At 45.2% G+C, this 70,739-nt stretch overlaps 5 protein-coding genes across 10 annotated transcripts; 1 reads left to right on the top strand and 4 right to left on the bottom strand.

Moving 5' to 3' along the window:
* Positions 1-21,946: 21,946 nt before the first annotated feature.
* On the bottom strand, positions 21,947-26,682 carry LOC125514819 (transcription factor TFIIIB component B''-like). 6 transcript variants are annotated; one of them, XM_048680181.1, is made up of 11 exons: positions 26,372-26,682; positions 25,142-25,293; positions 24,940-25,046; positions 24,812-24,852; positions 24,287-24,470; positions 23,865-24,009; positions 23,659-23,774; positions 23,488-23,568; positions 22,544-22,688; positions 22,340-22,455; positions 21,947-22,252 (listed from the first exon to the last, which is right to left on the bottom strand). In XM_048680181.1, the coding sequence occupies exons 2-11, from the start codon at positions 25,209-25,211 to the stop codon at positions 22,100-22,102; spliced, it is 1,158 nt and encodes a 385-aa protein (XP_048536138.1). In that variant the 5' UTR covers positions 25,212-25,293; positions 26,372-26,682; the 3' UTR covers positions 21,947-22,099. The 6 variants fall into 6 exon arrangements, with proteins under 6 accessions (XP_048536138.1, XP_048536140.1, XP_048536142.1 ...); XM_048680183.1 differs by having other exon boundaries at positions 21,947-22,240; XM_048680185.1 differs by having other exon boundaries at positions 22,373-22,455.
* A 107-nt stretch (positions 26,683-26,789) lies between these two features.
* Positions 26,790-28,136, top strand: LOC125514821. Its single transcript, XM_048680188.1, has 3 exons — positions 26,790-27,182; positions 27,272-27,361; positions 27,900-28,136. The coding sequence occupies exons 1-3, from the start codon at positions 26,919-26,921 to the stop codon at positions 27,975-27,977; spliced, it is 432 nt and encodes a 143-aa protein (XP_048536145.1). The 5' UTR covers positions 26,790-26,918; the 3' UTR covers positions 27,978-28,136.
* A 221-nt stretch (positions 28,137-28,357) lies between these two features.
* LOC125514818 lies at positions 28,358-31,995 on the bottom strand. Its single transcript, XM_048680180.1, has 5 exons — positions 30,600-31,995; positions 30,274-30,383; positions 29,839-30,198; positions 29,178-29,724; positions 28,358-28,845 (listed from the first exon to the last, which is right to left on the bottom strand). Exons 1-4 carry the CDS (start codon positions 30,826-30,828, stop codon positions 29,182-29,184), a joined length of 1,242 nt encoding a protein of 413 aa, XP_048536137.1. The 5' UTR covers positions 30,829-31,995; the 3' UTR covers positions 28,358-28,845; positions 29,178-29,181.
* Positions 31,996-32,136: 141 nt separating this feature from the next.
* Positions 32,137-34,503, bottom strand: LOC125514820 (transmembrane emp24 domain-containing protein p24delta3-like). Its single transcript, XM_048680187.1, has 4 exons — positions 34,189-34,503; positions 32,881-33,090; positions 32,699-32,775; positions 32,137-32,482 (listed from the first exon to the last, which is right to left on the bottom strand). Exons 1-4 carry the CDS (start codon positions 34,390-34,392, stop codon positions 32,338-32,340), a joined length of 636 nt encoding a protein of 211 aa, XP_048536144.1. The 5' UTR covers positions 34,393-34,503; the 3' UTR covers positions 32,137-32,337.
* An 8,088-nt stretch (positions 34,504-42,591) lies between these two features.
* Positions 42,592-45,489, bottom strand: LOC125514817 (WAT1-related protein At1g44800-like). Its single transcript, XM_048680179.1, has 4 exons — positions 45,160-45,489; positions 43,977-44,045; positions 43,195-43,878; positions 42,592-43,097 (listed from the first exon to the last, which is right to left on the bottom strand). The coding sequence occupies exons 1-4, from the start codon at positions 45,351-45,353 to the stop codon at positions 42,878-42,880; spliced, it is 1,167 nt and encodes a 388-aa protein (XP_048536136.1). The 5' UTR covers positions 45,354-45,489; the 3' UTR covers positions 42,592-42,877.
* Between the last annotated feature and the right edge of the window lie 25,250 nt (positions 45,490-70,739).

Here is a 70,739-nt window from a genome sequence, read left to right as displayed (position 1 = left end):
GATGATCAAACCCTCATAAACGATACTAGGGGCTTCCCGCGTGTAATCAGGGCCAGCCCGGCTCAACTTGGCTTCTCTTGAATTTTGATAGTTCATTGAAAATAACCAATTCTTCTTTTTGGCACGGCAACTTTCACTTAAGTTCTTTCCTTTTGCAGATGACAATCGTGCTACACCCGTCCAGAACACGGCACAACAGAGACACAGGCGCGGACGTGCAGCAGGGACCCGCCCAAAGGTTTCTTTTTAGATTAAGACCCTGCGTAAACCTTTTTTACTGTCTCTTGTTGCTCACATCCTCCGGATACTCCACACAACCGAGAAGGATGCTGGCGTTATTGGCATGTGGCCACGTCAGGATTTTGCACGTACCTGGACACATGGGGTTTCTTATTAAGGGCATTGTTTAGCCCGGTATATGTTATAAAGACCGAACACCTTAGGGAGTGTTCAGCGTCACGAGTTTGGCCCTATATGCATCAGCTCCGAATCATGTCTTTGGTCACATGTTGGGTTTCCCCGGCTCCCACGTTTTGGTACCTTACGTTCCATTATATCGGCTAAGGTAGCACTGGGAGAACTACTGCGATTGTGCACTGGTTCATCCGGATGAGCACCTCAGTAGAGAAAGCCGAAAACTGACTGTCATGATATAGCGAGAGACTGGTCAACCACTCGATGACTCATCGAAATCTTCGGGATTCCTCCGCATTAACGAAGGGCCGTTTCCCGGTCATGTACGTACGCGCCCCGTATTCGGACGAGCGTAGAAGTACCAGGGGCTATATAGTAGCCCCACCGTCAAACTCCTATGGCTAAGTGAAAGTGTTAAAGCAATATAGTCCGATTGCCTCGTTCGCTGTGCTATCACCTCCTTAACGGACCAAGACGTTGGATCAAGTGTTGATATGCATTTTCTACGAACACCCCCGCATTATATGCGTGGGGGCGGAAGCCGACGACTGCAAACTTTCAGGTTATATACATATATACATAAACGGCCGCCCAGGAGGCATCATAGTACTTTCGGGCAAAAGTATAAATACAGCCTTGATAATTCTGTAAAACATTGTTTTTACAATGGGAATACATGTCACTAGAACATAATATTCTTCGAGCACTGAGCCTCTATCAAGAACCTCTTCAAAGTAGTGCTCGGCAGCCACTCGGCCCACGGTCGAACCCTATGTCGCAACAGTGGTGGCCTCCATCTCCGCCCAGTATGTCTTGACACGGGCAAGGGCCATCCGCGCACCATCTATGCACAACGATCTCTTTACAGCATCGATGTGTGGCACAGCACCAAGCAACTATTGCACTAAGCTAAAGTAGTTATTCGGCCTTGGCCCTCCCGGCCACAGGTGATCCACAACGGACCTCATGGCAAGTCTGGACAACCTATGGAGCTCGGCCCACTCGGCCAATCACTCATTCAATAGTAGCGGACGGACTGGAGCGTGAAACTGTGACCAGAACAGCTTTTCCACTTCGGGACCTTTCTGATCCTTGAAGTACTCGGCCGCATCAGCAGCACTTGCAGCCAAATCCATGTAGGCGTCTGCAGAACTCCATAGCCAGTCCAGAGGAGCATACTTCGGATCTCCGAACTTAGTCCGCAACAAGAAGGGCTTCCCAGACATGATATCTGCAGCTTGATTTAGCTCCTCCTTCGTCGCTCTAATTTTGGAGCGGGCTTCCTTGGCAGCCACCAGGACCTTCTCTAGGTCTGTCGCCTTCGCCCGGTTTTCTTCTTCAAGAAGCTAGTAACGGTCAGCGGCATCTTTTAACTCTGCAGCCATCTTGGCTATTTTTTCCTTGCTCTCGCAATGTGCGGCCTGTTCGGCCCTTAACTCCTCGGCCGCCTTTAGAGCGGCCGCATTGCTACTCTTTGCTTGCTCCTTGGCTCGGGCAAGCTCTGCCCGAAGGATCTCCACGGTGGCAGCTCCATCTGCAGTCACAACATATTAAAGATACTGGCATCATGCTACTCTTATTATGTGACGATCACCAGAGAAATCACTCACCCTGTGCCTCGTCAAGCCGCTTGTTGACAAGCACGATGTCGGCATCTGCCGCATCAAGTTGCCGCTTTAGCTCGGCAAACCCATCAGTCCGGCTAGCCACCGGAGCTTTAGCCACCTGCACATAAAGGCGGTCTGGTTGTTACCTGGGACTATGATCCTCTGTTTGCCGCCGTTTTCGACGACAACCAGAGTCTCAGGGGCTACTATCTGCATAGGGCATACCTAATGTATGCGATACTGTTAAAAACATACATTATTTCACGTACCTCGAAGCCTTTGAACAGACTCATAAAGGCTTCATGCAAACCGCTTTCAGCGGATTAAATCCTTTCAATTACCGTACCCATTAGTGTATGATGCGCTTCCGAGATGGCCGCTTGCCCCAGAAGATCCTTCAGCGCGTTCGACCGCACGCTGTACGGACCCTTGCTGTCGCTCTCCTTAGGAGCCGGATACTGGGGATTCCGGGTAGCCAAAGGGTTATCCTCTGGCCTTAGTGGATACGGAGATACCCTTCGCTAAGACACTTCAAGGTCGCCCGCTTCTTGAGGCGGGGTGTCCGGGGGAGGCATTTCGCTCTCCATCATCTCCGGAAGAAGATCCCTTGAAGATGAACTCTGTCGAGAAGGGCTACAATCCAGACTACAATTTATGAGCATCGATTATTGTCTTCGGAAGTAAGGTAGGATGTTTTCACTATTAAGTACTTTTTGATTACTTACAGCTCGGTAGAGGACTGATCCCCACGCGGACATTGTGCGGCAAGAATACCCTCCGAGGAAGGACCCTCTGATGAAGATTTCTTCTCCCGTTTGGAAACCTTAATTTCCGGATCTTCAGAGGTAGTCCTCTTCCTTCCCCGGGGAGAGAGAATGTCAGATTCTTCCCTTTGATTGTCCTCCCTCGCGGAGGTGCTCATTCCCCGGGCTGGAATAAGTAGCGAGTGAGGCCCGCTTTCACCCTCTTTATTCCCCTCATCATCTTCCTTTGAGGACACTGGATAAGGCGCCAGCTCGAGCATCTTGTCCAGTACCGGATTGTCCAAGCCCTCAGGAAGGGGGGTCGAACACCTGATCATCATCGCCTTTGTTATCCAGTCCTGGTCAAAAGGCGGCTCTTTAGAATGATGCCATGATAAATAAAAGGATAGTAGGTTCGACATGGGATTACTTACTTGGGCAGCGGGGCGGTTGCAGCTCAGACCCACGTCCTCGGTGGTGTCCAGACACTCTATTTGGGGTCCGAAGAATGATTTGTCCATCTCTTCGAGCGTTATGCCGAGGAAACGTTGAATAGCTCATGGTCCTTCTGGGTTGAATTCCCACATGCAGAGGGGCCGGCGTTTGCAAGGCTGGATTCGACGAACTAGCATAACTTGCATTACCATAACCAGACTGAAATCTCTCTCAAAGAGATCTCGGATACGGCTCTGCAGTATTGGCACGTCCTTTGCTGGACCCCAGCTCAACCCCTGTTGATCCATGAAACCAGTTGCGGTGGGGGCCCGAGTGAAAGGTGGGGGCAGCTACCCACTTGGCACTACGGGGAGCTGTGACGTAAAACCACTCCCGCTGCCACAATCCGGACACCTCTGGGAAGGAACCCTCTGGCCATGGGGCGTCAGTGATTTTGCTTATTAAAGCACCTCCGCACGCTGTGTGCTGCCCCTCGATCATCTTCGGCTTCACATCGAAGGTCTTGAGCCACAGGCCGAAGTGAGGGGTAATGCGGAGGAAGGCCTCACATACGACAATAAATGATGAGATGTGAAGAAGGGAATCCGGGGCCAGATCGTGAAAAATCCAGCCCGTAATAGAACATAAGACCCCTAACAAAGGGATCCAGAGCGAGGCCTAGTCCTCGGAGGAAGTGGGAGATGAACACAACGCTCTCATTGGGTTCGGGAGTAGGGACGACCTGCCCTCGGGCGGGCAGCCTATGCGAAATTTCGGTGGTCAGATATCTGGCCTCTCTCAACTTCTTGCTCCTCTGTGATGGAGGAAGGCATCCACCGACCTTGAACGTTGGATCCGGACATGGTTGAAGGTCTGAAGCACCTGACCTGAGCTTTGGGTGTTAGAACTCGAGGCGGGGGAAGGATTCGATTGAGCGCGGGGAAAAAAGAAAAAGCCTTGTCCCCTTTATAAAGAGGGTGAATATCAGGCGTCCTCCTCGTGGCCGTTTGGGACTTGCCTAAGAACTAGGAGTCATACCAACATGCATGGTTGGGTTACCCACGTTTGTATTGATGGGAATACCGTGATAAAGGGGACACAATCTCTGCTTTGACAAGACGTGTCAAGAAAACCGCCTCGCGTTATGTGCAGAGCTGGTTGAGAAAAACGGTTCGAATAAATACCGGGCCATGGCATGATGTCATGCTGTCAAAACGTGTCAGCAGATTAGATTTGTGGAAATATTATTCTCTCTACGGTGGTATGTGGAACTTATTTTGCAGGGTCGGACATTGTCCTTGTATTCAAACTCTTCAATGGTGTATTCGGAGGAGGAACCCGCCTTGCAATGCCGAAGACAATACTGCGTGTCGGACTCATCGTCATTGAAGCCTGGTTCAGGGGCTACTGAGGGAGTCCTGGATTAGGGGGTCTCCGGACAGCCGGACTATATCCTTTGGCCAGACTGTTGGATTATGAAGATACGAGATTAAAGACTTCGTCCCGTGTCCGGATGGGACTCTACTTGGCGTGGAAGGCAAGCTAGGCAATACGGATATGTATATCTCCTCCTTTGTAACCGACCTTGTGTAACCCTAGCCCCCTCCGGTGTCTATATAAACTGGAGGGTTTTAGTCCATAGGACGACAAACAATCATACCATAGGCTAGCTTCTCGGGTTTAGCCTCTTTGATCTCGTGGTAGATCAACTCTTGTAATACTCATATCATCAAGAACAATCAAGCAGGACATAGGGTATTACCTCCATCAAGAGGGCCCGAACCTGGGTAAACATCGTGTCCCCTACCTCCTGTTACCATCCACCTTAGACGCATAGTTCGGGACCCCCTACCCGAGATCCGCCAGTTTTGACACCGACAACCACCGTGCTCTAAAAATATACAAGTGAAGCACTAGAGCAAAATTATCTAGCTCAAAAGATATAAGTGAAGCACATAGAGTATTCTAATAAATTTCGATTCATGTGTGTCTCTCCAAAAAGGTGTGTACAGCAAGGATGATTGTGGTAAACTAAAAATTAAAGACTCAAATCATACAATACGCTCCAAGCAAAACACATATCATGTGGTGAATAAAAATATAGCCTCAAGTAAAGTTACCAATAGACGAAGACGAAAGAGGGGATGCCTTCCGGGGCATCCCCAAGCTTAGGCTTTTGGTTGTCTTTGAATTTTACCCTGGGGTGCCTTGGGCATCCCCAAGCTTAGGCTCTTGCCACTCCTTGTTCCAAAATCCATCAAATCTTTACCCAAAAACTTGAAAACTTCACAACACAAAACTCAACAGAAAATCTCATGAGCTCCGTTAGTATAAGAAAACAAACGAGCACTTTAAGGTACTATAATGAACTCATTCTTTATTTATATTGGTGTTAAACCTACTGTATTCCAACTTCTCTATGGTTCATACCCCCCGATACTAGCCATAGATTCATCAAAATAAGCAAACAACACACACAAAACAGAATCTGTCAAAAAACAGAACAGTCTGTAGCAATCTAGATAGTTCGAATACTTCGGTTACTCCAAAAATTCTGAAAAATTAGGACAACCAGGACAATTTGTATAATGATCTACTTAAGTTTGAATCAGTATTTTATTGCTCTCTGGTAAAAGATGAGAATTATTTTCGTGAGTGCATACTTTCTGTTTTTATCAGCAAGATCAAACAACAATCACTCAAGAAGATCCTAAAGGCTTTACTTGGCACAAACACTAATTAAAACATAAAAAACACGATCATAACAGAGGCTAGATGATTTATTTTATTACTAAATAGGAACAAAAAGGAAGGAACGAAAATAAAATTGGGTTGCCTGCCAACAAGCGCTATCGTTTAACGCCCCTAGCTAGGCATAAACGCAAGAATAGATCTAGGTATTGTCATCTTTGGTATGCAATCCATAAGTGGCTCTCATAATAGATTCATAAGGTAATTTAATTTTCTTCCTAGGAAAGTGTTCCATGCCTTTGCTTAATGGAAACTGCAATCTAATATTTCCTTTTTTCATGTCAATAATTGCACCAATCGTTCTAAGGAAAGGTCTACCAAGAATAATAGGACAAGTAGGATTGCAATCTATATCAAGAACAATGAAATCTACGGGCACATAATTCCTATTTGCAATAATAAGAACATCATTAATCCTTCCCATAGGTTTCTTAATGGTGAAATCGGCAAGATGCAAATTTAAAGAACAATCATCAAATTCACGGAAACCTAGCACATCACATAATGTTTTTGGAATCGTGGAAACACTAGCACCCAAATCACATAAGGCATAGCATTCATGATCTTTAATCTTAATTTTAATAGTAGGTTCCCACTCATCATAAAGTTTTCTAGGGATAGAAACTTCTAGATTAAGCTTTTCTCCATAAGATTGCATTAAGGCATCAACAATATGTTTAGTAAAAGCTTTATTTTGTTCATAAGCATGAGGAGAATTTAACACGGATTGCAACAAGGAAATACAATCTATCAAATAGCAATTATCATAATTAAATTCCTTGAAATCCAAAATAGTGGGTTCATTGCAATGTAAAGTTTTGACCTCTTCAATCCCGCTTTTAGTAATTTTAGCATCAAGATCTAAAAACTCCGAATCATTGGGATGCCTTATAACTAAAGTTGACTCATCTCCAGTCCCATACTTATCAAGATTCAAATTGGAAAACAAAGATTTAATAGGGGATACATCAATCACTTTTATATCTTCATCATTATTGTCATGAAAACTAGAAGAACATGCTTTCACAAAGCAATCTTTCTTAGCATGCATCCTAGCGGTTCTTTCTTTGCACTCATCAATGGAAATTCTCATGGCTTTGAGAGACTCATTGATATCATGCTTAGGAGGAATAGATCTAAGTTTCAAAGAATCAACATCAAGAGAAATTCTATCCATGTTCCTAGCCAACTCATCAATCGTAAGCAATTTTTCTTCAAGCAAAGTACTCCCTCCATTCCTTTATCTAAGGTGTATTATTTTCAACACGGTGACCAAGGCACATAATTATGCACTAGTTAGGACAAAATTACCCTTCCCTAATTTGTATATTAGCAGCGAGTAAATCATTTACGCTAGGAAAGAAAGAGATACACACAATCTGGAGAGAAATAGTTTCCTTTTCTTTCTCTACAAGGAGGGATACATGCAATCTGCGGAGAGATACTTTCCTTTTTCTGGAGGGTCAAGATCGGAATTACGAGGAATTAGAACAAATGCACCTTACATTGTGGAATTTTATCAAAAAACAAATACACCTTATATAAAGGAAGGGAGGGAGTATTGAAATTCTTTTGCGAATTCATAAATTCTTTAACAATAGTCTCAAAATCAGAGGGCATCTTATTAAAATTTCTATAAGAGTTGTTGTAGGAATTACCATAATTATTAGAGGAATTACTAGGGAACGGCCTAGAATTAAAATTTCCTCTGTACGCATTGTTACCAAAATTGTTCCTACCAACAAAGTTCACATCCAAAGATTCATTATTATTCTCAATCAAAGTGGACAAAGGCACATCATTAGGATCAGAAGAAACACTCTTATTAGCAAACAATTTCATAAGTTCATCCATCTTTCCACTCAAAACATTAATCTCGTCTATAGCATGAACTTTTTTACTAGTGGATCTTTCGGTGTGCCATTGAGAATAATTAACCATAATATTATCTAGGAGTTTAGTAGCTTCTCCTTAAGTGATTTCCATAAAAGTGCCTCCCGTGATCGAATCTAAAAGATTTCTAGAAGCAAAATTCAATCCGGCATAAAATTTTTGTATAATCATCCATAAATTCAAACCATGTGTAGGGAAATTATGAATCATTAATTTCATCCTCTCCCAAGCTTGTGCAACATGCTCATGATCAAGTTGCTTAAAATTCATAATATCGTTTCTAAGAGAGATGATCTTAGCAGGAGGAGAATACTTAGATATAAAAGCATCTTTGCATTTATTCCATGAATCAATACTATTTTTAGGCAAAGAAGAGAACCAAGTTTTAGCACGATCTCTGAGCGAAAACGGAAATAGCTTCAATTTAACAATATCATTATCCACATCTTTCTTCTTTTGCATATCACACAGATCGACAAAATTGTTTACATGGGTAGCGGCATCTTCACAAGGAAGGCCAGAGAATTGATCTTTCATGACAAGATTCAACAAAGCAGTATTAATTTCACAAGATTCAGCATCGGTAGGAGGAGCAATCGGAGTGCTAATAAAATCATTGTTGTTGGTATTGGAGAAGTCACATAATTTAGTATTATCTTGAGCCATCGCGACAAACAATCAATCCAACACACAATCACACAAGAGGCAAGCGAAACAAGGTAAATGGAAAAAGGGGAACGGAAAAGAGGGGAATAAAAACAGCAAGGGTGAAGTGGGGAAGAGGAAAACAAGAGGCAAATGGCAAATAATGTAATGCGAGGGATAAGAGTTTGTGATGGGTACTTGGTATGTCTTGACTTGAGCGTAGATATCCCCGGCAACGGCGCCAGAAATCCTTCTTGCTACCTCTTGAGCATGCGTTGGTTTTCCCTTGAAGAGGAAAGGGTGATGTAGCAAAGTAGCGTAAGTATTTCCCTCGGTTTTTGAGAACCAAGGTATCAATCCAGTAGGAGACTACACGCAAATCGCCTAGTACCTGCACAAACAAATAAGAACCTTGCAACCAACGAGATAAAGAGGTTGTCAATCCCTTCACGGTCACTTGCAAATGCGAGATCTGATAAAGATAAGATAAATATTTTTGGTATTTTTGTTATATAGATTGGAAAATAAAGATTGCAAAATAAATAGTAAACTAGAATTGTAGATTGGAAACTTATATGATATGAAGTAGACCCGGGGGCCATAGGTTTCACTAGTGGCTTCTCTCAAGATAGCATATATTATGGTGGGTGAACAAATTATTGCTGAGCAATTGATAGAAAAGTGCATAATTATGAGAATATCTAGGCATGATTATGAACATAGGCATCATGTCCGTGTCAAGTAGACCGAAACGATTCTGCATCTACTACTATTACTCCACACATCGACCGCTATCTAGCATGCATCTAGAGTATTAAGTTCATAAGAACAGAGTAACGCATTAGGCAAGATGACATGATGTAGAGGGATAAACTCAAGCAATATTGTATAAACCCCATCTTTTTATCCTCGGTGGCAACAATACAATACGTGCCTTGCTGCCCCTGCTGTCACTGGGAAAGGACACCGCAAGATTGAATCCAAAGCTAAGCACTTCTCCCAATGCAAGAAAGATCAATCTAGTAGGCCAAACTAAATCGATATTTCGAAGAGACCTGCAAAGATATCAAATCATGCATATAAGAATTCAGAGAAGAATCAAATATTGTTCATAGATAATCTTGATCATAAACCCACAATTCATCGGATCTCGACAAACACACCGCAAAATAATTACATCGAGTAGATCTCCAAGAACATCGAGGAGAACTTTGTATTGAGATCCAAAGAGAGAGAAGAAGCCATCTAGCTAATAACTATGGACCCGAAGGTCTGTGATAAACTACTCATACATCATTGGAGAGGCTATGGTGTTGATGTAGAAGCCCTCCATGATCGAATCCCCCTCCGGCAGATCGCCGGAAAAGGTCCCAAGATGGGATCTCACGGGTACAGAAGGTTGTGGTGGTGGAAAAAGTGTTTCGTGGCTCCCCTGGATGTTTTCAGGGTATAAGAGTATATATAGGTGAAAGAAGCAGGTCGGTGGAGCTATGAGGGGCCCACGGGGGTGGGGGCGCGGCTACCCCCTGGGCGCGCCGCCCTACCTCATGGACGTCTCGTTGCTTCCTTGACATCCACACCAAGTCTCCTGGATTGCGTTTGTTCCAAAAAAGATCCTCGTGAAGGTTTCATTCCATTTGATATTCCTTTTCTGCGAAACACTGAAATAGGCAAAAAACAGCAACTGGCACTGGGCCTCCGATTAGTAGGTTAGTCCCAAAAATAATGTAAAAGTGCATATTAAAGCCCATTAAACATCCAAAATAGATAATATAATAGCATGGAACAATCAAAAATTATAGATACGTTGGAGACGTATCACTTCCCTGTGAGGAAGATGACGATTCCACTTCTCTGTCATCCACCACTCTTTAACTTTACAAAGCTCGAGATCTCCCTCCCTAGAGCTCCATTCTTTCTGCAAATTTAGGGATATATATAGACAATCCCGATTTATACTTCTACGAAGCCGGAAGTCAAGTTTGTTGATTTCTTGCTAGATCTCATGCACATCTTGTTACTCTTGAGTTGTGGGGAGGCCTAGACTGTTGGTGTTTTTCGTGAGTTCCGTGATGTGGATTCATGCTCTGACCTCTTTTCTGAGGGTTTGGAGTTCGTCCAAAGAACTACCCATAATGAAGGGTGCTTAGACATTCGTTGGCCAGCACGCTCAGAGATTGAGGTGATACATTAGTTTTCGTGAGGGGGCATTTGTTGACCTCAACCTCTCCAACGAAGATTAACATTCCCCAAAGAGTATGAAGTTCAAATTACATCTTCGTCTCCAACACATGTGGTTGTCTATTTTCCTACATCTTACTTTGTGTTACTACTTCAAAATAGTTGTACCTTGTGCATCTTTCTAGCTTGTTGAAACTAATCATGCTGGGTGCATCACTTAGTTGCATTTATACAGAACTTAGTATTCTGCTATTGCCTATGCAATCAACTAAGAAAAAAGTAGCCGCCTATTCAGCACCATCCCCTCTAAACCAAATTTGCGGGCATCTTTTGATCCTTCAATGATGATGGAAGCTGAACTCAAAGTGGACTCAACCTTCTTGTATGTAGAAATAGTTTCCCCCACACTTTTATCAAATGCTTACCTGTGAACATTTAGAAGTCTACCTCAACCAAGCACATTCACTATGTAGGATAGTTGCCATGGAATGATCATCTAAATGGAAGTGGGGGCACTAGATGTAGAAGTTGGAGGTGTCGTGGGAGACATCGTTGGTACATCTATGTAGGAGGTTGACATGTCCTTCTTGGCCATCTTCACCTTGAGACATGGAGCTGGTTCGAGAACAACACAAATCTCGAGAGTTGGAGTGTACGATAACTTTAACATTGGAGTTGACCAACCTTTGGAAGCGAAGTGCATACATACATATAACGTTCGGGTTAATAGGGTTGATAGATTACTCATATCAGGAATTCCTTGTTTTTTGGCAGCCCATCCGCAAGGAATCTCAAAGTGATCCAGGGTGTGCACGAGTGAGGATAAAGTGCGTAGGAAAGACTAGTGTTGGTTGATACATCTCCGACGTATCTATATTTCTTTTATTGTTCCATGCTATTATAGTATCAATCTTGGATGTTTTATATGTTATTATATGCAATTATATATCATTTTTTGGGACTAACCTATTAACTTAGTGCCTAGTGCTAGTTCCTATTTTTTTGCATGTTTTTGGCTTTTCAAAAAATCAATACCAAAAAGAGTCCAAACAGAGAAAAAATTTGGATTAATTTTTTCTGGACCAGAAGAGACCCTAGAAGGTTCGGGAGAAGGCAAGAAGATCCACGAGGGAGCGACAAGCTCAAGGGGTGCAACCCCGGGCTTGTGGGCCCCTCATGGCACCTCCAACCCCAATTCCATCTCTATAAATACTCAAATATTCCTCTGACATCATAGAGCCACCCGAAATACTTTTTCCGCCGCCGCAAGTTCTAGAACCATGAGATCCCATCTGGAGGCCTTCTCCGGTACTCTGCCGGAGGGGGAATCAATCACGGAGGGGCTCTACATCAACCTTGCCGCCCTTTCGATGATGCGCGAGTAGTTTACAGTAGACCCATGGGTCCATAGTTAGTAGCTAGATGGCTTCTTCTCTCTCTTTTATCTTCAATACAATGTTCTTCTTTGATTTTCTTGGATCTATTTGACATAATGACTTTTTGCGGTGTGTTTGTTGGGATCCAATGAATTGTGAGTCTATGATCAGATATATCCTTGAATATTATTTGAGTTTTCTCTGAACTCTTTTATGCATGATTACTATAGCTTCGTATTTCTCTTCGATCTATTGATTTGGTTTGGCCAACTAGATTGATTTTTCTTGCAATAGGAGAGGTGTTTTGTAATGGGTTCGATCTTACAATGCTCAATTCCAGTGACAGAAGGGGACATAACATGTAATGTATCATTGCTATTAAGGGTAAAAAGATGGGGTTTATTCATATGTGAGTTTACTTTGTCTAAATCATGTCATCTTGCTTAAGGCGTTACTCCATTATTTATGAACTTAATACTCTAGATGCATGCTGGATAGCGGTCGATTTGTGGAGTAATAGTAGTAGATGTAGAATCGTTTCGGTCTACTTGTCTTGGATGTGATGCCTATATATGATCATTACCTTGGATAGCGTCATAATTATTTGCTTTTCTATCAATTGCCCAACAGTAATTTGTTTACCCATTGTATGCTATTTTCAAGAGAGAAGCCTCTAGTGAAAACTATGGCCCCGGGTCTACTTTTATCATATATTTAAACCAAAAATACCTTGCTGTGTTTTTTACTTTATTTTATTTTATTTTGTATTCTTGTTTGATCTATCTATCTATCACCATACAATTTAATCTTGCTCGTAACTGTTAAGGGATTGACAACCCCTTGTTCGTGTTGGGTTGCAAGGATTTGTTGTTTGTGTGCAGGTGCTGCTAAGGAGGTGTTGCTTGGTTCTTCTACTGGATTGATAACCTTGGTTCTTAACCGAGGGAAATACTTATCCCTACTGTACTGCATCATCCTCTCCTCTTCGAAGAAATGCCAACGTAGTTCACAAGTAGCATTGGTCTGTAGGGTCAGTCTAGATCCAGGTGGTAGCTAGGCATAGCGGCCTTATACCTAGTAGCCAGTCCGGGGGTGTCACAACACATGATTGATGTCTTGAGCTCTGAAGATGTCCTCTTGATTTGTCACAAGGATGAACTCCATAACATTGAATTCCATGCTAATATCAAGGTAATACACCAAACAATGGAGTATGACCTAATATTGGAAGAACTCCCGACCTTTGGCATCAATATGTACCTCTGGACACATGGTTGATAGGGTAGAGGTCGTGAAGCGAGTATGATGTGTGATCCAAAACAATCTTCTCACCTTTCTTGAGTTTTTTCTTGTATATTCAACTTAGCTCCCTTGCTACAGTGCCCAATGTAGGCGCAATGGGTTATAATGTGTCATGCTAGTATGTCATGATGGTCGTTACATAGATCAACCTCATTGTAGTGGTTGCTAACATGAAGGAAATACTTCATATGCTTTGATGTGCTAGTTTTCTTCAAGCCATTGGCAAAGGGATCCATGGACTAGCTCGTGAATTTTCTGGGCACTAAAAACTTGAGGGTGTACAATGTTACCATCTTTGGGTGAGGGAAGCTGAGACGAATGGAGCCAGTTCCTCAAAAAAAACCGAATGGAGCCAATGAGGATGTACCATGATGGACATGTGGCCCTAACACATACTAGGGAAGACCACGTGGTTCATGTGTCGGTGTCATTGCTCCAACAAACACAAATGGACATGTTCAAGTCTTAGTTCTTTGAGCTTCTCGTTAACCTAGGGATTATCTTTTCATTTGAATTTGCTATACTAAGTCATCTCAATTTCTTCAGCTCAGAGTGTAGACATAAGTTCTTTTAACATATACCCCTATATAGTGTGCGAATAACTTTGAAAGATGGTCATTGGATGAAGCCAATTCGACTGTGCAGAGATGGCAAATCCGAGAACTACTGGCCGTTGGATATCATCTACATTCCATCAGATTTTGCCACATGTACAATCTAGAAGACTCCATGGTTAAACTTAAACATAATGCGCAAACCTCAAAACACAAGCACTTCTCCTTTGTTCTAGAATCTTCTGTATCATAATTGCCCAATTTTTTTTCTACATGAATTGCCATTATTTGTTTTTAATTTATGCCTTACAATGCACAATTTCATGAACCTTAAAATGGATTAGCTTTTTTTATGAAAACTAATTGATTTTGAATGAGATGAACTATAGGAATTAAATGAACATCTACATCATGCATATATGACTCCAAGCTTACATGCTATAATGTGGTATTTATTTATAATTTGGTTGCCAAATCTCATGCGTGCAATGCACGTGTACCTTACTAGTAACATATTGATTTCGAATCCAATTTTGATTAAAACTGCCATATGGTAAATCAACCATGAATTAAGTTGGTTGGATCTAGTCTCCTGATTAATTAACTTGTTAATGTGGTATATCACAGGTAGTTCTTTGCAATAACAATATAGTAAAGTTGTAATATGACAATATATCTTATTTACATCTTGTTTGGTTCGCATGATTCTAATAAACACACAAGTATGAATACTTATGATTTAGATGTCATGCCATGTTTTTTTTTTGAAACAAGGCAAACAATTTGCGATTTTCATTGATTAAGGAAGAAGGTTTAGCAGAAACACACCAAGCATGGAAAGAAACAATTACTTGCGTGGCATTATTACAATAGTGAAGTGCTTAGCCCCCGCCAAAGCAGAAAAACGGGCCTCCTCCTTGATCTTCGTCACAATCACCATCGTCGGGCGTTGAGGTTGCCGAAGACTCTGGCATTCAGCTCTCTCCAAATCTCCCATGCCATGCAATATTCAATCGTGCATGAAACAAAGCACATGAATGTGAAATAGAAGGTGACCGGCTACACCACGTGAACGCCCATATCCCTTGAAAGGGATTGGCTTGTCACAGAAACAAAATGGAAAATACTGATAGGTTGGACCCAAAGGATTTTTTTTGCTTTTCTGCAAAAACAACGCAGATATATTATCAAAGTTCACAAAAAATACAAAACACCTCAAACATAATAAAAATTACATCAAGATTTTGAGACCACCAAACGACCACTACCATCGTCAGATGAGCCGCCGATGCGTCACTCCTCTACCGGAGCCGGCTTGACCTTGTCGATGGCAGCTGAAAAGTCTTCGTGCAAGTGCCCCTAAGGGCCAGCGCCTTGGAGCTGCGGTCGTCGTTGTTGAACCCTTGAAAAGATATGAAGCACCTGCCATCAAATTTCGCCACATGACAAGAAACCCTAACCTGACCGCCCCAAGGAGACGATGGGAATCTACGTCAACGCTCCGTCTACTACGTCCGGATGGACAAACTCAAGGAGGATCGGAGTCTGGAAGACAAACTCGGAGAAGAAGTGTCGCACCTGCAAGGACTAAAAAATCCGACCCTAAACTACTAACTGAAGTGGAGGCACCGGCCACCGGAGTGGGAGGCAGAGGGGAGACGAATCTTGCCGGCAAAGCCTGGAAGAAATAGTTTACCCTAACCGCCGAGAGATAGGGGAAGGAATTTTTTTTTCTTTGAAAGTGCATGCAAGTAGAGCACAGGGAAAACTTTATAGATTTTTTTTTTGCGAAAAAACTTTATATATTTTGATCGTACAGTACAAAGCAAACATGTCCTACAAAATCGAAATTCGTTGAAAAAAAACTCTAAAAATCCTATAAAAACACCCTTTGCAGGATAAAGACCTCGTAGACTCGTGCACCCTGCACGCACACGTCTCACTTAACCTCGTGCGTGCACGCAGCTGTCTGCGCTAACCGTGAACAGCCGAGCGGTTGACCTCACACAGGAACCCACTACAGAGGTATACACACACATACACATACACGCGGATACACCGTCCATTCCATTCTAGCTCGACATGTAGCTAGTCCATATGCAGCCGACGCACATGCATGCAAACCAGCAGTACTGCACTACTACACTCCCAGTGAGCACCACAACCCCGAAGGTCCGAGCTCGCCGTACCGGCCCCCGCTGGCTGCCGCGACTTGAGGTGCACCGCCGCCCAAAAAGCCACAGCCACGCGCATGGACCGGCGTCCGTCCGGTGGATCTCGCGCAACGCACACGTACGACCACGAGCCAGGCAGCGTACCAACCGGCATGGCATGCCGTGCACAGTAGTGAGAAACCACGCCCTGGCTGTCCCTCGGGCCGGTCGGCCGGTCCATCCATCAGCCAACGTAGGCTAGTAACATGGGCAGTGCTCCAGCTAGGGAAGAAGAAAATCTTTTTAAGCCCCGGGAGGCGGCTTCGCGCGCAGCTTCCCTTCCATGGGTGGCGCAGAGCACGGTGGGGGCAGGCGACGGCGACGGCGACTTGGGCGCACGGACAGCCGGCAGCCGGTCCGGTGGTGGTACTACGTACGGTCTTGTGGATTCGGTCATGAGTATTCAGTAGGCACGTCGCTGCCACGGGATCGGGATCAGGCTTGCTAGCTGGAGCTGCACTGGCCTCCGCCCGGCAGCATGCCAAAACGCGTCGAGGGAGGTAGCTGATGCGGTGATGATGCCGATAGCTCTCTCTCGCTTGGGGCAGGTTCCGGGGTAGAGACAGACAGCGATGGGTGTCGCTGAGACGCTGACGTAGCTTCGCGTAGGATATGAGGATATTTTGATCTCCCTGCTGCATGCATGGCCTTGTCAGAGCTGGCTGGCTGGCTGGCGCTTGTGTCCTGAGAGAGACCAGACCACGCTACGTGTACGTGTAGACACATCTTCAGATTCTCCGTGTGCACAGTGCATGCGGATGTGGTGTGCCCGTGTTATTGAAACCACGAACCGCTGGTACTGAGCCTACTACACGCGCGTGTCGTACAAACACGAGATCCGCGTTGTTAATCATGGTGCCATGGGGAACGCTCGCTCGATCGTGCATGCATGCTACTTCCTCCGTTTTTAAATATTTATCTTTTTAGATATTTTAAATGGACTATTATATGCAGATGTATATAGACATATTTTAAAATATGGATTCACTTATTTTGTTTCATGTATAGCCATTTGTTGAAATCTTTAAAAAACAAGTACTTAGGAAGCCGTTGGGCAGGTGTATCGTACGGAGCTACCCAGCGTACATCTCAAGGCAGGCAGATCACAAAGCTCGACCCGGTCGTGTACATGATTGCGAAGCTCAGATTAACAACACGTGCATGTACGCTGCCTTGCACTGTCAGCGAGATCGATCGGGTGAAAAGACGGAACCTTTGCTTCTCAGAAAAAAGAGAGGAGGAAATCCACTGTCAGCGAGATGGATCGAGTAATATCTTTCCAGCGACCCAGATGGCGTTCGTACGTGCATCATCAACCTTTGTATACACTAATAATAATCGAAACTAAATAAATCTGTACGTAACTCGCACGGCGGTACAAAAAGCGTCGACGGAGACGGTGCTGCTAGGCTGTCAGCATAGTTTTGCCACGAGGGGAACGAGGATTTTGAATCCCTGGTCGATCGGGCCAATTATCACGGCGCACGACGGCACGGCAGGAGGTGGTTTCAGGAGGAAAACCCGAGGAAAGGTGCATACATTCCAGAGAGATGCCGGGCCGATCGGTCTTGACTTTCTGTGTCCTCCTCTTCCTCGGTCGGAGTGGAGTGGCGTGGACACAAGCAGCCCGGTCGGTCGTGTTCGTGGGTGCAGGCTGCTGCATGCTGCATGCTGCACCGCGCACCGTACGCGACGCAGAATCTCGTGTCGGGAACATGTATGGGACGGGTGGCTACGCTAGTGTGCTAGTCTCCGTGTGCGTGCATGCGAGTGTCATGTGATTGGTCCAAGGAGGAGACCGGCCGGAGAAGAGAAACCATATGAATGGTCTCTCCCATGATGAGTCCAGTGACGACCATGGTTGGAGAAATGTCGTTCGAGTTCGAGACACCCTAGCTAGCTTGCTTGGGACCAGAAGAGAAGATAATATAGCTTCCTTGCCGATTGTTTTTTTTTTGTACCTTGCCGATTGCTGTGTAGTGCACTAGTGCTCGTGTCGTGTGATCCGTTATTAGTTACAAGTAGTTCCTTTATCCCGTAATATAAGAGCGTTTTCGACAGGGCAGAGGGAGTAGTTCTGTAATTGTTGTGTGGGATTAATAAGTAACTATGGGACCAGGGTTGGGCTGTGTTGGTCAAGGACGGCGCCGGCCACTAGTTATTACGGGCAGGAAGCCAGGATCTAGCTATAGCTACAGCTAGCCGGTCAAAGTGTACAGATCAGTCCGGTGTGCCATCCATCCTCCTTTCTTATACGGTACTACTACTCCTATATAATGACAAAAAAACAACAACCGTATCCATTCTGTTGTCTAGAAAATGGTGTTTACAAAAACAGTGCATGCACCATTTGCAGCTGCAGCTAGACTGCACTCTCGGTGCAAAATAAAAGCACACCTGCCGACGAGCAGCCCTCCCTCTCCCTGGACTCGACATATCATATCAAAACACCTTTCCTTTTCAAGGATAATGAAGAAACCCACCCGGGTCCAGGATCCCGGTACAAAAGGAAGAAAAGGTAAACAAATATTACTCCGGTCGACCATGCTCACGGTCTCACGCCACAGCCCGATCGCGACCGGTCCGTAGATTAATGCCGGTAAATGCACGTCCCGATCACCAGCAAGACAGCCGAGGGTAGGGGACAGGCAGTCTCCTCTCTCCAGTAAATCTTCCCCGAAATCCAGGACGGTCAAAAGAGACCAAGGCTGAAGACAGGCGACCAGAATAACAGCCTGCCTAGCCCCCATTTTTCAAACAAAGATTAATCAGATATACGGCATCGAACCCTGCAGTCGACGCACACACTCGACTTGATCACCCCACAGCGTCCGCTACCATACACCACCACGTAGCTTTCGGATCTTATCTTGGATGCAGAACGCGGCACCCGTCCACCTCACACAGTTGTCCCTCCGAAGACGAGGAGGAGGAAGAAGAAGAAGAAGAAGGGCCAGTCTCTCGATCGGATGTCAGCAAACCAAACCAAACCAAACAAGACGCCTCATCTTAATAAAGAACAACGGAGCAAACAAAAGCTTAGCTGCCCGCCGGTACGCACGCGCGTACGTGGCGCGCCCACGCACGGCGACGCGGTTTCGCGGCCAGCCTAGCTCGCACAAGAAGAAGAAGAAAATGAAATCTCTGCATGATGCCATCGCTTTTACTACTACTACTACTGCTGCTAGGGAAGGATCGTCAAAGGGAGCAGCAGGGGGGAAATGGACAGCGGCAATTGATTTGGTTGGGTTTAATCTTGGGGCGACGACAGGACAGCCTGCCTCGAGGCGAGCAGCTGGAGTGCATTAGCAGCGGGGGACACTGAGCATGGGCCGGAAGCTTCCTTGCTTGCTTGCTGATGATCATAATTACTTATTGTTATTATTCGCTTTTGGGTGATGGATCTTGTGTTATTTTCTAACTCGTGCATGTGTGGGTGTGGAGGGGGGACATGGTAACCTGCCTGGCTTATCCTGCCTGCAAGCTTCACTGATATTACGATGCTAAATGCTCTTTTTTTACATGTCGTGGTAATTGGCAAGCTGATCTCTAGGCAGCTAAACTTTTCTGTATGTCAAAGGAACTTTCTGCTCAAGAAAAACACGTACGCGGTACGCTCAATGATCTTCGAAAAAGGTTTAGTTTCTTCAGGGCACCCGCCTAATCCAGAATCCGGGGAATGTTAGACTAGGATAAACCATCGGTCGACAACAGTGTTCAACCCAAAACAAGAAACTTTGAGGATTATGCATATGCTTTACGAATAGAGATGTTGCTGCAAAGGTATGAGATACGAACAGCTATATTGTGGATAGCTCCAAGAAAATGAAATAAAGTAGCTGACCCTTTTGATACGACGAAAATATCTATAGCCTATCCAAATAGCAATTCAGTAAGTACCTTTTCTTACATATAAAGATCGATTCAGCTTTACAACTGTCACAAAAAAGAGGAGGAGAGCTGCTGTATCCATAGAATTACCACACTGGAAATTTAACTCATGTCTAATCCCCCCTTGACTATCCTCACTGGTTGGTGGCTATCTTCTCACGAATTCATTTCCGAGTTGAAAAAAATAGCACAGATCGAACACTTTAGGAGACCTCAGTGTAGCACCAAAAGATTCCGGTAAAAAGGGGCCTCATTCTAAGTAAGTAAAAGAATTTGGTGCATTACCTGCATCTTTGTTCGAGCACTGGAGCCACTTCCTCGCGGGAAGTTGTTACTAGTGCTTAACAGCCGATGGACAGGTGCAGGCATATATTCTGTAACCTCAAAGGAAGATAGTGAAAGTAAGATCTGCATCCGTTGCTCTAACTGAATCACCAAAATACATAATTAAATTTCTAGCACTAGTGCACCATCTACACAATGTATTTTGTGAAAAGATGTTATAGATTATCAAACCACGATGGTTTACAGGCGAACACAACGTACAGTCAACACAAGTGCAAAAGAATACCTGGACCCATATGCGTTTATTTCTTGAACACATTCGCTGCTCCCAAATACCGAATGGTCTCAAATGCTAGTGATTACTGCAGATCAATATTCACACGGTGAAGGATCGCTAGTTCTAGTCGAAGATTCGTCAACGGCAAAGATCACTTCACTCCATACATCTTCTGAATTTCTGATGACAATAAAATCGGTGTTGGTTTTCATCTGCAAGTTGGTGCTGAGAATCGGCCGATTTTCTGCATAAGACAAAGAAGCCCCACAATGCCATCATGTGCGTGCCATATAGCCAGCAACCGCAGACGGTAGATTAGGTGCACAATAACGTTGGCCTTTCAGTAGCTTTCATCGCCGATCCCTTTCCTTCATATCACAATCAAAGTGTGGTGCTGAGGAGTGCATTTCTCAGTCAACATCAGTCGGTCTCACCACCAGTGTTTCAGAATCGGTAGACATCGCATGACAGACTGTTATGCATGACGCGTGGATGCTCCGTTAGCATCACAGGAGGATTAGGAAAAACATTACAGAAAAATAAAGAGGATGCGTCGATATCACTTACGTAGCGTATCGTCACAGTGATATATCTTTTTCGCGGCAGAAAACGCGTCTTCGCACAATATATTCTCTTCTCTACATCAAAGATTAATGTTCCAGACAGGGAGCACACATACTGAATATGGACGACCTGGTCTGCCTCCAGTCCCTGTTAGCAGACGTCTTGCTCTTCATTTTAATGGATCATTGATGTTTCTTCTGGCAACCGCCTGAAATATTTGGTTCACTCTCTTGCCTACCCGGCGCCGAGTTCTTCGCTGAGGGAAACGTAGGAGAGTACGCCAGATTTATGCAGCGGGAAAATGTGTATTTTCAGCAGTACTTTACAACACACTCACAATACAAGATGTTTACACATGATGCCCTAGCAGAAGGCTACACTTTGTGACTTGTTAGCAGTGGAACTCCCAGACTGCATGAGATATGCAGTACTCCATCCGTCCCATAATATAAGACGTTTTTACAAGCTAAAACAGCTTGCAAAACATCTTACATTGTGGGACGGAGGGAGTAGACAAGTAAAATATCTACATATCCTCACATACATATGTGTTCGGCAAAACCTTGCATATGTGATGGCTGATATGCTACCAACAGATTCCAAATTTAGTACCTCCAGACTGCAAAATATGGCTGGCAGCCTGTTCCTGTGACTACTACAGAGCGAATATGGTGTTGCTACGCTACGCTGACGCTCTGTTCAGTTCTACCTTTGTAAAGAAATATAAGAACATTTTGATCACTACCTTAGTGATTTAAATGCTCTTATATTTCTTTACAGAGGGAGTACATTGTAAAGGCAAAAGCAAAATAAGATTGCATTCGGCCTAACAACTGTACTATTTTATTTGCATCCGTAACTCGGTAATCCCGTGAGCAAACATATCTGAGACAGGACATGTCCTTAGCACATTGGCAGAATAACGAGACCCGTATCGTTTTTGCCTGATTTTCATCATGATTATCATCCTAGTACCAGTCAAAAACATCCAGATCCAGGTCATCATCAGCATTCCCAGAAACATGCTCCCCTTCTCTGGCCTCAGATTGGCGTGTGGCCAGCTCTTTATCTGACCAATTTGAACCATTCTCTTCCTCCTTGATGAAATCCTGCAAAACATGCTTACAGAAGAATAGAGAAAGAATGCCAATGAAATAGATTCAGTATTAAACACTGTGTGTGTTAGTTTCAGAAAGGAAAAAAGAAACCTCATTTCCAGTGTCTCCTTCAATTGATCCAACCTCTTGTTTCTGTGCACTGTTCATGCCCCTCTGCAGATCTTCGATGTTGAGCTGTTTGATTACTTGTTTCAAATACAAAGTATCTGTGTAAAGTTGTAAAAACAGAAGCATCAAGTTAAGAAAAATCACAAATCAGACATTGGCAGGACCACTTGTAAAGCAATTGCTAACCTCTTGAGCGATGAAGTATAGCATCGTGGACTTGCATTGGATGTTTTTTCTCCTCAGTTTTAAACTTTTGCCGCACCTGATCACGGGACTTATCAGGGAATAGTTGCTGTATCATTGCAAAATTGCTACCAAATTGTTGAAGACCCTGGACAAGAACAGATAAAAGGTTGAAGTTTCCCATAGGCAAGCCAAAACGTCAGCACGCAAAAGATATATTCAACATGAAAAAAGTTGCCCGAGTAGTTGATATCTAAATACCTGGTAAAACAAGTCAGTGTCAGATTTCGACCATTTGGCCCGTGTTTGTTTGTTCATGTAGGAATAGTAATTCAGTTTGGTTGCGTTTTCTAGCACGTGGTTCTCTATTCTGTCATTGTCATAGTTCTCTCCAAAAGGATCAAAAGTGTCGGTACCTCCAAATTGGGAGCTGATGTGAAAAGATATCAACAAAGAACAGGACATGTGAAAAATCAGTAGAAAATGTGATTGAAGCAGTATATCAGCCCATTAAATATAAGAATACAAATTTATATGCTAGAACAAACAACTGCAGCAGCAATGCCAAGTTCAAATGACCTATTTGAATCAGTAAAGCATCTCCATGATAAAAATAGCTTGCAAATCAGTCTGCATTGTCAATGACTGGCTATTTTGCAAATCAGTAAGCTACCCTGACGCTCTGTTCAGTACATTGTAAAGGCAAAAGCAAAATAAGCTTGTATTCGGCCTAACAACTGTACTATTATATTTGCATCCATAACTCGGTAACCCCGTGAGCAAACATATCTGAGACAGGACACATGTCCTTAGTACATCGGCAGAATAACGAGACCTCGTAACGTTTTTGCCTGATTTTCATCATGATTATCGTCCTAGTACCAATCAAAAACATCCAGATCCAGGTCATCATCAGCATTCCCAGAAACATGCTCCCCCTCTCTGACCTCAGATTGGCGCGTGCCCAGCTCTTTATCTGACCAATTTGAACCATTCTCTACCTCCTCGATGAAATCCTGCAACACATGCTTAAAACAGAAGAAGAGAGAAAGAATGTCAATGAAATAGATTCAGTATTAAACACTGCGTGTGTTAGTTTCATCAAGGAAAAAAGAAACCTCATTTCCAGTGTCTCCTTCAATTGATGCAACCTCTTGTTTATGTGTACTGCTCATGCCCCTCTGCAGATCTTCGATGTTGAGCTGTTTGATTACTTGTTTTAAATACAAAGTATCTGTGTAAAGTTGGAAAAACAGAAGCATCAAGTTAAGAAAAATCACAAATCAGACATATTGGCAGGACCACTTGTAAAGCAATTGCTAACCTCTTGAGCGATGAAGTATAGCATCGTGGACTTGCATTGGATGTTTTTTCTCCTCAGTCTTAAACTTCTGCCGCACCTGATCACGGGACTTATCTGGGAATAGTTGCTGTATCATTGCAAAATCACTACCAAATTGTTGAAGACCCTGGACAAGAACAGATAAAAAGGTTGAAGTTTCCAATAGGCAAGCCAAAACATCAACAAGAAAAAGGTATATCCAACATGAAAGTAGTTGCCTGAGTAGTTGATATCTACTCCCTCCGTTCCCAAATATTTGTCTTTCTAGACATTTCAAATATACTACAACATACGGATGTATGTAGACATATTTTAGAGTGTAGATTCACTCACTTTGCTTCGTATTTAGTCACTTGTTGAAATCTCTAGAAAGACAAATATTTAGGAACGGAGGGAGTAAATACCTGGTAAAATAAGTCAGTGTCAGATTTCGACCATTTGGCCCGTGTTTGTTTGTTCATGTAGGAATGGTAATTCAGTTTGGTTGCATTTTCTAGCACGTGGTTCTCTCTTCTGTCATTGTCATAGTTCTCTTCATAGTTCTCTTCAAAAGGATCAAAACTGTTGGTATCTCCAAACTGGGAGTTGCTGTGAAAAGACATCGACAAAGAACATGACATAGGAAATGTCAGTACAAACTGTGATTGAAGGAGTATACCAGCCCATCAATATAAGAAGACAAATTTAGATGCTAGAATAAACAGCTGCCGCAGCAATGCCTAGTTCAAATAATCTATTTGAAACAGGGAAGTATCTCCATGATGAAATAAAAAGCTTGCAAGTCAGTCTGTAGCATTATTGTCAATGACTGGTTATTTTTACAACACTTCAGGTAAAAATATCTGGATAGAAAATAAGAAATGGCAGTTAAACACGAGATAGAGCTAATATCCATGCATGAATATTTGAAGTGAAAAAAGAGAGCACACCTTTGATTAGAGGATGATGGTCCTGACAGAATTGTTTTACTCTAGGAAAAGTCAAAACAAAATCATGAAACAGTAGCACAATAATGTTTCAAAAACAGAACCACCAGCTGCGTCTCAACCCAGCTCACCTTAATACGCTCTCTGGCCTCTTGTAACAATCTGAGATGCATCACACTTAGCTTCATATGTGCTATCTCATGATCAGGTTTTTCCAGTAAAGTTTTGACTTCTGAAACTACAAAGGCCAAAAATACAAAAGATAATAAGAGCTCATATCATGTACAATCGATGCTTGGATATCTGGGCGCCGTTGTTATTTTAGCCAGATACCTTTTGTTCTTTTTTGACGAATTCTGTGAGTAAGCTTCTTGTCAGTCCGTTCTGTCAATTTATCTTTCATGGCTCTCTTACGACCAGGTGATGATACTTCACTTTTATTTTTCTGCTGCTTCTTCTCAGGCAGTTCTGATCTGTTGGAAATCCTTCGAAACATGCGAGAGTGATTAGAGAAACTTGCCAAACTAACCCATACCAAAAAGGCCATGCTGGAGGAGAAGCAAGCAATAATGTAGTGGTGGCTGCTCGTGGGGCACCACATGCAAGCTCCTGGTTTTTCACTGGGGCAAATATTGAGCTATCTACTTTAGACACAATTAGTTTTCTAACTATTTGTATCTGGCAATTGAGGACAGTGCCCTACTTAATATTTGAGCTGAACAATACACCACTATGCCCTTCAATATTAAGAAAAGTACCTTCAGAAACAATATTTTCCCTTCAATATTTGGCCTTCGTAAATTAAAAACCAACCATAGATTTAGCACAACAATGTGTGGGGCCAATTCTAGTTATATTGAGGTCAAATTCCAGATTTATATTTGTCACAAACTACTTACTAACACAAAAGGTCAATACTATCTTCTATGAGAGCCTCCATGAGAGAGCAGCCCATGCTCCTCCTCACTGCTACTCCAGCTACCGTGTGGAAATAACATCAAAGTATTATCCTTGCAACAATAGCACCACCAGCCGGTTCCGACTAGCCGCTTTCTTTTCCATTTATTTGTGGCTCATGGGTGCTCTAATCCCTTTCTATGTAACTAAACATTATTTACTTCTCCTCTGAAATGCATTGGCAGTACAACTGCCTGCCCCCTCAAAGAAAAACAAACCAAGTGATCCATCCTTCCAAGTCCTCAGATACTATTTGAAATCTAGTATAGAACAACCAAAGCATTCGATAGTTCTCGGGTTCTACTATAAAAGAAAAGGATGGAAATTCTGATTATTAACCCATCCAAAAGAAGAACATGTGGCACCCAAAATTAGAAATGCAGACAGCGTGCTCTTCACTGCACCTATCTTCACGCCATCCTATTATGAACCTAAATTTGCGTGCATACAGAGAGAAAGTAAATCTAACCAGGGAACATAATCCATCCACCACATCGACTAAATTAGCATGCTGCCGAAGCCCAGCATCGGAGCCACTTCCACACTATTCCTAGTTCCATTTCATCCATGTGTATACGAGTCAGGAAAACGCGAGCAGAAACTTACCAGATCGAATATCAGGAAACATAAGTAGATTGCAACCAAATCTGCACCCGTGACGCAAGGACGGCGGCGGCCAGTGAGTGGCGCTAAAGCATGCCGGGAAACCAGCAGATGGGAGAGGGAAGCAGTTGAGGGAGCGACGTGGGGGCGGGGCCGCTCGACCGAGGAGTAACCTAGGCGGGTGAGGAGAGATGAACGCGACGCGGGAGGGGAGGTGGGGCGCCGCAGGGGCGGTCGTACCGGCGGCGCGCGGAGGGGGAGCCGCGGCGGCGAGCGGAAGAGGAAGTTTTTTTTTTTTAGCAGAAAGTCGTGGCTAGGGCGTCGTCTGGAGCAGCGACGCTTCTGGCCCGTCGCAAAAAGTAGCTCCATAAGGCCTCTGGCCCATCATCATGGTCATCTGCAGTGGGCCATTAACCGGTCACTTGCGGCCGCGGCCCGTGCCGCCGTGCGCCTCATCCGCGCCCCCTCCTCCTCGTCGTCGTCAGTCAGCGACGGACCGAGCCGCCGAGCACCCACCCCAGCGAGCCTGCCCACCCGAACGATAACCGACATGGCGGCGGCGCTATCCGCGCTGCTCCCGCGCGCCGCGGCGGTCCGCATGGTGGCGCCGCGCGCCCGCCCTGCCGCCGCCGCCGCGTCCCGCCTCCTCTGCGCCGCGGCAGCGGGGGAGGCGTCGAGCTCGCCCGCGGCGCCGCGGAGGCTGGTGCTCTACACCAAGCCCGGGTGCTGCCTCTGCGACGGCCTCAAGGAGAAGCTCCACGCCGCCGTCCTGCTCGCCGGCACCCCCTACTCCCTCGCCTCCCTCGAGCTCCAGGCAAGCAAAGCCAGAACCACTTCGTAATCTCTTTCTCGTGCGGAGATGGATGGATGCTTACTTTGGGGATGCTGGACTGATTCGATCAGGAGAGGGACATCACGACGAACCCGGAGTGGGAGCGGCTGTACCAGTACGAGATCCCGGTGCTGGCCAAGGTGCTCCCCGACGGCACCGAGGTACCCATTGATCCGCTCGCGACTTACCCTTTCTGCCATGTTTTCAGCTACGCAATGCAAGCTTGCACAGAGCCAAATTATGATACCAGTATTCAACATGTGGCTATATCAATGTCTCAATTCGATGAACGAAAGCAGACAGAGGTTATGCTTCGCTGGTTCACTGTAGTTGGTATAATCGCCACAAATAATAAAATCATAGCTTCGTTGTTCGATGAAGAACTATTAATCATATCAGGATATGTTTGGCCAGCACAAACTTGATAGAGGCTTACCACGCATTTGTGCCTTGAGATCACTCGAGACAAATCAGCAATTTTTTTTAAAGATAATCCGATGGTGAAGACAAGGAATTCTCTCCTACTTTCCAGCTCGCCTAAAGACCATTCCTTATTGGTATCTGATAGATATTTCAATCATTGTGAATTTGTGATGATGCATTATTTGTGAGAGTTACCCCCTTGGTGTTTTATTATTCTACAGGCTTCATTGTTTGGAATAACATGAACTGACGTAAATGTGACTACTCATATTACAGGAAATACTTCCGAGGCTGTCTCCCCGGCTAACTGTGGAGCTCATACAAAAGAAAGTATCCAGCGTGTTTGATCAGTAAGGATACTTCAAAAGTTCAATCGTCAGCTTTGCATTTAGAGCTGCAGCTGTAAGAGTGGCAATAGGTGATATGACGATTGGTGTTATTTTCCTTTGTTGTAAGTTGTAAACCATGATTTTCAATTGCTTAACTTATTTTTTATACATTTAGTTTGGTTTACGCATGTCTTCTCAATATCGAATTCATACAGAGAAACATCCAAAACACGAGAAAGATCTAAAATGTTATTTTCTCTCTGTGTGTGTCGGGGGGCGGGGGGGGAGGGGTGGGCGTATACATGTTTAGCTGATAGTCAGCCATGCCACAAGAAAATACAGTTGCAAAACTTACAATTGTTGGTTTTCTCTTGTTAACAAGTGAAAAACTTTATGCAAGGAGCATTTACAGAACATCCGACTCATAAGCAAGATTCAGGCCAGTAAATCAATATCCAAGGGGCTCTTGGAGATAAGAGCAATGTCTGGTGTATGCAAATGCATGAGCTGCCTGGGGAAAAAATGGTTACTGAACAGATAAACAACTAAGAACATGTCTTTAGGAACATATGGTGGGCAGCCACTTTTGTAGCTGTAACCTGCTAATTCTACTATACATGGACCCTGGGATTTATCCAGATTTCATGTGAGTATAAGTTTATAATTAAACTTGGCCTAGATTTCTTACAAAATAGGACGTTAGTTTAAGCATAGAGTTGCTACATCCCAAATTCCCAACCTTGGTGCAACTCGCGATATGTTATCGAAGTGTTGCACTGTAATATAAGCTGCAAAGTAGTCTTAACATGCAAATTCTGATCTGCCCGAGGCTGGGAGGCCTGCTTTTGTTGAATTCAAATTGGAACTTGAATCTTGCTCGACTGCACAAGTACCTGGAGAAAATTCAACATAAAAACAAAACTCAGACCAGTATACCTTCATGAGTGTATATATCATGACCGTACAAGTACCTGGAGAAAATTCAACATGGAAACAAAATTCAGACCATCTTTGTTTATATCATGCATTTTCTTTTTAATTTTTTTAAAAGGTTAGGTAAAGGCGTTGTTTATTCTTTCTATTATAACTAACAGCGGTAAGGTAAGAGATGAACTGCAGTGGCGTATTCTATAGTATATTATTATTAGCAAGATACATATTAGTCCCAAATATATCAAATGATTTAATGACTACATTGGTAAACCCATACACAATTTATTTTTACCTTACTATGGTTGGGATGATGGTGCAATGGAGGTTGGTGCTGCCACTGCATTGCCACTTTGCTTGTGCCCAGGTCCATTCCCGCTATGACGCTGTGTTGGTAATTGAAGAGAGATTGTCATTGGAGGAAGTCGCATTAACATGCGACGTGAATTGGTTGCATTTAGTTTCATCCAAGCAGGGCATGAACAATGTGCACAAAGATTGGTTCTACTTGGCTGTGAATATGGAGGCATGGAAGGGGATGACATTGGCTGTGAATACGGAGGCATGGAAGTGGATGACATTTGCGTTGGAGATGAGCTAGGAGCAAATGATGGAACGAGGGCTTGCAGACGCGGAGCCAACTTGAGATCCTTGATTCTACCAAAAACCGATGGGTCTAGGCCAAGGTTCATTGAACTTGATTCTGTGATGATTTCAGCTAGCTGTTTCAGCCTCCCCATTTCTTCGTAAACACCACGGTCATCTGGGGAGAGGGAAACTTGGACTATAACTGGTGGGGCAATCGTTGAGCCATTCTTATTTGTCAGATCTATGTATATGTCCTGCATGTAGGTAGCATGTTGTCACTTTATGTCAAGATCTTCTAGGAAAGATGTTAATCAGAAGAAGAAGAAAAAACCATATGAGATATAGAAAGGGGGGAGCTCATATGGTACCTCATCCAGTAAATGCCCAAGATCCTCCTTCATTTCCTCAATCAGTCCCCTCAACTGGCGAATGCTCATGTCAAGCGTTACATTGAAAATAGGCTGTGCAACTTGTAGAATGGAATCATCCTGTAGGGGTTCTAATTCTATTGTGATCCCTCCTGGGAACCCCATCATCTGTACGCACAATGGATATCCGAAGACCGATGGTGTCAGTGATAAATTCAGCTGCTGAAGTGTAAGCTGGATCAAGTTTTTCCTCAATGCGTGCATGGATCGTGCACTTATGGAGGTGTTTATTGGGTCAGGAAGAACATCAAATTCTACAGCAGTGAAACTCAGGAATAATGCCTGCATAGAGACGGAAACCTGCAGAATTGTCTCGGTCAGTATTCAGTAAATCTTCTCGAGTGGCTTGAATTGGGGTTGGTAGTGGTAGCATACCGTAGTGTTGGGGACTCCAATTTGACGGTTTATCTCTTGTTGTAGCTCGACGGCATGTGGAGTGAGTTGCGCAAGTGGCTTCAACAAGATGAAACCAGCCTGAATTTCATCTGGAGAAGTGAATGTTTTGTCGTCAAAACATGGGAACTGCTGACTGCTGTAGCAGATTGTTGACTATGGTTGATTACTGAAGGGGGTTCTAGTATTTTACTGTATATTTAGATTCATGGCATAGTTCCTATCGAAGACATGGAGCTTTGGAAGGTACGCATGGCTGGAGATAGCTGATCATGGCTGAAACCTGGTGCTGAAGAAGCCGTCCTTACCGATGAGTGTGCCGGGGGCATCAGGCACGCTGTTCCCCGGTGATCGGAATTGAAGGAGCATGAAGAAGGCCGAGAGGAAGACGACGACACCGAGGACCAACGCGACGACACACTTAGCGCTGAGAGCCGCGCCCACTTGAGCGGTGCATCGACGAACCGCGGCGCCGTTGCTGGTTGACGTCTCAGGGAGGCGTCCAGCCTGCTCAGCATCACCGGCTTTCTTGCCCATGGCGAGCGCATCTGCCACAGGTCTCTCTGGCTCCGAGGCTACCACTCAGTGTAGGTAGAGATCATCAGAGCTGGAGGGGGACTGCTGAGGCTGCGTTGCGTCCGGGATCAACCGGAAGGCTGGCGCTGGTGCTCGCCGTGGCCGCACCGGTGACGTGAACAGGGCAGGTAGTAGCACAATCAAAACTGGAGGGCAGTAGTAAAATCATCAGGCCTTGTTTACACCGGTGGGTGGGCATTAGGAACGGTGGATGGGAATTGGGAAGGGGGACAGCATAGGCCGGCTGTTTTGACTTTTGCTCGTCTCACAACTTCTTCTATCATTTAGTTTGCTTTCATGCCAGAGCTGTTCTTACTGGCATCTAAAAATCATCATCTCTTGTCTTTGCCACATAGTTAATGCAGAAAGAAACGGAAAACTTTAGTTTCGTGCTGCTATGCTAGGTTAGATGAGGCAGCGTTGTACCAAAAAACTTGGTTTGCTAGAACTTTTACCTTTTGAATTTTAGTTTAGCTTATTATGTTCTGCACATTTGGACGCTCTGTTTTGTTGTTTGGTCCGTTGTCCCTTGATAGTGGAACCCTTTTTTGGATCTTATGATTTTTTTAATGGAAACTCTTTCGATCTTGAGGGGGTTTTGCCATCCCTTTCATGCGTTCACTTTGCTCGCATTCTTATCTTCGCCTGTGGAGTCGGAAAGCAAGGTTAGTTGGAAAAAAGCAAGCAGAATGAAACAAACAAAGATAGAAAATAGAGCAAGATTACCATAAACGTACAGGATGGCTTCATGTGAATAATAAGATAATAACAGTATTTAAAATGCTTACTCGTATTTGGCCGGTGCTTACAAAGCCAGCAATCTGATTTCTTTACACGAGTGCTTACCGCATCACCGATTAATACAATTTGTTAAAAGATGCCACCACGCTACTAATTCCGCAGCTTACATTACAATCCGTCTGACTCGTCATAACCGAGAGGAGGTAAGGGCAACGTACAATGGTTGATAAGATATCTTAAATCTAGCATGTAATTTAGAGATGTTAAAAAAAAGTTTAATGGATTATCTTTTAGTCTTATCTTCAATAGCTAGTTGTTCCTAAAAACATGATGAGACATGTTAACAGATCATCTCTTAAATAAAAAAAGACAAGCATTTACTTATGATTTCTCTCTCCCCTTCACCCCAGCATTTATCCTACATGACACTCCTAAGATAGAACCATTGTACATATGCCCTAAGTATCGATGATACAAAAGATGGATAAGACCAAAGCTAAGATAGAAAGAACACACCAAGACATGGTATACTTCGGCATGCCTCCACTCTCCAACCAACCATAATACAACAAGGCTAAAGTGGATCATGATTACATTGCGTACAGTACATGCCATGAGTTCTCCACTAGCGTGAAATGTTCGAACCAAACATGAAGAAATAACTCTACCTTTCCCCCCCACAAAGTGAACAACAATCTGGGCTAATGCGCAACATCGAACGGGTTTAGTCTAGATGAGCTTCTTTTTCCTGAAGTACCCTTGAAGGTGCCAGAACTGCAAAACCGACACCACGACGCAGACGCCCAGCGACATGATGCTGAACCAAGCAACCCTGCCGTTTGTTTTCTCGCTCACCTCCCTCATCTCCGCTTCCCTGCATGGACAGACCAAGGCAGTCACTGGCTGTACCGCCAACTTAAAAGTCTTGCACGGCAAGACATTTTTTTCACGTCACAAGCGCTTTCAGGACAAGTGTTAGCCATTTTCTAGCAGACAGCAGTCATACACCAAAAGCTTTAGAAAGTTAAAAGCCTCAGTTCAAGCAACAAACGATATTGCCTGAAACTTATGTCAAGTGTGGAAGACTTGCCTTGCTTTGAGGTATACCATGTTCTGATGAATCGACTGTACAGCCACTTCAAGCTTCCTAAGCTCTAGTTCTACGCCCTACAAAAATATTCATAGTGCACACAATTAGAGACATGAGCAATACATGAAACTGGACCCCAGCGAGACCTGACTGATCGGTGGTTTGGCAATTCATAGCCTCACCTCTATTTTTTCCTTCTTAGCGATAGCATCCCAATCCTTTGTTGCAATTCCAGTCTTCCAATCAAGATTTACAGATACGCCTGATCCTTTCTCTGCACTATCTATCCAGAAGCAGGCAAGGAAGTTTCCAGCTTCCGAGGTTGTGAATGCAAATTGACCAACTGTAATGTTTCCACTTTCATGTAAGGTGTACCCATATGGTGAAGTAACCTGCAGAAAGCACAAGCATTTACAGAACTGTAACAAAGGAGAGTGCAAATCAAGCAAATTCTTAAGCTCACGCGGTTGGACTATAGGACTAATTCTTCCACTATTATACTGCAAATTGTCTTGATGAGTAAAAAAAAAAAAGCTGGCCAAGTTCTTAATGATAGAAGCTAACATTTATTCATCAGCTGCAGGACTAAGTACTGTTCAACATGTAGCACAAATCAAAGTAAATTTTCCAATCACAGCAGAAAATATGGGTAAAACATCTGAGCATGCTTCTAGATAGTTTTCAGTTATAGTGACAAACAATGGGCCATGGATGCAATATATCTGATCACGAAATAAACAATCTCTTCACATAACTAAAGCTATAAGATTCGACATATACGTCCATATAAAGTAGCATCAAATGTGTCTACTTGTTTGCAAGCTTGCACATTAAGTCTGCCCTTTATTTAATTTGCTCTGTCATTCCTTTTGCAACGATGCATTCTTATTAGTCACCTTTTTTACGCCTCACACCCATGGGATCTTACGAATAAAGAAGTCGGTAGAAAAGCAAATTCGGAATCCCGTGAGCCGAATCAGCCGGTTTATATATATGCTGCGGCGAGTGATGTCCTGGAAGGAAACCACCATGGCTTTAGACAGAAGGAATCACCGAATCAGCATGGTTCAATTAACCAGAGAAATCTAGTGATCTCATCGGACCGAGCACCACAGCGTCATCGACTTAAAGAGCCGAGCAAATCTTGTTAAAAAATAGCAGCCAGATATTCTAGAACCATCATTCATTCTACTGTCGTCATATCGCACAATGAAAAACATATCTGAATAGACTGAACCATATGAGCACTGCGACATCATTCACACTAGCTCCGGTTCCAATCAACCGTAAATCTGCGTGCCGCGGCAGCCGCAGGCCGCAGCAAAACCAGGACCTCTATACCGCTGCTCCCCCCGACACACAAATCTAGTACCGCGTGATCAACTTGATTCGTCCAGATTATCGATCCGAGATAAATGAAAGCAATCCATCGCGCAGTGGAATCTATCTATCTGTATGGAGCACGAGGCGGGTAGGCAGCGATGGATTACCTTGACGGCGATGGTGGGGTGGGCGGAGGGGTGGGACTCGTACATGAGGGCGTAGTCGGCGAGCACCACCACGTTGGCCTGGATCTCCTCCGACACGCACTTGGTCCCGGTCTGCGGCATGTCGAGCCACACGGCCTCCGCGCAGATGGACGCAGCGGCGAGCAGCAGGGCCGCCGCGAGGGCTAGCGCCGCCGGCGCGGGCATCGCCGCCGATCTGGGAATCTCCGCCTCGCGGTGTCGGGCTCGGGGCTTTGGGGAGGGGGAGGGAGCTGCAGTCGTGTGGGGTGGGCGATGACGTAGGTGGGAGGCTCAGTCCTGGCGGCCGTGCTACGGGGGATAAGCTAGGGGCATATCTGGAATTCTTTACTTCGGTTTTTTTTTGAGCAAATTCTTTACTTCGGCTGAGGGTGCACGTTTTTTTAGGGGCGGCTGAAGGTGCAGGTGAAGTAGTCTGGTTGTGTGATGGGCTGATGGCTCTGCCTCTGTGGTAAGTGGGCCTGGGGACAGGGAGTTTTAGCTCCCAAGCTCAGTAAACATTAAATTTTCCCCTAAAAAGCAAAAATTAAATTTTAATAATAAAAAAATACTGAAAAGTCATTTTGCCAAACAGAATTGAGTGTCCTGCATTCATATAAATTTAGGTGAAAAAATGACATTCGTGGTGCTGTGTAAAAAAAATAAAATATGTGCTCCGAAAAGGTTATTTGTTAAGTTTTTTGGGGCACCATTTGTTTCTCCGAGTGTTATGAATGTCAGTTCATCACATTTTTTTTGCATGTATGTACAACACTTGAACATGTTTGTTGTAAAAAAAAACCAGTTTTTTTGTTGCTATTTCTTTTAAATTTGTTGTTCATCCATCGCTTATGACTCAAGCTGGTGACGCGGATGGTGCAGCCATCAAAGCAACATTTATTTTGCTGCCGTTGTAGCCAAATATACCATTCTTTTTTTTGCCAGGGTGACAACCCCGAAGTTAGTTGGAAACAAACATACCGTCTGACCATGAAGATATTATTCACATACCTAATTCATACTAAAATTTTCTTTAAAAAAATATTTATCCATGTGTATTTAAATATGTATTAAAAAATTATAGACTATAGACACATGTCTTAGGGATTCCATGTCTTAGTAGCATGGAAGCATTTAGGAGATAGGAGCACCTCGTATTTTCTCCATTTCAGTATCTCTATTCCGGAATGGAATGGTGATTAGTCAACAAAGATATAAACCCTCTGTCTCATAATATGAAAGCGTTAGTGTAAAAAATGCTCTTATATTACGGGACAGAGGGAGTATTTTTTATCCCCGCAACCTCATTCATCTTTTTTTTAATGAATCAAAGAGGTTGTAAGCTAGAAAAACTAAACCCGTATACCACACCGGTGCTAACACATGTGGCTCAAGGAAAAAAGTTGTTTCTTTATGACATTGGTTTGCGCAGGTGCTTTGGAAGGGGTATCAGAAGCAAAGTTTAGCTTCCTAATGCTTAGGGGAGATAACCGTTATCCTGATTTCACGGGTGCTACAATCAATCGCTATTAAGCACCCATGCGAAGCACTCTTTTTAGAGGAAAATGGCTTCTGTCCCGGACCCGCTTCCCTTTCATCGAAATAAAACCATACAGATATGTGAAGCACTCTGCGTTGTAGACAAATTTTATTTTTTGATGTTATAACATTCTCTCTTCAAGCACCGGTGCATAAGCATCCAACACTATACACGGCCTAAGTGTGCTGCTCACTTTGGCTAACACTTGTCATTGCCCATTGGTGACACTTTTTTCCTTCGACTGTATAGTACTCCCTCAATATCGTGTTAAAAAACATATTATATTTTCATACGGAGGGAGTACTTTTCCATTGATTGAAAACCCTCAGGGAAAATGATCACATAAACAAAGAAATTATACGGTATGAAATAGCAAAAAAACTGACTAGTTCGATTCTAAAAAACTGATAATAGATATTTTATTCTGCAGGAGATATTCAATATGTGAATCAGATTGGATTTTGACACTGACGGCTTACGTTGGTTGACATGGGAGCGTTTGCCGAAAGCTCTCTGCAGTCTGACGCATGAGCTGATCCGCGAAAAGGAAACGTAACAGAATCCTCGAGACGTCAGAGTGCCGAACGAAGCATATATGCGAACCTCGTCACTCGAAGCTAATACCAGAAGTAAGTTTCACGCGTAACGTCGACGCGAACAGAAGCTTCAGCTTGAATCTATCGGGCAGTCCCGGCTACATGCATGCCAGAATCGGTTCGGCGTTCTGATCCATCTCCCGCTCGATCTCTCCAAGAAACCATGTCGATCCATCGATCGATCGACCAAGGAGGTCCTGAATATCTCTTCACTCACGCACGAGGAAGATAGGGAGGTACTGTGCTACCGTGAGTGTGACACAAAGAAGATGAAGAACTAGCTTGGCCTGCTTGCCGGCGGCTCCGACGATCCGGGCATATATGGTGGTTACTTTTGATTGATTGGTTTACTCTCTGTTTTTGCGGGAGTGATTGATTGATGTACCCGGACGAGACGTCTGGGATTCGCTTCTATTCGACCGCTTTCGGTGTCAGTCACGCGTGTGTGCGACTGTGCGTGTACGCGCAACACTGCCCTTCGTTGTCATGGATGAGCCACTCTCCAAGTTGCTAGTAGAATTCTCAGGTTGGGTTCGGTTGACTTTTGTATTCGAGAGTAGAATACACCACTACTCCCTTTCGTTCCATAATATAAAATTATTTTTTAAACAGCCTTTCGCCCTGCTGTATTAATAGAGTAACCATCCGATACATCTGCAAGACCATTGCTGAGGCAAACACCACAATCAAGCTAAAAAAAAACCAAGAGAAACAAATGCCGGCAGTGTCGAATTGATGTAAGTGACGATTTCCCGTAACTGTTGCGACCTCCGGAGGATTCTCACCACGCTCCTATGCCTCTGAATTGCTGTGTGCCAAGCAACACATTCAAGAAGGACTGTGGCAACATCGACGCTGCTGCCTGGACGGATCCTAGGATTTCTCCCGATACACGGGGGAGTGGGGGAAGGGGTACACCCGACGCCCTTCAAGAAGGGAGGCGACGCCCACTGGCGTCATCGCGCCGGTGCCAACAAGATCCGACAGGGATTTCTCCGACCCCCACACGGCCACAACCCCGAACCAACCATCGGCTCCACCATACTTGCCGCCCACCAGTGTGCGCCAACACAGTCTTAAAGTCCTTGTCGACGTCTCACCATGGCAAACGCTGCGATGTCGGCCGGACCTAGAAGAAACACCCGTAGACGGGGGACGACAGTACCGTAGCCACGTGGGAGGGAACAACCTCCACCGGCTCAAGCGGTAGCAGACCGGACACATCAATAGGAGCACACCAGGCCAACAACCTAGCCGGGCCCAGATTGGGCCCGTGAAGCTCCCGCCGCTGCACTGCAGCAAATGCGTCACTGTCGCCATCGCCCCCATTGCGAGTCGCTCGTCAGTCCAACAGGAGGCGACACGCCGAAGCCCATATCAGCCTATCCTGATCCAGATCGCACCCAAAAGGGCCCAGATCTGGGTCTGCAAAGGAGTGCCCGCTAGGTCTCGCACGAAACCGCCACCGCCGCTAAGTGGCTGCGCCTTCACCTCGCCACCACCCTGGCCTTTGCCTGAACGCCGGAGACCGAGCTACACCACCGCCAGGTCACGCCATCCCAGGCTGAGCACCTGCGATGGGAATGAAGCCAGGGCGCCCGCCAATGCCCGCACCTTGGAAGCCTCCACGTGACCACCGGAGCCAGGGGCCATCGCCGCCAGCCACCAGTGACGTGCCACCGTGCCCTTTGCCAGCACCGTGCCGCCGTTCGTGGAGCCCGTCCCGTGCCTAGCCCCGACGAACGCGGAGGAGAAACCGCCCCGCCGCCACCGCCAGCAGGGCTTCACCCGCCAGTGCGCTCTGGCGGCGGCGAGGGAAGGGGGGGGAGGAGGCTGAGACTGGCGACGACTAGGGTTAGCTCCCCATCGCTCGCGGGAGCGACGCGGGGTGCGGGGGTTGGTGTGTCCAGGTTGTTTGCAATATAAGAGCGTTTTGACAATATACTCTCTCCATCCCATAATATAAGGGCATTATTGTAAAAACGCTCTTATATTATGGGACAGACGGAGTAGTAATTGACAGGAGTGCAGTTCTTTTTTTCGGGGACAACGAGGGCAATTTCACCTCTTCTTTTTAACCATCCATGTTTCGTTGACACTCTCTGTTTCTAAGATTGCATAAGATCAATACACGCTCTGGTTGGCCACTAGTATGGATCTGATCCATGGCATGGAGCAAAAAGATGCAATATTTTCTTCATACTTGGTTTCATGAGCACGAGAATTTCAAGTCATACTGTGACGAACTCGTACGCAATCGTGAGGCAAAGTCACTCAACCATCAATGATATACCATCCAAAAGGTCGTGAGCAAGTATTGTGGCCATTTGAAACAACCACTTGGTCGGAGGCCAAGTGGTGCGCAAATCATCGAGTAAATAAGTTGTTATATATGTTGGTCATTTGGCCGGATATGTAACTTGTTGGCAATGTTTTTCTTTATAGCCCTCCCGTGCGTGCAACGTGTTCTTGAAGGTGGAGAAGAGGAACTTCATCCTCATGCATTGTTGGTTGAAGTTGAGAGGGGAACCCAAGTGAAATTAATACATTGTCAATTACATCAAGAACGCCGGCTTCAACACCGAGGAAGCAGCGGGTGATACAACCAACCAACAAAAAAGATGCCTAAGAAGGTTACAAAAGGGTTCCGGAGAAAGAAGTGAGACGAGGAGAAGAAGAAGCGTGAAGGGGTTGTGACCAAGATAACGATGATATTAGAGGACATCTTGGCAAAGAAGGAGGAGTCATGTGTCAAGTGCTCCGACATCAAAAAAGAAAAAAAAAGCATAAGAGGTTTAACATCTTGATGGCGGCGAACGATAAGAAGCTTAAGCTCAAATAGAAGCAGATCATGGCAGGCCTAGATGCATGCATGCATGACGTTCTCTGTTAAAGCCCATCTCTATTCATTCCATATGTCGACACAAGCATCGATCAATGAAGAAAGTCTAAACTAATTAACGAGATACGTGGTTGGAGTCCTCGGAAGTCTCACACAAGGGACATGTCCTATTACTGAGGCCATTCTGCTTCAAAACATCTCAACTCCCGAGGGAATGTGGCCACAGACCAATTGCCATAAAAAATAATCCAAATCTTCACAAGCAATTTCATCTCCCACAAGAGATTTAGTTCCTATGGCCCTGGGGTGGCCATAATGGCTTTATAAAGGGATCTGGCCGAGAACCGGCCATTGGGCTCAAGGTGTTAGGATGTAGAGTCCTACTCTAGGGAGGGTGAATGTAGGGCCACACATTCAAGCAACTCCTCCCGTTGGTCCAGCTCAGGGAGGCCAAATATGCGTCTAAAGGCAAGGTTTCTGCGCGGTTCGCTTCCTCTGGAGTTGCCTTCGGGAGCCGTTGGTGCCAGGTGGTTCCACGACAATCTCCCTGACATGTTTCGGGAGGTCCTCGGTCTCCAGTCAACCTTGCAGCCTTTCTTTCGGGTGGTAGTTGGTGCCCTTGCTTGGATGTTATGGAACATTCACAATAAGTTAGTGACTGAACATGTGTTCCTATTACGTGCGACTGATGATATATACAAAATGTGTTGTTTCTTACAGCTATGGATGCCGCTTAGCAAGCGGCTTGCGCAAGACAACATCAACATGATCATCATCGAGCTCTGGTCCATCGCCTCGTGTCCTGCTCTCCCGACCCCTCCGCCTCCACCAGAGCTGGACTAGCTAGCTCTTTTTTGTAGTGGTGTTTTGTGTTGTGCCCCCAACAAAATATTTATTTATTTTGTCGCACTTTGCCTACTTGGTTGGACTTCTTGTTGTTGTTGGGAGAGGGGGGGCTTTTCATCAGTTAACGAAATAAACAAAAACTAATGGGGAACTAAAGTCACTTAATCAGTAGAGGCACCTACGACGTAGGCATCTCCATCGAGCAGGCCGGGGAGATTCACATTCACTCACTAGTTGAGCTAAAGCGGATTTGCTTAAACTAAGCAAGCGATCCGGCCGGACACGTACGTCACGGCCTCATCCGGCCGTTACGCTTTGCTAAGCAGCAGTAATGTGCAGCACTCGCATGAACAGAAGCGCCAGCTCCATCTGTCGGGCACTCAAGGGTTCATGCTAGAATCAGTTCGTTGTTCTGATCCATCTCCAGCTCTTTCCCAGGAGAGCATATATAAGATGTCGGGAAACCATGTCGATCGATCGACCAAATAGATCCTGAATATCTTCACACGCACGCACGCACACGCACAACTGTGACTGTGACACAAAGAAGATGAACGAACTTGCTTGCAGGCTGCTCCGACGATGGGCATATATGGTGGTTACTTTTGAGTGATTGATGTTGGCAGATGGGATTCTCGCTCCAATTCCTTCGCTTTCGGTTTCAGTCATGCATGTGCGTGTACGCGCAACAATACAGCACTCCGTTGTCATGGATTGATGCCCCACTCTGGCTCCAACTTGCCAGATTTATGAGGTCAACGATGCTACACTTACGGACGGCCTGCCCACGGAAAACATCTACGCGCGGAGGGGGAGCCAGTTGATTGGCGCTGAACTTTTCACTTTGCGTGAACTGCGGCTCACATTTGTATCGAGCTGACAGAAGTTGATCATTTGTTTGGGATCATGGCTAATTGGGGCCGACTATTGGTAACTTATCTAAAAAAATGGACCATAATATCTGGCGACCGCCAGTTTTTTTTATGGGAAAAGCTTCGCTTCGTCCGGCTGAAAACTCACTTGCGTCCGCTGCCTTCCCCGTTTACCGTGTGAACATTTAGAAAGATCTTTAAATTTTTCATCTGATAAGTTCAAAAAATTATAAGACTGCCATGTACATTTGTTTTTGGAAAGTAGACATGTACCTAGACAAAAAATTATTTCGCCACCTAGTAAAAAAAAAGAGAGGAACAGGGGTTCAATCTAAGGTCTCCCAAGTGGAGGCTTGAGACGTTAGCTAGTGCGGTAGGTGGGTTGTGTTTAAATAGGATGCATTCACGTAGCTTTTGTGTTGTAAATAACGAGTTTCAAAAACTGACGTGGTAAGAAAACACACATCAAGATATGTGCGGCGCAACCAACGGCACCCAATTCGTTCGCTAAGAGATGCCAAAAATTTGATGTTCGCTAGATAGCTCTTTCAAAAAAAAAAGTTCAGTGTTACCTGATTTTTTGGACTCCGCCAGCCTTCTCTCTCCAAATCAGCCGATCTTACTCCTCCGAGCTCGCCTCCCTTCACCTCCTCCGGTCGAGGGCTCCGTCTACCAGATATGTGGGCAAAACGTAAAGGACCCAATCCTCTTTGTCGCTGGCTTAGGGTCTGCCTCGCCGGCATCACCACACCTTGTTGGTGCTCCCCTCCCTCTCCCCCTCTACCACTCCGTCTCCGCCTTGGAGCTCCATTGTGCGACTCTTCCATCTCTCAGAAATTTGATTTTCAGACAACTTCTAATGCTCACTAATTAAGAGCATTGCTGCTGCTGCTAGGGCGCGGGGGGGGGGGGGGGGGGGGGGGGGGGGGGGGGGGGGGGGGGGGGGAGCATGCAGTGGAGAGTAGTTTTCCTCCTATGCATGGGATATCCCGTTTAAGGATCCTCTGTGCACCGCTGCTTTGAGATTCATGTTCTGTTTGTGGGTAAAATTTGTCATGTTTCGTGACATTTTTTCTTGCTCCAAAATTGTATTTTAAGGTCTCCATGTACCAACAAATAAGAGAGCACACTTGTTTCGGACTGGATTACTATTACACAAAATGAAACATTTTGATACATGTTGAAACAAGAAAAGAAAACTAATGTAACACTCTGAAACAAGACAAAATTTATGAAACAGAAAAATCTCAAAATAACGATGGATGGTACTCCCTCCGGTTTTATTTACTCCGCATATTAGCTTTGACTGAAGTCAAACTTTATAACTTATATTTAGGAACGGAGAGAGTAGAAAACAATACGAACATTTACAATAACAAATTTATATGATGTGAAAATATATGCAATGATGAATCCAATGATATATACTATTTGGTTGTGTATATGTTAATATATTTTACTAAAAACTTGTTGAAAGTATATAAAAATTGACTTTAGACAATCTTAATATGTGGAGTAAATAAAAATGGAGGGAGTAGATCCAGGAATTACTTTTCTGGAAATGTGAAGTGTGCTGCGTGCCATGACGTCCTTCTCTCAAAGGCTAAAGCACATTTGGACTCTTTTCATCAATAATGATAATAATAAACTAGCTAGTCACAACTAAAGATAGTTAATCAGTTGAAGCACCAGTTAAGCAAAGCAGGTGTGATTAAATTAAGCAAGCGATCCGGACACGTACATCACTGGTCTCATCCGTTACACTTGCTACGGCCACCACTCGCTGATCTTCTTTCACTCTCACATGACATGATTGGATCGTAGCTAGCGAGAAGCTGACGAGAAGAAGAAAATGTAGGAAAAATTCGCCTCCATACATGATCGATGGACCATATATGCATTATACCAGGAAAAATATAGACAGGCGGATCGATGATCGTATGTATTGGAGTATAGCTACTCCGATCGATCCCTTAGACTAGTAGTGGCCATTGGCTCCCGGCGTCTCCATGACGAAGACATGGCCGCCGTTGCCGTTGCCGAGCTCTTGCTTGCCGCTGCCGTGGCCGTTGGTCACTGAGGTTAAGGGCAGCTCGCCGGCGCCCTTGCTGCTGCCGCCGGCTTTGCTGATCTCGTCCTTGCTCTTGCCCCAGATGAGAAAGTAGAGGCCTCCAACGATGATGGCTGCACCAATAACACTGAAAGCAACAATGAAATGAGATCATTAGTATTGTTGCACTAATGTATTATACATCCACATCTATCTTGATGTGGTGGCAGCACAAAATTATGTACCTTCCGAGATTGATCTCCTCCTTGAGAATGATGGAGCCCATGACGGCGGTTATGATCATGCAGAGCGGGTTGAATGCCGTGACGAACACCGGGCCCCTTTGACTCGACACGATGCCCTGCACGTAGTACGCCACGCCGGAGCACACGATGCCGGCGTAGACGGCGGTGAAGAGGCGCATGTCGAAGCCGATAACCCAGGCCTGAGTGTTGGCGCGCTCGGCGACGAGGGCGATGGCGCCGCTCATGAGGGATCCCATGCCGCAGATGAGCACGGTGAGCGACAGTTCCGCCGGGTAGCTCTTGAGGGTGTTGGACTGGAGGATGAAGAAGCACGCCCAGGCCACGCAGGCGATGATGACCATGATAGTCCCGTTCAGCCAATCCCGCGCGTCGGCCGCGCTGCCGACGCCCTGGCCACTGGCGGTGGCGTGGTGCTGGCCCTTGGTCCACGGGAACTGCACGATGGGGCCGTGGTACAGGACCATCAGCACGGCGCCGGCCACCGTGAGGACCGTGCCGACGATCTTGGCCTGGCTGTGCAGGCTCCGCAGCCGCACCTTCTCCATGCGCAGGAGGAGGGCCAGCACAAAGGTGACGGCCGGGAGGATGTTGACGAGCGCCGTCGCGAATCCCGCCGAGGTGAGCTTCGCCCCCATGAAGTACAGGTTCTGGTCAATCACAGGCCTGAGAAACCCATGCAACACAGAATATCAGTTTGAAATCAAGAAAGAGTGATGTGCTTGATCGCCATGAACGGACGGTCAAATAATTAATCGACGTACTCGAGGAATGCGAGACCCATGATCTTGAGGAAGATGGTGATTGTCATCTTTGGCCTCAGTCCCTTGCACCTGACGATAGAGCAAATATACAGTAAGCTAGTGATCTTCCATTAATCATGATCTAGCTAGCTACGTGAAAATGAACACTGCCACAAAATTGTACTCCTGAGTGCTTGGAAAGAAAGTTTACGTACAAGTTTTCTCTTAAGTCAGATGATGAAAAGTTCGACCAAGTTTATAAAAAGGCTAGTAAATCTTATTCATCAAAATCTGTAGGCATTCTTTTCCAGCACAGATGGAGTATGAATCAACGGTGCATGCTTCCAGCTGACATGTGGGCTCCATGCATGGTAGCCCCTCCACCTGTGACCAATCAGGGCACACTACCTAGTGGAGGTCCTCCAAGTGCGTTTACACGTACGTAAACACACATACCGCACACAGGCCGGTTAGCTAGCCACATATACCTGATTATGTGTCATTTTCTACTTCTGCTAATTGATGCACTCTGATATTCTGATTGATCCATCCATATATAGTACTAGATGCTCCATGATGAGAGGTACGTACATCTCATTTAAGGCGTGACAAGGAAAAGGCGGGAAAGATGGCTATCATGGGCTCATGGCGATACCAAATAGAATAAATCAAGATGCAGGTATGCTACTTTTCTGGATTAGGATCCACGAGTGCTGGTTGTGCAGCTTGCACCATCTAAATGAGACAAAAATGAGAATGAGCCGAACGAATTGTACGTTTGTGTTTGCTCGATCGTGGTGGTGCACGTTTGGCAAGTTGGCTTTGTTAATTTTCCTGATCTTCCTTTACGTGGCCACCTCGAAAGTTTTTCGAACTAACTAAAAGTGAATGCTAGAGTACATTCATGGGAACATCTGTCAGAATCATAGCTAGCTAATTAAGATCATTATTACATGTCCTATTGTACGTGTGATGACTTCGCCAAATCGCTCCAATCGTTGATCTTGATCCTTTACCGGATGTTTGTCGTAGGAAAAATAGGCCAACGGTGACATGCATGCACCCATCCGCGTGATGCATGTGCATGCCAGCGAACCCATGATCCTCGTACGAACAAAAGAGTGGTGCATGTCTGTGTGTGTGTGAGAGAGAGAGAAAGAGAGAGAGAGTGGTCCATGCATGGATGGAACTACTAGCCAGTTACCTCTCGAAGTAGAGGGCGAAGGGCGCCATGACGGCGGTGGCGACGAGGTTCCGGTAGACGACGAGGACGAAGTGGCTCATCCCGGCCTTGAGGGACGCCACGGCGATGATGTACATGCCGGCGAACCCCACCTGCAGCAGCACCATCGCCAGGTACGGCTTCACATCGCTCAGAACTTTCCACCCCATACCCATCCTTTCTCTCTCTCTCTCTCTCTCTCTCCCTGGGTAGCTAGCTTTGCTTCCTTCTCACTTAAAAATCAAGTCTTCACTCTCACTCTCACTCTCTCTCCCTCTGGCAAGCAATGGCTGCAATCGATGAGGCGATGAGCTAACACCGCGACCCGCCTCCCTTATATATACGCGCTCCATCGACACTGTGCACGTAGGTTCAGGAGCTGGATGCAAAGTGGAGCACTGTAGCCCATGGGTGGATCCGCGTCATGGATGCGGCTGCCTCAGCTAGCATGTCCGTGTGTCCCAGTGCTAGCTTAGCTACATGTTCCATTCCCAGTTTAATATTCCACTTCCTCGCAAAGGAGAGCAAATCTCTCTCTCTCTCTCTCTCTCTCTCTCTCTCTCTCTCTCTCTCTCTCTGTCTCTCTCATCCCATCAATTTGTATTTTTTTCCTTTGGAAAATGTAGGGAGCACGTAAATGGCGCTGGGTTTGGATAACTTTCCAGCCACCCGAGGAGAATGAATGCTATACTCGCGACAGGGAATTTGTGTTAATACATTGGCCTTTTCACTTTGCCCCGCTAGCTAGAGCTAGCTAGTGCTGTCAGGATCAGAGTACTGTCAATCAGCTGATAAGATGTAGCATCAATACTAGGCTACTCAAGTGATTGCTCTTCTCTTGGCCCTAAATGCCGCATTGCGAATCAAGAGATTCTTCCAAAAAGGACCAATATCATGTTTTTTTTCTGCTAACAAACGCATGATATCTTACATTAATAAAACTTATTCAGGCCGACTTTTACAACTGTTCCAAGGTGTGGAATCCTCGGCGATGGCATGCCGAGCCTACCTCTTGTTCAAGATCTTCCACTGCTGCAAGATACCACATAGTTTGAAAATGGCATCCGTGGCAAGTCGTAGATGGATCCGCTCTATAACAAGTTTATTGTGAATTGTCAATAGCGTCGAAGAGAGCACCATGAAGCGCATCCACTATAGGCGACGGTCATAGCCCGAGCTGGTCGCCATGATCTCGTAGAAATTAGGAAAGTCAGTGGGAGCACCAACTGTGCCTCACGACTTTTCGTAAGCAGCTCCAATAGAATTGAGCATAACGCATGCATCAGAACATGTGGTTGATATCATCGTCGATGTTACACAGAGGGCACAATCCATCTCACTGCGCTTCAGGACTTGGTCACTAGAAGGTATACGACCCCTCAACAACTACTACACACATGAAGATATGTATCTTCAGGGGTAACCAAACCGACCAAAGCTCTTAAAACTCGGAGGAACCAGGACTAGTGGCGATGGCATGGTAGAGAGATTTCGTCGAGAACTTGCCCAAAGGTTCAAGGTGCCGTGAGGACCTGGTGCCGTGGTAGGAGTAATCACTTCAATTTCTCGAAGGAGGGCCTCCCACTAAATCATCCGGGTGGCTTGAAGGCCCAAAGGAGTGATATATTCCCGAGGTCTTCGAGGGCACAAGCTGGTTACAAATGTTACATAACGATATGACACTCCTGCTTATGCCTAACACCCTGCCAAAAGAACCTTGATATCCTTGTGATGGAATTCGCTCACCCGGGTTAAAGTCTTAGACTTGGCATAGGCACTCACATTTTTCTAGATTTATTCCAGTTTTTTGGGCTCTATTCTTTGAGTGGTATGGTGTATTCATTAACTACGATGTGTTTGTAGCGATTTTCTCAATCTCTTGAAACAGTCTTTCGCCCCCCTTTATAGATAAAGTACAAATAGCTGAACTGATACACCATGGTCAGAAAACCCTCAAACAGGCACGTCCAAAGAAAAATAAAATGGCACCGTGCAGATGGCACAAGTGCCACAAACCCAACAATGAGCAATAAAGATAATAGAGGCCATCCCTAACAAACAACACACCCAAGACTACAGAAGAGGGCCTAAGCCGAGCCGTCATGAGAAACCACTGTACACCGATGACTCGAACACACAGAGCCATCTCCGAAAGGGGTTGTCTCATCGTAGAGGCCGCACTCTTGCTCCGGAAATTGGAGCGCCACTCCTGCTAGGAGACAGCAAGGACCAAAGACAGACATCACGGGAATACATCTATAAGATAGGAGATCAACGGATCCATCCACCTCCAGAGACGAGGATGTGCGCCAAGGAAGAGGCAAACCCGACGGCATAGGCCATCTACAACCGAGAGGGACCGAGGTTCCGTGACGATGCCATCCAGACGGTGATGACACCAAACACCACCGTCGTCCAGCCCGGAAGACGGACTAATGTTTTCACCTCGGAACCCCGACACTGTGAGGGAACCCATAGCACGCCCCACAGAGGGAAGCGACACCCATAGGTGCTGGAGCTGATGGTGCCAAAGTGCATAGCTTTCGCTCAGACCCACACAATATCCACCTGCCGACTCAGGGTTGTTGACCCACCCCATTGGGGGTTGGGGGGGGGGCATGCCAAGCCTCCAGATCCGAACCAGGAGATCACCACTGCCGAAGACACTATGATACACGAGACACCCACCAACCCTCGCCTTGCTACCCACATAGCCAAGAGGAGATGCCGCCACTATTGCCACGCTGCCCATCGCAGAGCTAGCCGTGCAGACTCACTAGTAGAAAAAGGGGCTTTTGTCCCGGTTGGTAAGGCCCCTTTAGTCCCGGTTTTCGAACCGGGACTAAAGGGTCGGTACTAATGCCTCTCCCCTTTAGTCCCGGTTCTTACACGAACCGGGACTAAAGAGCGCGGCCACGTGGAGCTCCATCTTTAGTCCCAGTTGGTAACACCAACCGGGACTAAAGGAAATTTTTTTATTTTTTTTATTTTTTTTTATTTTCAAATTTTTGAATTATTTTAACCTCTAGTGTGTAATCACCACCCCTCTTCACCGCTCAATTTATCCTCTAATCACCTCTCATCATTCCAAATCATCTAACTTCCCGAACGGTCACCCATCCTCCCACTCCCCCAACCTGAGCACGCTTAACTTCCGGGTTCTATTCTCTCTCGTTTCCAAGTTTGCACTTGTTGTTTTCCTGACAATAGTAAGATGTCAATCCTATTAACCTTCATGAATTTTGCTTGAGCATGAAGTGACACATTTCACTGCTTGAGTTTGAAACTATTGTTTTAAAAAACAATAATTATTTAGTAACACTAATATTTCTTGAATAATTAGTTTGACCACAGTTTGACCAGATTTGACCAAAATTCAAAATAACTGAAATAATTATTTAGTAACACTAATATTCTAGAATAATTAGTTTGACCACGGTTTGATGACAGTTTGACCACAGTTTGACCAGATTTGACTAGTAATTTTTTCAATTTTTTCCACTCTAGATCCTAAAAGCCCCGTAACTTTTTTCTGTTAGGTTTTTGAGGATTTTGAAAATGTTTAACGAGGTTCCCCCGATTAAATTCGGATGTAACTTTTCAAGTAGATGATTTTTCATATAATTTTTTTTAATCCGAGTTCATATGCAAAAGTTATGCCCATTTTACAAATTCCAGAGAGATTTTGCAAATAAAGTCGAAATTCATATTTGTAAATTTTCCCAACAAGTAGACCACATATCACATGGGAAGCTTATTTTATTTTATTTTATTTGACATTTCCATCATTTTCTTTTGTTTTTTCTAAAACTGAAAAGGGCGGTCCAGGGGAGAGTTTAGAAATGGGACCTTTAGTACCGGTTCGTGCCATGAACCGGTACTAATGCCTCAAAACCCATTAGTACCGGTTGGTGGCACCAACCGGTACTAAAGGGCCCAGGTGAACCGGGACTAATGCCTTAGCCGCACGAACCGGAATAAATGCTCACGTTAGTCCCGGTTCTTGACTGAACCGGGACTAATGTGAAAACTGCCCCGTGACCAAAGCCCTGTTTTCTACTAGTGACTCACCATCTAGGGCCGCCACCCTGGCATCCAAAAAAGACACACCATCGCCGCAAAGGGAATAGGTCGCCGGAGCACGGACATGGAGACAACCTGTGGGGGAGTGGAACCATCATGCCGAAGCCGCCTCAGTTAGAAGCGGCCAACTCAACGCCCCTCCAATAACTCAGTTTTTCAGGGATGCTCATAGGGAAAAGTTGTGTACATGTACGTGCATCGTGCATTCATAAGGGGTTCATAGGAGTGAATGGTTGTGCGTGGAACGACTACTGTGTTTAAAGAAAAGTGAGGCACAAGTCCAATCATATTCAATGAAACAGACTCTTGCTAAATCTTAGTCGACTTGGTTATGTCTTAATCGATGCTTATACTCATTAGATTTTACATTGTGATCTATGTAATTTTTTATTTTCAGTCTTTCCTTTTCTCATCCATGCATGTTACACTCTTCATGAAATGATCTTTCTTAACCACCAAGCTACCCACCCTTCAATAAAATTTTACATGGATTTCCATGTAAATCTCATAGATATAACATCGACTAAGATTTCATCAAGTATCAGTCGACTGAGATTTAGCATGCCTGTTCATGAAATGATCTTTCCTAACCACCAAGCCACCCTCACCTAATAATACAGAATTGATAAAACCACTAAACCGCACCTTGTTTCCACAAGTGCAGCCTCGCTAGCGAAGTCCAGAGAAAAGTCACATTCTCGTGGTCAGGCGTCTCCTCCCTTTTTCGACCCCTTCATTGTCCCACGTACGCTATAGCTCTGAGGCATATCTTCTCATCCTCACCTCCTCGTCTCCCTCTAACTAAGACAAGATCCGTCTGATTAGTGCCATAAATAATATCACCGCGCGCGGTGCTGCCTTTCCTTTTCTGCACAGACGAGGCATGAGAGGCGCGTCCACCTAATGCACTCCTCTAATGGAGGGCGTACGATCGGATGGATCGACGTCCGGCGCCCGGCCGCCATGCCACCTAATGCCAGCTCGCTAGTGCGCCGTGCATGGTGCGCTCCTGTTAGGATCCACGACCATCCATCCGTCGAATCGGACGATCTCCTCCCCGCAGAAAACACTTCTTCCATCGATTTCTCTGCCTTTGCTTCAGTTCCATCCTTCCAACGCATGCATCCCTGTAAAGTAACGCACGGTCGATCGTACCAGGAGCGATGGCGCCCGATCTGGTGGTAGGGATGAGATGCATGCCGAACTGCTGTACCAATGAGGCATGCGTGAGTGTGGTGGTAAGGGATTGGGTTGACACGAACGTACACACGGTGGAGATTGTGGCCGCTCCACTATAGCATCTCGCGGCTTCGGTTCTCGCTTTCTCTCTGCCATGGCCGGGACTAGGCTAAGCTGGCTGGCCGGCATATGTCAAGTATGATTCGTGCACCGAATATAGTACAATGTGCAACTGACGCTGCAGTTTAATGACTAATTAAGGTACCATATCCACTGTTCGGTGCTGTACACATGAAAGGGAGAAATGCCTTTTCTTATGGGGTAGGGTTGGTTAGGGCAAAAGTTCACCAAACTGCCGCAATCTGGCTGGGATATCAGGACTCGTCTGACTCTCCCCCACATCGGACGGCGTTTGATCGTCCAATGGCAGCTGGTGGTTTTGTCTCTGGCAGGCAGCACTCAGCAGTGACACTTCACTTTCCGTCTGGCCCCCGTCGGCGTCGCCTCGCCGGAAAAGGGAAAACAGAGATGGACGTATCTTCGAAGCAGCCATGCATGCACACCGGCGCCGGCACCGGCAGGTAATCCAGCTCCAGCTGTGGTACATCACACGTCTCAGTTCCCATCTGATTTGGCCCGCCGTGAATTACACGCACTAACCGCATCCTTTCTTCCTCTCCGGTCAGTGTCACCCGGGAGCTAGAAAGGCAAATGGAAGGAAAAAAGAAAATACGTAGGCCAATTGGCCTAACTAGTTTAAGCCAATTCGCCTCCAATCCGCGCTGCTCCCTGATAGAACAACACTGCCGGCCGCCACCACCACCGGAGTGCAGTGCACCGGTCGTCTCGCCAAAGCTAGTCGTCGTAGCTTGCTGTAAACCTATAGTAACCTGTGTAGTCCTACGTACGTACAGCGACAGCACAGAGGCATTATTGGTACCAGAAGGACTACTCCCAGCCGCTTCTTGCTGAAGTTTTGCAACTTTGGATTAACAAAATGTGTAATGCTAGCCCTGTCATTAGAAGAAGACACCGCGGGGATATCAATCATCGATTATTCAATCCCTGCCAGTGCTCGCATGCAGAGCAGCAGGCCGGCGTTCGACGTCATATTTGCGGCAATGATTTGTGGCTTTTGGGAATGCGCTGTCAGCTTAAACTATTTGTGGCTGGAGTTCCAGGGCCACTCCGGCCTATCACGGGACCGCGGATCTGATTGGGGCCTTTGCTTTTGCTTTTCTTTGCATGAAATATGTATGTGATGTCTTTTGCTGGAAGGAAAATCCTACTCTTTTGCTTGCTGCATCTTCTCCGTTGTGGCATACTCATCCCCTTATCCCGCTGACATATAGTTTCATTTCATGCCAAGTACCGACAAGTTTGGCATGCATGCTTGGCTCAAATTAACCCCCTTTTCTTATAATTTAAAAAGAGAGATTCGTACGTGGAGGATTCAATGAATTGAATACGTAAATGTTGAAACCAAATCCAATAGAAAGTGAAACATTCATCAACACGGAGCTTCATTCTGGAAGCGCATGCATGGGTGGCTGACGATTGGAGGCGTTTGCCCCCCAGTTTTCTGAGATGTGTAAGAGCATATCCAGCAGATCCTCTTTCCCCCAAAATATTCTACAGTACTATAGGGAGAGTTTGGGCCAAAAACCTTGCTCCAACAAATCCCCTTTCCCCCAATATTTTTTGGTGATCACAAAAATGAGTAAAGCTACACAAAACGGATTGAATAGATCCCCTAATTATTACCTTAAACGACAATGACATGGCATTATTTGACAGCCCTAACACGTTTCTCAATTCTTATCATGTCATTCGGCTTTCTAGAACATGGCCAGTAGCATAGCCATCTGATGGCTATATGTTGTTGCCATGTCATTCATAACTATCATTTATAATCACTCATAATAAGATTGGCTATGACATTTGTCATTCTTCACCTTACTATTTCTTCTGCCTCCACATTTAGTTTGTTTGTTTAGAGCATAACAGAGTGTGTGCCCTTGCATGAAAACCGCCGCCCTCTCATTTTTCTTGTCTCTCTTGTCCACATAGATAAACAGTTTTGCTAAGTCTGAGTCGAATGCGACTTCGTTATGTCACCGTCGATGCTATATGCCTTTGATATTGCATGGAGATTCGTACAAATTTTTTTTTTAGTTTTTCCTGTTTCTTCTTATATAGTATATCACTTGACTAAGACCTAGCCACAACCATAGATAAGACTACTCCTTATTAAACTTGCTCTTATTACCTATCCAACCTGAAGTTCGTTTCATCAATCCATGGAGAGTCCGGGAAGCAATAAACTAGGAAGTCCTTTTTCTTGCTAAAAAACTTTTGTCTGTAAGCAGCGATGTAATCATAACTAAAATTTACCTAACTGATGGCTAAATTTTCTTAGATAAACGTATAGCTGCGTTCTCCATGAGTCCGTTAGCCAACCGATACAGAGATTGATGCACGTCGCCGAACATTCTTTCAGAAGCAATCGTAGCCAAGTAGAATTTTTCACCTTTTCCTGAACGGAGTCATCGAGCATGTTCCTGCAAATGGAAACTGAACCTGGCATCCAGATGTAGTGGAGCATATCACCGGTGCAGCATCTCTCCAGATTCATCTATATAAATATAATTGAAGCCTAACTCAACTGGATAACGATCACTGGAAATACTAGACTTTTCTACTATGTGACGTCGTTTATGTACCGCTCTTGATATGTTCCCAAGTCACATAGGGTTGTGCACACAGCACACTTCAGCATCTTTTTTCCTCTAAAACTGTATGAAATCCACGATTCTATCCTATTTTTAAGTAATTTTAGCAGAAGCCATCTTCAGGATTGCCCACCTATTTTGGAGTCTTCTCATACTTCACACCGTTCTTGCTGGAACTACAGTCAAGTATTCATCAGTTCAACACATACATGAATATTCACAACAAGAAATGTCAATATATTGCTGAACGGTGAACATAATTTCTCATAGGCTATGCAGGCACGTTGTGATTTGTACTACTTTTTTTTAAGAATGAAGGCTCAAGTCGAGCCCGGCTTTGAATTAACAAAGCCATCAACCGGCCAGGATTACAACTGTCACGACGTTGTAAAACGACGGCCAGTGAATTGTAATACGACTCACTATAGGGCGAATTCGAGCTCGGTACCCGGGGATCCTCTAGAGTCGACCTGCAGGCATGCAAGCTTCGTTACGCCATGGCCGTCGCCCTATGGTACAACCTACACGAGCAGAACAGACTAAGGACTACCGAGAAATGCACCAACCGCGCTTGAATTGATGTCGCAACCACCCTCGAATGAACAAACATGGACATGACCACCATCTGGATCTACCGTCGCAGAAGGCCCCTACCCTCTCACCCTGGTACGAAGGGTGCCGCACTGGCAGACGACAGATTGGTTCTCCCTAGAACCCAGATAGCTGGCACCCACGTTGCCAATGAGGCGAAACTAAAACAGAACCTCCAAGCCCAGACCACACTACTCAGGAGCACCCTCGTCGTCTCCGTCTCAGTCACACACTCGAACGAGAGCTGTCGGCCGAAGTTACAGAAGCATTGGGACAACATTAAGAGATAGCACCAAACACGGGCCAAAAGTAGGACTCGTCGGAGCACACGGCTCCCACCAAACTGGCGTACCGTTGTCGCCGCAGAGGGGAACCCGATCCCCTCTCGCCCAGGAACGAGGGCGTTGATCCGCCAGCGACCTTGGCAGGGACCCTCCATACTAGCAGCCTATGAAAAGATACCGACAAGAAAGATCAAGCTGGCGCTCGCCGCCCCCACACCCACCACCGCTCACTCGCCACCCCTGCGATCCCCGGACGAAGCCTCCAAGAAGGAACACGACACATTGCGCCGTCACCGCCTGAAACAGGGGACCTTGGCTTTCACCACGACGCAGGGGAGGGGAGGGGATGAGAGGGTGTGGATCCTCACCAGAGCCTCCATGGAGGAGATCGGCGCCCAAGGCGTCGACTTTGATGTGGCCACCGCATCGGTCAAGGGTTTCCCCCATATCCACACACACCCAACAAGCATCCCGCAACCAGCACCCGGGGTCAGCGGCTAGCGCCACCAGAGCCCGGATCCGGCGAGGAAAGGAGCAGATCGGGGCGAGTGGGAGGGGCAGCTTCACATGGATGCCGGCAGGCCCGCGTGGGACACTGCTGGACTAGCAACCGACGGACGCCGTCGCCTCGTCGCCCACACGACCGAGGGGAGCCGACTCACCAGCACCTGCGGGTGTGACCCACCGCAGAGGGCACACTACTCAAGGTGGAGCCGCCGGATCCCCGCCGCCACCTTCATTGGTGTCGCGCGCGCAAGCCGGAGGACACCTCTGGCGGCGGCGGAGATGTGTACTACTGTCTAGAATAGAAATGAGAACTGGATTTCACTACCATGTAGCTCCCTGTGCGTGCGACCAAAGAGAAACTTGTTGGCCTCCGCCACCCCATTCCCCCGGTTTCATCTTTCTTGGCTTGCTCAGATGATCTAATAATGGACAAGCCACAGGCCTCACTCAAAGCAATTCAGTCTCGAAGCTCTTTCTTCTAAATGCACATTCAAAAGCAAAGGGTATTTAATCTTGTCATTGCTAGAGTGGTTGCACGTCTCACATGCATGGCGGAATTTATTTGTGGTATTGGTAGGCGCGGGCATGTGCCAGGGTGTCGGTAGGACATTGGCGGCACGGGCTCGACGGCGTGACGGTGCAGCCCTAGTTGTCGGCTAGGTGTGGAGTCTCGGTCTATAGACAGAGAGTATCGCCGTCGGCCACTGGCAGGATGACGCTTGACCATGTGTCAGATCGGGGTCCAAGCAGGTCATGGCATTCGAGTGGCACATCTAATGAAAGATGTTGTTGTGATGCAAAAGACTACCATAGAAGAGAAAATGGTGCGGCAATTTTTGGATGCAATGCGATGGCGTATTCTTTTCCGAGGAAATCTCCTTTGGCTAGCTAGTTGTGTGTGAGCATACTAGCAGAGGGGTGGATAATGTCATTGGCAATTAACATTGAGGTTGTACTATTTGTCGGTGGAAAGCCACCATTTGGCCTTTTGGCTTGATCCACGTCCACACATTGTTTCCTTGTGAAGGAAGTTGGCTCGAAGTTCTACTTGAGGATGATTGCACAAGGAAACAATGTGTGGACTTCGAGCCCCCTTACAAGGCCGTTAAAGACTCTCAAAAGACCTACTCGTCAGCCCCCTAAACTATGGTACATTTGAAGAGGACCGGACCTACATGTCCATGGTGGAGGACGACGATGTTATTGTCTCCAACTTCTAAAGCGTAGATGTCAAAGAGATCTTTTCAGCCATTGATGATGAGACATCCATTTTCTAGCAACATCGAGTAGGTGGATGATACGCACGTCTCGTCAAAGACAATAACTCTCATGTCACCACTATGTTGAGCTTGCTTTTTCTCAGATAACACATGTCTTTAGAGTTTATGTTGCAAGAACACAATTGGTAACATATAGGTATATATATAGTAAGCACTCTGTTCAATTTATAAATAATACATGAATAATTTGACATTGAATACAATTCTTACTAGTTGTGGCTTCTCAACATTGCCCTTGTTCAAGTTGTGCATGAATGGCACAAATGATCCATCGTACGGGTCAACAAGTATCTCAATGCTATTCATAAATCCTATAACCTAGTCTATCTCTTGCCAAGAAAGAGTCGTGCCAACAATGACATGCCTCTGGTCTACAATCCTACGAGCTTGATGGGACCCGATGACATAAGTTGTCTTAATTATATTAAAAAAATTAGTTATAGAAAGTAATATAAAGGTTACTCAAAATAATTGTATTACTATTAGGAAAGCACACCATGATATCAGATCAGGTTGGCCAAGAATGTATATCTCGATCTTCAGCCCGACATCAAGCAAGTATGCCTTGTCCAATCCTGTCCATCGAGGGCAACCTAAAAAGGTTTGATAACCATCATTTTTTATCGAAACCTTGAAGTCAGATCCCTCTTTTATTTTGAGGTGGGACAACTACGATCTGTTGATGGATTGGAACGTGCAACATCTTTAGGACATCAAGCCTTGCAAAGAAAGGGATGGTCTGAACAAAGGTAAAAGGAAATAAAATCAAACATTTGTTGGGGACATGTAAGAATAACTAGCCTCAACATGTTCCGAAAACATACGATGTTGCGTTTGAAGTCCTCTCCAAGCACAAGGGAGAAGCAATTTTTCTTCATCCACGCACCCCGTTGTTTGACCACCTTCGCGCACTTTTCAACCCGGCTGTCGCCACACTAGGTCCACTTGCTGCGTTCACAACCATTTCAATGTTCAATTGTAAGATAAATGATAACGGAAACTATAAGTTGTAAATTTATTAAAAACAATATGGCGTGACATTCACTAAAAGTGGAACAATTGAGTGCCAAAATTTTTGTGAAATGTTTACGATTCAACATTCGCCAAAACATTGGTACTCATGTATATTTCCCTAAAAACAAACAATGGCACTCACAAAAAATTTCTCTGACTTTATGGCCGGTACCACATGGCATACACACACATATACATAATCATGCATATACTCCTACATACGTAGACATATATAGGCACAATATCAAATTGTCTCATCTTTGCTTTACTATGTATATGACTATAGCAAAATATATCATGATTAATTTTCTTTACTTTATCGCTTCTACCTTCACTTCTTTCTCTGTGTGTCTATTCCCTTTTCTTCTTATATCTTCTTTTTTCATCTTCTCTTCTCTTCACTTCTTTGTCTCTTATCTTCTTCTCTCTTCTAAGAACAATAAAGAGCAAAATCCACCACTGGTGCCCATCCGCAGCCGGGTGGCCTGGCATCCTTGGTCACCAACCCGACGGTTGTGGCCGCGCCTCTGCCGGCGGCGGCAACGGACACCTGCTTCAAATGTGGGGTTGCCGGCCACTGCCAGGTGGATTGCACTCAGCCCCCAGCCTGCTTCCTCTGGAAGAAGACAGACCACCTCGCGGCGCTCTGCCCTGACCACTAGCCCATTGGCGCACTTGGTCTATTTGGCTACGAGCTGGACAACCTGCGCTTCTTCCAGATGGACATCCCCGAGGCTCGAGCCACCCCGCCCATGACTGCTCTCATCTCGGTCTTGGATGGCAAGATGGCACCCCGGCCATTATCTCTGAGGAGCTTCGCCACCTGTTCAACCCGGACTGAGATTGGGAGGTGACCCTGATACGTCTCCAATGTATCTATAATTTTTGATTGCTCCATGCTATTATATTATCTATTTTGGATGTCAATGGGCTTTATTTTATACTTTTATATCATTTTTGGGACTAACCTACTAACCGGAGGCCCAGTCCAAATTGCTGTTTTTGCCTATTTTAGGGTTTCGCAGAAAAGGAATATCAAACGGAGTCCAAACGGAATGAAACCTTCAGGAACGTGATTTTCTCAACAAACGTGATCTAGGAGACTTGGAGTGGGCGTCAAGAAACAAACGAGGAAGCCACGAGGCAGGGTGGCACGCCTACCCCCTGGGCGCGCCCTCCACCCTCGTGGCCCCCTTGTTGCTCCACCGACGTACTTCTTCCTCCTAAATATATCCATGTACCCCCCAAACATCCAGGAGTACCACGAAAACCTAATTCCACCGCCGCAACCTTCTGTACCCGCAAGATCCCATCTCGGGGCCTTTTCCGGAGCTCCGACGGAGAGGGCATTGATCACGAACATCAACTCCATGGCCTCTCCGGTGATGTGTGAGTAGTTTACTTCAGACCTACGGGTCCATAGTTATTAGCTAGATGGCTTCTTCTCTCTCTTTGGATCTCAATACAAAGTTCTCCTCGATCTTCTTGGAGATCTATTCGATGTAAACTTCTTTTGTGGTGTGTTTGTCGAGATCCGATGAATTGTGGGTTTTATGATCAAGTTTATCTATGAACAATATTTGAATCTCCTCTGAATTCTTTTATGTATGATTGGTTTATCTTTGCAAGTCTCTTCGAATTATAAGTTTGGTTTGGCCTACTAGATTGATCTTTCTTGCAATGGGAGAAGTGCTTAGCTTTGGGTTCAATCTTGCGGTGCTCGATCCCAGTGACAGAAAGGGAACCGACACGTATTGTATTGTTGCCATCAAGGATAAAAAGATGGGGTTTATATCATATTGCATGAGTTTATCCCTCTACATCATGTCATCTTCCTTAAAGCATTACTCTGTTCTTATGAACTTAATACTCTAGATGCATGTGCTACCTCTTGAGCACTGCGTTGGTTTTTCTCCGAAGAGGAAGGGATGATGCAGCAGAGTAGCATAAGTATTTCCCTCAATTTTTGAGAACCAAGGTATCAATCCAGTAGGAGGCTACACGCGAGTCCCTCGAACCTGCACAAAACAAATAAATCCTCGCAACCAACGTGGTAAGGGGTTGTCAATCCCTATACGGCCACTTACGAGAGTGAGATCTGATAGATATGATAAGATAATATTTTTGGTATTTTTTATGATAAAGATGCAAAGTAAAATAAAAGCAAAGTAAATAACAAAGTATTGGAAGATTAATATGATGAAGATAGACCCGGGGGCCATAGGTTTCACTAGTGGCTTCTCTCAAGAGCATAAGTATTCTACGGTGGGTGAACAAATTACTGTTGAGCAATTGACAGAATTGAGCATAGTTATGAGAATATCTAGGCATGATCATGTATATAGGCATCACGTCCGAGACAAGTAGACCGACTCCTGCCTGCATCTACTACTATTACTCCACTCATCGACCGCTATCCAGCATGCATCTAGAGTATTAAGTTAATGAAAACAGAGTAACGCCTTAAGCAAGATGACATGATGTAGAGAGATAAACTCATTCAATATGATGAAAACCCCATCTTGTTATCCACGATGGCAACAATACAATACGTGCCTTGCTGCCCCTACTGTCACTGGGAAAGGACACCGCAAGATTGAACCCAAATCTAAGCACTTCTCCCATTGCAAGGAAGGTCAATCTAGTAGGCCAAACCAAACTGATAATTCGAAGAGACTTGCAAAGATAACCAATCATACATAAAAGAATTCAGAGAAGATTCAAATATTGTTCATAGATAGACTTGATCATAAACCCACAATTCATCGGTCTCAACAAACACACCGCAAAAAGAAGATTACATCGAATAGTTCTCCACAAGAGAGGGGGAGAACATTGTATTGAGATCCAAAAAGAGAGAATAAGCCATCTAGCTAATAACTATGGACCCGTAGGTCAGAGGTAAACTACTCACGCTTCATCGGAGGGGCTATGGTGATGATGTAGAAGCCCTCCGTGATCGATGCCCCCTCCGGCGGAGCTCCGGAACAGGCCCCAAGATGGGGTCTTGTGGATACAGAAAGTTGCGGCGGTGAATTAGGGTTTTGGCTCCGTATCTGATCGTTTGGGGGTACGTAGGTATATAGGAGGAAGGAGTACGTCGGTGGAGCAACAGGGGGCCCACGAGGGTGGAGGGCGCGCCCCCTACCTCGTGGCCTCCTCTTTTGTGTCTTGACGTAGGGTCCAAGTCTCCTGGGTCTTATTCGTTGAGAAAATCACGTTCCCGAAGGTTTCATTCCGTTTGGACTCCGTTTCATATTCCTTTTCTTCGAAACCCTAAAATAGGCAAAAAAGAGCAATTCTGGGCTGGGCCTCCGGTTAATAGGTTAGCCCCAAAAATAATATAAAAGTGGATAATAAAGCCCAATAATGTCCAAAACAGTAGATAATATAGCATGGAGCAATCAAAAATTATAGATACGTTGGAGACGTATCAGCATGCTAGATAGCGGTCGATGTGTGGAGTAATAGTAGTAGATGCAGAATCCTTTCGGTCTACTTGTCGCATACGTGATGCCTATATACATGATCATACCTAGATATTCTCATAACTATGCTCAATTCTATCAATTGCTCGATAGTAATTCGTTTACCCCCCTGTAATACTTATGTTCTTGAGAGAAGCCACTAGTGAAACCTATGGCCCCCGGGTCTATCTTTCATCATATTAATCTTTCAACACTTAGTTATTTCTATTGCCTTTTATTTTAATTTGCATCCTTATTTCTCTTTATCATAAAAATACCAAACATATTATCTTATCATATCTATCAGATCTCACTCTCGTAAGTGACCGTGAAGTGATTGGCAACCCCTTTATCGCGTTGGTTGCGAGGTTCTTATTTGTTTGTGTAGGTGCGTGGGACTTGAGCGTGATCTCCTACTGGATTGATACCTTGGTTCTCAAAAACTGAGGGAAATACTTACGCTACTTTGCTGCATCACCCTTTCCTCTTCAAGGGAAAACCAACGCAGTGCTCAAGAGGTAGCAAGAAGGATTTCTGGCGCCGTTGCCGAGGAGATTTGCGCCAAGTAAAGTCAAGATTTGACTCCCGACAACAAGCCATTTCTGGTGCCGTTGCCAAGTCAATACATACCAAGTACCCATCACAAACTCTTATCCCTCGCATTACATTATTTGCCATTTGTCTCTCGTTTTTCCTCTCCCCCAGTTCACCCTTGCCGTTTTATTCGCCCTCTTTTCCTCTCGCCCTCTCTTGTCGTTTGCCTCTTTTCTGCTTGCTTCGTCGTTATGGCTAGTCCTTTATCTACTCCTTTGTCTCCCGAGAATGAAGTTCTTAATTTTAAACAAAGGGAGTTAGAAAATCTAAAAGATGCTTGGTATAGAATTTGCAATGCTCAAAATAGATCTACCAGGAAGCAATCTACTTCTGTTCTTCTCCGCAATTTTTATGTAGGCGCTACTCCTTGGTACAGATATATTCTTGATACCATTACCGGAGGGAATTTCTTGGGTAGCCATACTTTTGATTCTTATAACGCTATGATAGATTTGTTTGGCTCACCACCTCTTTTGGTTAATGGAACTATGTTAACTTTGGAACATGTGATGCAAAGGCTTGAAATTATTGAGAATAAAGTTGCTACTGTAGAGTTGATTGAGAATTTGGATAAAAAGATCGACAACCAAATTACCCAATATGGATCTAAGGTGGGAGTTACTCTGAATTTTTTTAAGGAAAAAAGAACCCATAGTTAATGAAAGAATAGATCAAGATTCTACTAGAATTGATAAACTTGTGGGATTTACCACCAACTTGGGGTCCGCTTTTTCTTCCATTAAAAATACTCCAAATCCTCTCACTAAAATTGCCAAGCTTGTTTATGTTCCTAAAAATAAGGGTGAATCCTCTAGTAAGGAAACTACGGATTTAAAATCAATAAGTGTTCATCCCAATCTTTTTGCTATCATTAAGGAACCGTTTGCTACAAATGATTTTCTTGATTTTGTGCCTAGGAGTTTGATAATTAATAAAAATAAAGAAACTCCTAAGAGTTTTAGGTGTCTCATTGAAGAATTACCTACCAAAGATGGCAATACATAGATCTATCCTTACTTTTATGCCTAGCTAGGGGCGTTAAACTATAGCGCTTGTTGGGAGGCAACCCAATTTTATTTTTATTCCTTGCTTTGTGCTCCTGTTTAGTAATAAATAATTTATCTAGCCTCTGTTTTGGTTGTGTTTTTGTGTTCAATTAGTGTTTGTGCCAAGTAGAACCGTTGGGAAGACTTGGGGAAAGTCTTTTTGATCTTGCTGTCAAAAACAGAAACTTTAGCGCTCACGAGAATCGCTGCCATTTTTATTTAGAAAGTGATATTTAGTTAATTCTTTTTGCCGATGATTAATAGATCAATTCCTCACGTCCAGAAATTTATTTTAGAATTTTTGGGGTTCCAGAAGTTGCTTTAGCTACAGATTACTACAGACTGTTCTGTTTTTACAGATTCTGTTTTTCGTGTGTTGTTTGCTTATTTTGATGAATCTATGGCTAGTAAAAGAGTTTACAAACCATAGAGAAGTTGGAATACAGTAGGTTTAACACCAATATAAATAAAGAATGAGTTCATTACAGTACCTTGAATTGGTGTTTTGTTTTCTTTCGCTAACGGAGCTCACGAGATTTTCTATTTTGAGTTTTGTGTTGCGAAGTTTTCAAGTTTTGGGTAAAGATTTCATGGATTATGGAACAAAGAGTGGCAAGAGCCTAAGATGGGGGATGCCCATGGCACCCCAAGGTAAAATTCAAGGACACCAAAAAGCCTAAACTTGGGTATGCCCCAGAAGGCATCCCCTCTTTCGTCTTCGTCTATCGGTAACTTTACTTGGAGCTATATTTTTATTCACCACATGATATATGTTTTGCTTGGAGCGTGTTGTATGATTTGAGTCTTTGGTTTTTATTTTACCACAATCATCCTTGATGTACACACCTTTTGGGAGAGACTCACATGATTTGAAATTTATTAGAATACTCTATGTGCTTCACTTATATCTTTTGAGCTATATAGTTTTTGCTCTAGTGCTTCACTTATATCTTTTAGAGCACGGTGGTGGATTTGTTTTATAGAAACTATTGTTCTCTCATGCTTCACTTATATCATTTTGAGAGTCCTTTAGAACAGCATGGAAATTTGCTATAATATAAAAAATTTCATTCAAGTGCATTGAATGCTATGAGAAGTTTGATACTTGATAATTGTTTTGAGGTATGGAGATGGTGATATTAGAGTCATGCTAGTTGAGTAGTTGTGAATTTGAGAAATACTTGTGTTGAAGTTAGTGATTCCCGTAGCATGCACGTATGGTGAACCATTATGTGATGAAGTCGGAGCATGATTTATTTATTGATTGTCTTCCTTATGAGTGGCGGTCGGGGACGCGAGATGGTATTTTCCTACCAATTTATCCCCCTAGGAGCATGCACGTAATACTTTGTTTCGATAACTAATAGATTTTTGCAACAAGTACGTGAGTTCTTTATGACTAATGTTGAGTCCATCGATTATAGGCACTCTCGCCCTTCCACCATTGCTAGCCTCTCTAGTGTCACGCAACTTTCGCCGGTACCATAAACCCACCATATACCTTCCTCAAATCAGCCACCATACCTACCTATTATGGCATTTCCATAGCCATTCCGAGATATATTGCCATGCAACTTTCCATAGTTCTGTTATTATGACACGCTTCATCATTGTCATATTTGTTGCATGATCATGTAGTTGACATCTGCTACCTCTTGAGCACTGCGTTGGTTTTCCCTTGAAGAGGAAAGGGTGATGCAGCAAAGTAGCGTAAGTATTTCCCTTAGTTTATGAGAACCAAGGTATCAATCCAGTAGGAGGCTACACGCGAGTCCCTCGCACCTGGACAAAACAAATAAATCCTCGCAACCAACGCGATAAGGGGTTGTCAATCCCTACACGGTCACTTACGAGAGTGAGATCTGATAGATATGATAAGATAATATTTTTGGTATTTTTATGATAAAGATGCAAAGTAAAATAAAAGGCAATGAAAAATAACTAAGTATTGGAAGATTAATATGATAGAGATAGACCCGGGGGCCATAGGTTTCACTAGTGGCTTCCCTCAAGAGCATAGGTATTTTACGGTGGGTGAACAAATTACTGTTGAGCAATTGACAGAATTGAGCATAGTTATGAGAATATCTAGGTATGATCATGTATATAGGCATCACGTCCAAGACAAGTAGACCGACTCCTGCCTGCATCTACAACTATTACTCCACACATCGACCGCTATCCAGCATGCATCTAGAGTATTAAGTTCAAGAGAACAGAGTAACACTTTAAGCAAGATGACATGATGTAGAGGGATAAATTCATGCAATATGATAAAAACGCCATCTTGTTATCCACGATGGCAACAATACAATACGTGCCTTGCTGCCCCTACTGTCACTGGGAAAGGACACCACAAGATTGAACCCAAAGCTAAGCACTTCTCCCATTGCAAGAAAGATCAATCTAGTAGGCCAAACCAAATTGATAATTTGAAGAGACTTGCAAAGATAACCAATCATACATAAAAGAATTCAGAGAAGATTCAAATATTGTTCATAGATAAACTTGATCATAAACCACAATTCATCGGTCTCAACAAACACATCGCAAAAAGAAGATTACATCGAATAGATCTCCACAAGAGAGGGGGAGAACTTTGTATTGAGATCCAAAAAGAGAGAAGAAGCCATCTAGCTAATAACTATGGACCCGTAGGTCTGAGGTAAACTACTCACACTTCATCGGAGAGGCTATGGTGTTGATGTAGAAGCCCTTCGTGATCGATGCCCCCTCCGGCAGAGCTCCGGAACAGGCCCCAAGATGGGATCTCGTGGATACAGAAAGTTACGGCGGTGGAATTAGGGTTTTGGCTCCGTTTCTGGTCATTTGGGGGTACGTAGGTATATATAGGAGGAAGAAGTACGTCGGTGGAGCAACAAGGGGGCCACGAGGGTGGAGGGCGCGCCCAGGGGGTAGGCGTGCCACCCTGCCTCGTGGCTTCCTCGTTTGTTTCTTGACGCCCACTCCAAGTCTCCTGGATCACGTTTGTTGAGAAAATCACGTTCCCGAAGGTTTCATTCCGCTTGGACTCTATTTGATATTCCTTTTCTTCGAAACCCTAAAATAGGCAAAAAAATAGCAATTCTGGGCTGGGCCTCCGGTTAGTAGGTTAGTCCCAAAAATAATATAAAAGTGTACAATAAAGCCCAATAATGTCCAAAATAGTAGATAATATAGCATGGAGCAATCAAAAAATTATAGATACGTTGGAGACGTATCAACATCGTATTTGTGGCAAAGCCACCATTCATAATTCTTCATACATGTCACTCATGCATCATTGCACATCACGGTACACCGCCGGAGGCATTCACATAGAGTCATATTTTGTTCTAAGTATTGAGTTATAATTCTTGAGTTGTAAGTAAATAAAGTGTGATGGTCATCATTATTAAAGCATTGTCCCAAGTGAGGAAAGGATGATGGAGACTATGATTCCCCCACAAGACGGGTTGAGACTCCGGACGAAAAATAAAATAAAAAAATGAGAGAAAAAGAGAGAAGGGACAATGCTACTATCCTTTTTCCACACTTGTGCTTCAAAGTAGCACCATGTTCTTCATGTAGAGAGTCTCTTGAGTTATCACTTTCATATACTAGTGGGAATTTTTCATTATAGAACTTGGCTTGTATATTCCAATGATGGGCTTCCTCAAAATGCCCTAGGTCTTAGTGAGCAAGCAAGTTGGATGCACACGCACTTAGTTTCTTTTGTTGAGCTTTCATATACTTATAGCTCTAGTGCATCCGTTGCATGGCAATCCCTACTCACTCACATTGATAGCTATTGATTGGCATCTCCATAGCCCGTTGATACGCCTAGTTGATGTGAGACTATCTTCTCCTTTTTTGTCTTCTCCACAACCACCATTCTATTCCACCATAGTGCTATATCCATGGCTCACACTCATATATTGCGTAAAGATTGAAAAAGTTTGAGAACATCAAAAGTATGAAACAATTGCTTGGCCTGTCATCGGGGTTGTGCATGATTTAAATATTTTGTGTGGTGAAGATAGAGCATAGCCAGACTATACGATTTTGTAGGGATAACTTTCTTTGGCCATGTTATTTTGAAAAGACATAATTGCTTAGTTAGTATGCCTGAAGTATTATTATTTTTATGTCAATATTAAACTTTTATCTTGAATCTTTTGGATCTGAACATTCATGCCACAATAAAGAAAAATTACATTGAGAAATATGTTAGAAAGCATTCCACATCAAAAAATCTTGTTTTATCATTTACCTACTTGAGGACGAGCAGGAATTAAGCTTGGGGATGCTTGATACGTCTCCAACATATCTATAATTTTTGATTGCTCCATGCTATTATATTGTCTATTTCGGACGTCAATGGGCTTTATTTTACACTTTTATACCATTTTTGGGACTAACCTACTAACCAGAGGCCCATCCCAAATTGCAGTTTTTTTTGCCTATTTTAGGGTTTCACAGAAAAGGAATATCAAACGGAGTCCAAACGGAATAAAACCTTCGGGAACGTGATTTTCTCAACAAACGTGATCCAGGAGACTTGGAGTGGGCGTCAAGAAACAAACGAGGAAGCCATGAGGCAGGGGGCGCGCCTACTCCCTTGGGCGCGCCCTCCACCCTCGTGGGCCCCTCGTTGCTCCACCGACGTACTTCTTCCTCCTAAATATTTCCATGTACCCCCAAACATCCAGGAGCACCACGAAAACCTAATTCCACCGACGCAACCTTCTGTACCCAAGAGATCCCATCTCGGAGCTTTTTCCGAAGCTCCGCCGGAGGGGGCATTGATCACGGAGGGCCTCTACATCAACTCCATGGCCTCTCCGGTGATGTGTGAGTAGTTTACTTCAGACCTACGGGTCCATAGTTATTAGCTAGATGGCTTCTTCTCTCTCTTTGGATCTCAATACAAAGTTCTCCTCGATCTTCTTGGAGATCTATTCGATGTAATCTTCTTTTGCGGTGTGTTTGTCGAGATCCGATGAATTGTGGGTTTATGATCAAGTTTATCGATGAACAATATTTGAATCTCCTCTAAATTCTTTTATGTATGATTGGTTTATCTTTGCAAGTCTCTTCGAATTATCAGTTTGGTTTGGCCTACTAGATTGATCTTTCTTGCAATGGGAGAAGTGCTTAGCTTTGGGTTCAATCTTGCGGTGCTCGATCCCAGTGACAGAAAGGGAACCGACACGTATTGTATTGTTGCCATCGAGGATAAAAAGATGGGGTTTATATCATATTGCATGAGTTTGTCCCTCTACATCATGTCATCTTCCTTAAAGCATTACTCTGTTCTTATGAACTTAATACTCTAGATGCATGCTGGATAGCGGTCGATGTGTGGAGTAATAGTAGTAGATGCAGAATCCTTTCGGTCTACTTGTCGCGGACAATGCCTATATACATGATCATACCTAGATATTCTCATAACTATGCTCAATTCTATCAATTGCTCAACAGTAATTCGTTTAGCCACCGTAATACTTATGCTCTTGAGAGAAGCCACTAGTGAAACCTATGGCCCCCGGGTCTATCTTTCATCATATTAATCTTCCAACACTTAGTTATTTTTATTGCCTTTTATTTTACTTTGCATCTTTATTTCTCTTTATCATAAAAATACCAAAAATATTATCTTATCATATCTATCAGATCTCACTCTCGTAAGTGACCGTGAAGGGATTGACAATCCCTTTATCGCGTTGGTTGCGAGGTTCTTATTTGTTTGTGTAGGTGCGTGGGACTTGAGCGTGATGTCCTACTGGATTGATACCTTGGTTCTCAAAAACTGAGGGAAATACTTACGCTACTTTGTTGCATCACCCTTTCCTCTTCAAGGGAAAACCAACGCAGTGCTCAAGAGGTAGAAGACCCCGATCTCAGACCGGGAGTTCACCACGATCTTCCTTGACTCGGTCAGTCTCTACTACGACACCCACAGCACCAGGCTCATGCTGGCCCTCAACCAGCTCTTCGTCCGCATCTCGGTCCCTTTGGTGGACCCCCTCGTGGTGGCCACCCTGTCCACGGTGTGGGTGCAGATCCATGGGCTCCCGCCGAATGCCATGGAGGAGGGAGTCATCTGTGGCATGTCTCGTCTGTTGGGCAAGTTTGCTGCTGTCGATGGTCCCTCCCTGGCCAAGGGCCCTGCCGTTTGGGTGCAGATCAAGTTGCCTGACCCCTCCAAGCTCAAGACGACGTTTCGAATGTTCTTCAATGATGTCGGCAACGATCTCCACATCTCGGTTGAGGGTGGGACTCCCACTGATCCCCTCAGCCTGGATGTTGGGGGGCAGAGCCGACCCTGATCTGGGCCCGGGTGGGGGCGCTACTCCTCGGGGCAGCCCCCGTCCCTCCCACAGTCGCTCTCCCCGCTCTGAGGCTTCCGATGACGACTCGACGGACCCTGTGGATGCTCACCCCTATGCCGGCTCCTCCCACCCCTCGTCCACCCACTGTTTGTGGCTCGGCTCCCGCGAGAACAACGCTGGGGAGGATCCTGAGGACATCGAGGCCATCACGAACATGCTTGACGAGGCTGCTACCCTCCCACCCGGTGCTACCTTACCCCCTCCCTTCCTCCCTACTCCGCTGTTGTCGTCTAATGAGGAGGGGAGTGGGGACAGCCAGGTGAGCCTGGATGTGCGCCCCCTTCCTCCCCGCGGCTCATGTCTCCGATGCGCGTTCGTGAGGACTCTTAGACGCCTGCGTCCCTGGATCCCGGGCCCACGGCGGCTTCCTCGCCCTTGTCCTCCCGGCCGCCCAAGTCCAGGGGCCGCCCCCGCTGTGCTTCCACGCCGGTCTCGTCGGCCCGGAAGAGAGCTCGGCTCGAGACGGCTCCCCGGCTGGAGGAGGCCTCGCCGACCGCGGTGGAGAAGGCATCGCGGCGTGCCGCCATCCGTAACCTTGACGCAAGTACGTCCGACTCCCAGGTTCCCTGTGCTGATTCTGATGATATTTGTGACAATTATTTCTCTGCACTAGCTGGTGTTCCACTTGGCTACCTGGCCAAGGTCGTGGCCGATTCGGCTATAGTTTTCCGTGGAGAGAAGGGCCCATCTTAGAGCAGCTTGCATCCCTCCAGGATTCTGGAGGGCCACCTCGCGGCTACCCGTGCTCGCAAGGTGGCAGCAGCCGTGGAGGTGCCCCCTACCCCTCGCCCGGTTGGTGGTCGAGGCCTCTTTGAGAATGACCCGGGCGAGATCCACGGTCAGACGCGATCCCGCACTGCCCAATTGTGTCAGGCTCTTAGTGCTACTACTACCATATGGTCTAGGGAGGACCCGTTAGGCGAGTGATCATGCACGCTCTATTTTGGAAACTGCGGGGCTTCGGCCACGATGGCCGCCGCAGGCAACTCATTGAGTACATGCGCGATGAGTCCGTAGATGTGGTAGAGATCCAGGAAACAATGCGCACCGAGTTCTCTCTTATAGAACTTGAGCGTCTTAGCAGACACATGTTTACATGGCATTCGTTTCCATCTAGTGGAGTGGAGGGTCACTCCGATGGCATCCTTCTAGGTGTGAAGGATGTCACCTTTGAGGTGGGATCCATGGACCGTGGTCCCGCTTCATCAGCATGGAGGTTTGGGAGCGGGATATGAACTTCAAGTGGGAGATTATTGTGGTCTATGGCCCAGCCGACCATAGTTGCTCGGCCGCTTTCTTGGCTGAGCTCCAGACCAAGATAGCCTCCGCTACCCTCCCGGTGGTGGTGGTGGTGGTGGGGGATTTCAACCTCCTCCGCTGAGAAGTGTAACTCGTGTGTTGATATTGCTGGGATCCGGCGATTTAATGACTGGGTTGCGGACTTAGGGCTTCTGGAGCTTGACATGGTAGGGGCGAGATTTACCTGGACTAATAGACAAGTTGCCCCTATCCTTAGTGTGGTTGACCGAGTATTCGTCACCCCGGACAGGGAACTTCGGTTCCCTTTAGCCTCTCTTCAGGCTATTACACGCATCGGGTCCGACCATGTGCCCCTACTCTTGTCCTCCAGGGATGAGAGACCCCCCTCGGTTTCGGTTCGAGGCTTTCTAGCTCCGGCAGCCAGGCTTTGTGGCGGCCGTCCAGGCTCATTGGGCCTCGGTGCTGAACGAGCCCTATAGGCAGATGTCTATCCTGGACGAGTGGCATCACCTGTCCAAGCGCTCTAGGCAATTCATGAAGGGTTGGGGAGCCAATATAGGGAGGGTCCTTCGGATCCAGAAGGCAGCCCTTCTTGAGGAGATCCGCTCCCTTGACCTTCGTGCAGACATATCAGGTATCTCCACAGAAGAATGGGCTCATAGATATAATCTAGAAGACTCTCTCATGGACATCTACTCCAAAGAAGAGGAGTATTGCCGCCGGCCAGGTTCTATGAACTGAGTGCTTTTAGGTGACGCCAACACTGCCTACTTCCAGGCCATTGCTAATGGCCGTTGGAGACGCTGTTCCATTCCCCTATTATGGGAAGGAGGTCAGCTTTCAGGACCCCCAGCGATCCGTTCACTGGTAGACGGCTTCTACAAGTCGCTATTTGCCGGGCGCCCTTGACACGTCTCCAACGTATCTATAATTTTTGATTGTTTCATGCTATATTATATTATGTTTTGGACATTATTGGGCTTTATTATACACTTTTATATTATTTTTGGGACTCTATTAACCGGAGGCCCAGCCCAGAATTGCTATTTTTTGCCTATTTTAGGGTTTCACAGAAAAAAATATATCAAACGGAGTCCAAACGGAATGAAACCTTCGGGAACGTGATTTTTGGAACGAACATGATCCAGAGG

Source organism: Triticum urartu, chromosome 6 (assembly GCF_003073215.2).
Source record: "Triticum urartu cultivar G1812 chromosome 6, Tu2.1, whole genome shotgun sequence".
Lineage (NCBI taxonomy): Eukaryota > Viridiplantae > Streptophyta > Magnoliopsida > Poales > Poaceae > Triticum > Triticum urartu.
This window is presented reverse-complemented; position numbering and strand designations above follow the sequence as displayed.

Excerpts from the sequence above, each read along its gene's own strand:
- LOC125514819 (XM_048680181.1), bottom strand. The coding sequence starts at position 25,211 with ATGAAAGATAAATTGACAGAACGGACTGACAAGAAGCTTACTCACAGA. Across the intron at positions 23,775-23,864 it reads TATACTTCATCGCTCAAGAG|ATACTTTGTATTTAAAACAA; the intron begins GTTAGCAATTGC and ends AACTTTACACAG. Across the intron at positions 23,569-23,658 it reads AAGGAGACACTGGAAATGAG|CATGTGTTGCAGGATTTCAT; the intron begins GTTTCTTTTTTC and ends TTCTGTTTTAAG.
- LOC125514818 (XM_048680180.1), bottom strand. The coding sequence starts at position 30,828 with ATGGGCAAGAAAGCCGGTGATGCTGAGCAGGCTGGACGCCTCCCTGAG. Across the intron at positions 30,199-30,273 it reads TTGGAGTCCCCAACACTACG|GTTTCCGTCTCTATGCAGGC; the intron begins GTATGCTACCAC and ends ACAATTCTGCAG. Across the intron at positions 29,725-29,838 it reads TTGGGCATTTACTGGATGAG|GACATATACATAGATCTGAC; the intron begins GTACCATATGAG and ends ACCTACATGCAG.
- LOC125514820 (XM_048680187.1), bottom strand. The coding sequence starts at position 34,392 with ATGCCCGCGCCGGCGGCGCTAGCCCTCGCGGCGGCCCTGCTGCTCGCC. Across the intron at positions 33,091-34,188 it reads ACCCCACCATCGCCGTCAAG|GTTACTTCACCATATGGGTA; the intron begins GTAATCCATCGC and ends TGCTTTCTGCAG. Across the intron at positions 32,483-32,698 it reads ATGGTATACCTCAAAGCAAG|GGAAGCGGAGATGAGGGAGG; the intron begins GCAAGTCTTCCA and ends CTGTCCATGCAG.
- LOC125514817 (XM_048680179.1), bottom strand. The coding sequence starts at position 45,353 with ATGGGTATGGGGTGGAAAGTTCTGAGCGATGTGAAGCCGTACCTGGCG. Across the intron at positions 44,046-45,159 it reads TTCGCCCTCTACTTCGAGAG|GTGCAAGGGACTGAGGCCAA; the intron begins GTAACTGGCTAG and ends CTCTATCGTCAG. Across the intron at positions 43,098-43,194 it reads GAGGAGATCAATCTCGGAAG|TGTTATTGGTGCAGCCATCA; the intron begins GTACATAATTTT and ends TGTTGCTTTCAG.
- LOC125514821 (XM_048680188.1), top strand. The coding sequence starts at position 26,919 with ATGGCGGCGGCGCTATCCGCGCTGCTCCCGCGCGCCGCGGCGGTCCGC. Across the intron at positions 27,183-27,271 it reads TCGCCTCCCTCGAGCTCCAG|GAGAGGGACATCACGACGAA; the intron begins GCAAGCAAAGCC and ends TGATTCGATCAG. Across the intron at positions 27,362-27,899 it reads TGCTCCCCGACGGCACCGAG|GAAATACTTCCGAGGCTGTC; the intron begins GTACCCATTGAT and ends CTCATATTACAG.